We start from the raw sequence: 66601 nt of genomic DNA, 5'->3' as shown, positions 1-66601 counted from the left end.
TTTACGTTTTCTTACATATTCTAAATAATTTACTTGGCCCTATTTTCTTCATTAAATAATTAAAAATACATTTAGTATACGTTACATCGGTCATAGGGTCATGGCAATACGTTACTTCATGCCCTTTTTCGCATAACATATCGTGGGTCTCCTTTAGATTTAACATTCTCCCGTTCTTGTGCACATGCCCTATGTTTACTGAATGTATCAATTTATTATTACTTACATCTATTAATTTTAAACTAAAATTATTATCATTGTTATCGCTATATGTACTTATATCTAAAAACTTCTTTATTCCTGGTATCCTTAATTTTTTTATTATTTTAACATCCATGGTTCCACTCCAGGTGACAATAATCGGTTGAGTATTGTCTGAAAACAGGTATTTAGAAATGAACGCCGAACCAAGACTAGTTGCCCCCTGGTGATTGATACTAATATCAATTTGCTCCAATAAAGGTTTCAACACGTCTGGTTTCTTTCGGAAAATTCCTTTTAAATACTGTTTCAGGGTGTTCAGATTCTTTTTGTTGAACATCCTCAACTTATTGTCTCCTGTCAGTATAATTGGTCTCCCTTGCATTTTGACTGGTCTATATTTGTCCAAACTGTGACACATTGACCCCGATACAAGTAGTAAGTCGTGCTTATTGATGTTGACAAATTCAAAATCAATAATTTCGAACTTAATCTGGGAACTGAATATTACAATAATATTAATTAATTATCAATAATAGATTTTCTTCTTTTTTTTTTTTATACATATTTTTTATTTATTCTTATTACTAAAATTAATTATTAATGTTTTTATTATTTTTATTTTACTATTATATATTTTATCTTGGGAATGGTGATCGTGATCTTATTTCATTATATATAGTGTAACGTGGTCGGGGATGACCAGTCAGTTAAATATATGTTATTCAGGGAAGGTTATCTAGTCCTTGTGAATATATTATATCGTAGCTCGGGAGCATAAAAAGAAAGATCTTGATATTACAAATAAATGTAGATTGATTTAGTTTAGTTATTATTATTCAATATACATATATAAATAAGATTTACGGATTATGGACTACATCAGGGATGGCGAACCTTTTAATAACTGCGTGTCAAATCAAAATGTTTGGTTTGATTTTATTTGCCTCGCGTGTCAGAAACTTTGCAGACCTTTTTTTTTGCTTAAAAAATAATTAATTAAACATATAAACATGATTTTATTTGTTGTTATGTTATTTGTTGTATTTGTACATATTAATATATCTTTACAGCATTAATTTACTATTACATATTAATACAAACACATATTTTTTTTAATTACAAAAATAAGTTTTTAATGAGAAATTTGTTGCTGCATATTTCCAGCTAACGAATCAATCCTGGGATTATAAATTGTAGATTTTAATTGAATACATGCTGCACTGATATCTGTTCCAAGACGATTTCTCAAAGTGTATTTGATAAAATTCATGGAGGAAAATAGCTGCTCACATATATATGTAAAACCAAACATAGTCAATAATGAAAGTGCTAATTTTTTTCATGGATGTAAATGAATTTGGTAGACTTTTCCACCCAATAAGAATTAGGTTTTCGGTTTTAATACTGCTATCAATTTCACAATAATTTTTTTCCAGTTCACTGTTTAAATTAATAAATTTATTTCTCCAAATTACATTTTCCTGAAATTCTATTAATTCCATTTCTAAGTTTTCGATATTTAGCCATTCAAAAAAAGATAGATCAAGTTCATCATATGTAATTTTATGCGGATTTATTAAAAATTGAAAGGTTGGTTCTAGACATCGAAACTGTGAAAATCTATTAGAAAATAATTCAGTTGTATTTTCTAATATATTAACATATTTTTTAATTATACATTTGATATCAGTCTGACTATCTGCAAAGTGTAATGAATTGTTCAGATGATTTTTCAAATGTGGAAAATATTTAAATTTTTCATTTTTGAGATCTTTACAATAAATTTCAATTTTTTTTTTCAAAACCTTTGATATTTTCAAACATTGTTAAGACTATGTGACCGGGCCCTTGAAGTTTTTTATTTAATTCATTATACATTGTAGTAAAATCAGTGAAAAACATTAAATCGTTCAACCAATTTAAATCTTTAAGTTCTGGATAGTCTTGAGATTTTTCGAATAAAAATAATCGTATTTCTTCTAATAATTCAACAAATCGATGAAGAACTTGACCACGACTCAACCAACGAACACTGTTATACATTAAAAGGCCAGCGTATTGTGATTCAACTTCATCTAATAATTTAGTAAATTGTCGATTATTTAAAGCACGAGATGTAATGAAATTGACAACTTTTGTAACTACTTCCATTACATTTTGAAGCGATTTCAAGCTGTCTTTAGCACACAACGCTTCTTGATGTATTAAACAATGATAACTGATTAACGGATGAGAAATTTCTTTCGAAAAAAGTTGTAGTATATAGGTATATAGTATATATATATATATTATATATAAGTAGTTATATTAAAATATACTAGTGCATTTAAAAGAACGTATTTTTTATAATAAGAAAACACGTGTAACTCAAAATTGACATTTTTCGAGTTATTACACTAACGTTCTGATGGTACATTATTTAATTCATCTAAATGTCCTGGCTTAAAATATTTCAAAACTAACCATTCAAAAATACTAATGCACAAATAACATACCTAAAATTCATGGACAACTTTTTTAAACAATTACAAGTTTTGACAAAAAAACAGATGTTGAAGTGATAAACTGAATGAAATTTATTAGAGGTTGATTAATCTCAATTTCTGGTTTGTTTCAACTGTGGGAGTCACTAAAACTTTATAATACTGATGAAAATTATGTTCTGTATACAAATAGAATCAACCCGGATTGTTTGGAAAATATATTTGGTGCTTTTCGAAATTAACATAATGGTAATAATATTAATCCGACCCCCATACAATTTATTTAGTCATTAACCAAAAATTTGTCTTCAATTTATTTTAGTTGCTCTGATAATGCAAACTGTTTAGCATATTTAGATGAAATACAGTTCCTATTAATGACGAAAATTTAAAAATATTATTTCTTGAAAAAAATCCAATTACATTAACATTTACATTAAAAATAATGTAATTTCAATTGATTCACCAGATTATAGAAATTTATCAACATTGGAAAAAAATGCATTTACTTATGTCTAGGGATTTTTAATAAAAAAATGCACTGTAAAACATGCTTGCGATATTTGTATTAATTATGCCAAAAGTCAAAAACAATTTGGATGAATCATTTTTATTTAGTTTAAATTATATGAAAGTGTAGAAAAATCAACATATGTAAATTTAATAATGCCACAACCAAAATTTTATGAATATATAAATTAATTAAAAACATTTATAAATAGGTTTCTATAACTGTATAAAAAAAAGAAATAGGTATTAAGTTAAAATTAAGTATGACTATATTTTATTTATATATTATTATATATATTATATTATATTTAACCACCCATGTCTACTACTTCATTAAGGGCCCGTATTACAATAGCTAGGTTAACTTGAGTTCAGCAGAACTTCAGTTTTAATCTAAACCAAGGTTAACTTACTGTCGGTATTACAATCGTTTGTTTGGGTAAACTGCGATTAAACCGATTATTTCTGAAATACGATTAATACCACTATCTAATGAATGAAATTGTCAATGTTTTGATGTGATAAGTGATAGATTTGTTTTAATTTTGTTGTCGTTATATTCGAATTATTCAATATTCGAGTTACACTTTTAAAATTTACAATGTCTGCTAATGAAAATGATGTAACAGACGATGAAGATTTCGTTGAACTGGCGATACTTGTAGCTTTCCCTAGAAAAAGAATGTTTCTTGAGCGGCCCAATCATTTCACGAAGTGGAGAGATGAACAATTTTTTTAATCGTTTTCGCCTAATATTTCACACACCATTTTTTTTTTCTGTGTTACCGTTCTCCAATTTTTGGTAGGGTCCGCCATCAGTACCTCTGATACCTGCCTTTTCATCCCCAATTTTTTGTTGCAGTTTTTTTTTAAATTTAAATATTTATTTTTCAATACTATCCTAGTTTGGAATACAATTCCTTCAGAATTTCAATTAAAATCATTTTCTACCATACTCCAGGTATCTCTTTTTTCCTATTAAAATAATACAATCGAAAATGTCATTATATTATATAGGTATTATAATAATTTAAATAATGTAAGTACCTGTTTTGAATACTATCTGTTGTTTTGCATTCCAGCATATTCTTGTACTTTTGTACAAGTTGCAGCAAAGCATCTTCCTCTTGTCTTGAGAAATTAGGAGTGCGTTTGTTTTCCACACAAGTTTCCATAATTTAAAAGTTATGAGAACTTGAAACTCATAAAAAAAAACTTTGTTGAAATAATGAAATTTACAAAATAAGGTTTTAGGCTATAACTTTTTATTCATAAGAATATAAAATTCAAATTAACAGTTATGATAATATCACTGTTCGTTATCATTAATTTACAACCAATGAAATCGCAGTTCGATCTCTGAACCAAAATTAACTCGCCGATTCGATGGTTTGACAATCAGTGGTTTAACTTCTGTTTAAACTATGGTTATTCTATTGTAATGCGGTCTTTTCCATTTGACCCAGATTTAAACTTCGATTGCAGTTTAAACCACTATTGTAATACGGGCCCTAAGACTATTTACTAAATTATTTTATAAGGTTTAGGATTTATGCAGCAATAACATTTTTAGATTGGACATAAGTATCTGAAAAAATAAGAAAAAATATAAAATTACATATATTTAATAATTTGTAAATATTATATTATAATATATTTGTAAATGTTATGTTATTTATTAAGAAATATATTTTAAATAAGTTCTGTACTTCATTAATTGTATTATATAACATGTATTTTATTATTTTCCTGTTCTCATATATGATATATGTAAAATATTTTTTGTTTGCTTTAAAAAAAATAAAACTGTAATTCTGTGTAATGTATTTATGTTAGTTTGTATTTAATTTACCTATAATGTAACATTTTTAACTATGTTAATACAAAAAAATAACATATGTATGTACATTTATTAATTATTTTATCTAAATCCTATTTCATAATTTCTGTTGTCTGTGAACATTTTATCTACAATGAATACAGTTCCTATAGATGATGAAACTATAAGAAAAATCATTTACTTAAAAAAAAAAAAATGTAATTAAAATCGATTCACCTGATTATAGAATTTTATCAGTACCCAAAAAAAAGCATTTACCTTTGTCTGTCAATTTTTAATGAAATAATGCATTGAAATACTTGCCATATTTTCTAATTATACCAAAAGTCAAAAGAAATTTGATGTACTCTTTTATTTTTTATGCATTGTTACTTTAAAGCATGTTTGATCCATATTCATTAAATCACTATAAATTATTCGAATAATAAAATAATCGAATGAATCATTCAAACGAATTAATCAAACAAAATATTCATATGATAAAAATTAGTAGTAAAAACCACAGACATAATATAGTAATATTATGTCTATGGTAAAAACTCATATATATATATATACATATATACAAAAATATATTTCCTGGAATTTATACGTTTCAATTAAAATATTTATCTGCTACTGAGACTTCTGTTCCACCAGAACGCGTGTTTTAAAAACGGAACAAATAATGACCGTCGGAACAGACTTCACCCTAAAAATGTTGATTATATTACATTTTTAAATAGTAATTTGAATTTAACTTTATAACTAATAATTTTCGCAATGCAAGACGTTAGCACTCCAGTTATCGACTGCCGTTAGTTATATATTAAGTCAGCATTTCCCAAAGTGTGTTCAAACTGTCCGTGGGACAATGCTAAGGGTTCCGCCAAATATATGTGATTATCGAGAAACTTATTTTATATTATTTAAAAAAAATTGTGTTTTAAACTAATTTTAATAAATAGTACATTAACAGTATTATTAAAAAAAAAATGTTTAGGGTGTTGATTTTCTTTTATTTTATTATTTTTTTAGAAAAATTAGAGTTGATTTGCAATTTAAGACATTAAATAATTAGACATTTAAGACTATGACATTAATGACCGTGAAACAAAAACTATTTTTTAAGGGTTCCGTAATTGTTTTTGGGAACCGTTGTATTAAGTATTACTTTATTGTTCGCGAGACGCGTCGTTATTTAATAAAATTATTATTTAAATCGTTGTGTACCATTGTGTTTTTCATGACACTGCGTTCCCCTACCAATTTAGATGTGGGATCAAGACTGAAGGATAAGGTGTGATGCGTTGTGAAGACCTGGATTTGGTCCACCAAAGGTCGTTCAGAGACGATTGCGTTGGGCTTACGGGTCGTGCACTCTAGTGGTCAGGTGGTGAAATAATAGTCTTGATGGGTGACGGTAAAGACGGATGGCGATCGTGGACGACAGGATGGTCGAATGTAGACTCTCGTCAACTGAGGGAGATAGCGTCATAGGTTAGGTGCGTTCGGGTAGCTCAGTGATAGAGCAATCGCCCGGCAAGCGAGAGACTCCGAGTTCGATTTTTGACGTTATTTCGCCCCAAAAAAGGTAAGCAGAGTGTGCACAAGGTTTTCTGTAATCCAGTGTTTTCATTAGAACAAAACCACTGCCGGTTCCACCGCAGGATTTCATAGAACGTTCAAAAATAACAGCGGATAGAGCGCAGAAAATAATACGTTATCAAATAATGGACACCAATTTTAACAGGTATCAACATTACAGCTCCGAGACGTATCGCGTCTATAAGTACCGTACATGAAAGACAGAACTTCTTTATTTTAAATATTAAAAAAATGGGATAGTTGACAGTTGATGAGCGAGCATGGGGTCACGACTTGCCATGAGAAGCTCCTCGAAAAATCTGATTAACGTGTGTGTAATAGATAACATTAGGATTGTAATTTGATCTGAGGCGGTCTCTTTTTAGTGTTGACCTATTTAAGATCACCGTGGTGTATCGTTATTGTTTGATTTGTGTTTTCTGTGCGCGTGCCGAAAGAGTCGTTATTTATTTATTTATAATATGTGACAATGACGAATGATGCACATCATAACACTTAAAATTAATCTGCACAAAAACACATTTATTTAACCCATTGGACTATTCTTATAATTAAAATTTACGTTCTCGTTTTTTATTACACTCGTGATTTTTTTTTTTTTTAGATCGGTTTAGCGACTTATTTGGTAATGTTTAGACTTAAAATTTCATAAAGAATGATACTTCAAAGTACACGTTCGACTAGTACAGTTATATTTTAATAATAAAGAAATGTATTATACGATTGTCTAAGTTTCTCTAACCATCCTAGCCAATATTAAATTACAATGATATGTCTGTATTGTAAAAGTATAAGATAAAGCACGAGGTGCATTTTTTTTTTAATTATGTAAAAACCTGATCTACATTGTCAAGCGTTGTCAGAAATAAGAAAAAACAAAATAACTAGTTTATGTATATGTTAGTTTTATTAAAATTGAATCAACTTCTAAACCTATTCATTAATTCAGCACTTTGTCTCACGACGCGATTACTCGCTATGCGCCGTTGAACACAAAATGGTAACATAGTTAGCCACTGAATAGCACAGTTAGTGAGGATTTATTAACAATTTGAGTAAGAAGTTAACAATTGCGTATAATACACCGTGGTACTTATTCATGATACGCCATATGAACAATGCTTTCTGGCAATACTCTGTAGTTACGATAGTTAGATATTTATAGATATAGATTGTTAGATAACGAAAAAAAAGGGATGCATGTTCAAAGCGTTTCAAGGGCTGTAAGTATCAGACAAATGAAAATATAGTAGGTGGAGGTGGTAATGGAGGTGGAGAAGGTATATAGATTGAAATATTTTCATTTGAATTCGATGAAGACAAAAGGTTTTCTTTTTGGTTAATCGTTATTGAAATCTCTTTGCTAATATTATTGTCCACAATTTCATCAACGTCTTTTATCTCTTGGATCATTTCTTGAGGTTCTAGGGGTAGTGCTGGAATTGGTGAAAGGACTTTTTGGGAGTTTCTTTCATAAAGGACATTCGCCATGGAATTTGTATTGTCTCTTACCATGTTCGCAGTTGACATCAGAATCATATTCTGAAGATATTGATGGGAATTTGTGTTAATTTCATCTATGAAATTCAAAATTAAAGTCATAAAATAATTTAAGTAAACGTACAATATATTTATATAGTTAATTTAAGTAGTACTTATATTAAGACTTACTTTCAATTAAACAGAGTCGCATTTTCAATTTGTTGTATTTTCGAATTAATTTTTCGGGTTTCTCGTTATGTATGTTTTCTAAACGCATAAAGACGTTGTGCTCATTGAATATATTATTATAGTTTCACATAAACATAATATAATAAATATGTGCCATATTACTTTCTATTGCCTGTAAGCGATCTATAACATCTAAATCGTTGTACAGATTCTTGAATTTATTGAAGTTATATTTTAACGTCTTGAAATTATTTTTATGCACAAATGTTTTACGTCCAATGCCTAAAAATTAGATAAATTATTTGTTTAGTTTTAATTGACTAATAAAAATACAATAATATGTTTTAATAATAATTTATTTACTTTGAGTTTCAACTAATTTTGAATCTAATATGTTCATTTTTTTGACTATATTATTGTTAGACTGAACCAATAACTTATTTTCATTCATTATTGTGTCTATAGATTTTTGAAGCTTATCGATCTTGTAATTAAATTCTTTTACATAAATTGGTTGTATATCAGATGAAAGTTGAATAGCTAGTGTAGTATTAATATATTGGTCATATTGATTAAATTTGAAAAAATAATGAAATAATAATTTATTTACAATTATCGCTTATTGTCGGCGTCTTTGAAAAAATATCTATGAAAGCATTCAATTTTTCAACTAGGCGTTTGTATTTTTCATCTTGATATGTTATTGTTTCTGTGTTAGATTCTAGATAAGTGCACAGAAAATGTTTTACCCAGAGCTTGAAATGTTTGTGTTTTTAATTATATTGTATTAATAATTATATTATTATGCTCATTTATACCTTCAATGATTCGCATTCTTCTTTCCACGAGTGTAAGTTTATCTCGTAGTATATCCAACTCGTTGGACAAAATAGTATTATTAAACGTCAATTCATTTACTAAACATCGAAATTAGAATTGTATAAATTATATTCATTAATCGAGTTAATATATTATAAATTGTGTTGTACTTTTGGGCTCTTAGCCCATTCATATATATATATATATATATATATAATAAAAAATAAAAAAAAATTTTCAGGTTTTAAAAAAATCATAAACTAGTACAACTAGTTACCTTTTTTGTTGCTGTTATTTTGTACAGTTAAGTTGTTCACATATTTTTCACTGCCACACGTTTCTAAATATACGAAATTTCATTGTATTTTGAAATATTTTGAATTCCCAGAAATATTAATTTATAATTTCATTCATTATTAACAAACCTTCAATAATTTCCATTCTCTTTTCTATGCATCCAGTTCTATCCACCAACGCCTTAATATCTCGAAACATAATCATATCTCTGTTTTCCATATGCACTATAACAGAACACGAACAATATGTTAAAATAATATTTTATTCAACGAAAACAAAGTTATCTGATTTCTAACCATATATACACAGTACTCGTATACTTACAGAAATTGTAAATTAAGCAACGTTGATAAAAAATATGTTTCGAACACTTTTTAATCAAATTTTGAACGAAATAAAATTATTGGTATGTGTTTATTTATATTATAATATATGAACTTAAATAAGTATAATTAAATATAATATAGTAGCTAGTAACTACGTATAAATACTAACTATTAACTACTATGATCAAAAATTATATGAATAATAATATTATTTCTTATATATTATCTGTGCTATAACATACGAATAGTATAAATGTACAACAGAAGTATGTTTTATTTGTTGTAGGTATATAAAATTGTAATTTATAAATTTATAAGTATTTGTGGCCGATGCGGGTGTACGTTGAGATTACTGTAGACTTGATCTAGTCTATTAACTATTCATTATTCGTTATGTACCTATTACTCATTAGGTATAGTTTCATATTATAATAGTTTATTGAAAAATCCATTTACTAATAAATATTAACAAAATATATAACATTAATTAATATTATAGTATTCATGAATTATAATATTAATTTATTATTATTATTGTGGTTAGACATATTGTAACGCAATAAAATTTGTGTTTCTGTCGTTCCTAGAGGTGCAATAATCAACTAAAAATGAAAAATATTGAAATATTTTATAATTAATAAGACGTAATATCTTATATCATAATATATTCTTAGATTATGCTATTTAATAATTGTCATTAAGTATATTTACCTATTAATTTACTAATATTGTTATTAATATTGTAAATTATAAATATTGATTAGTTTTATGTTATTTATTAGTAATTAAAATTTTTCTAAACTAATATTAATAGATTATATTTTAAGTTGTCTTTAACTTAAAATTAGTTATAATCTATATTCGTAAGATATATTAAAATTCGTATACTTGTTTTAAATTTTAGTTTTGTATTATTTTATCTTTATTTATAAGAATGTTGAACACATTGTTCAAACTAACTGTTAATTTTTAGAGATATTTTTATTACCAGGAGAGTTATAATTTATTAATAAAACTTATATTACAGTATCAATATTGACTAATAGAAGTATAATGTGTCTTAAAAGTTAAAATGTAGGTATTAAATTGAATTCTTAATTAATCACTAAACAATAAAAAATAAAATAAATAATTAATTATCGCAGAAAATTAAAATAAAAACTTCTAGATGGTTATTGATAAGCCAAAAATTTTATTTTTTCTGTTTTAACAACAGTTTTTTTTTTACATTGTTTCAATAACATTTTTTAAACGATTTAAATAAAACTACATTTGATTTGAATGATTAAAATATGTTTAAAATTATTGTTTAAAACATTTAGTTTAATCAATTGTGAAAAAAAAGTATTCGTAAATACCTTTCAAATCGTATACTTCAGCCATCAATTTATCAATAGTGAAGCTTAACTGAGCTTGGTCGACTACCACTTCTAGTTTTGTGGGTTTGATATTGATGACTTCATGCAATTCTGACAAACCGACCTTGTTATTTAAATATGAATTCATAATTTTGGTCACCTCATCAGTTGTAGAACATTCTACTTGACCGGTCGGCTTTTGATTATTGCTATGTTTCAGCATTATTTGAAAGTTATTTAATTAGTATTATTTAAGAATATTTGTAATTATTATTTCAAAAATTGTTACATTTACTTGTAAAGATGTATTTTTTTTTAATATTTAAAATTAAATATCGAAATCAAATATAACTGATTTTTAACTAAAAAGAATAGGTTTGTTGATTTCGAGTTAATAACATTCGAACCAATGAATAAATGTGTTTTTACATTTAAATTATACCTAATGATGAACAGCATTAGTGCCATTACTACCCATTAAAACTGTATCGTTTTATCTATTCTTGATATTCCGAAAAGTAAAATTAACCTTTGGTTTTTAGCTTTACCAGTAACTACTACATTTGAAATTTTTATTCTAAAGTAATTCGTAAAAATAATCTTAAAATTAATATTATTATTCATATGTTTATTATCTTTATTTTTGCTTTTTATCCATTTTACTAAAATTGATTCAGTTTGTACGTTTCAAACCATGAATTCACAGGTTCACTACGATGGCTTATAGTTACACACATGTAGGTTTATTAAAAGGTGACGATATTTATAATTTACTTATAAGTGTATAATTTACAAGCTATAATTAGATTGAACAAGGAACCTTAATTGATTTATATATACAGTTTTAAGTATATACGATAAATAATATATATGAAAACATAATAGAAGATACCCCAAGGAATTATTTTAAGTTGGAGTTTTAATTATCCCCACTGTTTAAAAATGCAAGTTAATCTTCATGGAATATCGTTAACTATATCTTATAGTTGATTATGTCAGCCATGAAAGTTAAGAAAAAAACGCAATTAGAAACGTCCAATAAAAATCATTACATTTTTGATAGCCACACGTTTGATTATGATATATTTGATTATGTACATATTACATATGATAATAAATACTAGATATAATTAAAATAAATAAAATAAGGTCAAATTGATGACACTAGTGCGTTTTAATTGTTATAGGTTATATACAGGCCCGTATTTAAAAATTTGGCGCCCCGGGCATATAATTTATGCCCCCCTCACTAAAATAAATAATAATAATATAGGTAACACTAATTATTTCGTCCATAATCGAGATTATTTAATATTAAAATATAACTTATAAATGAAAATCGTTTAATAATTTTTTAATTAAAAAATTAAACATATTATAACATTATAAAACATACAATTTTCTTTTTTTTTAATCAACAAATTATAATATAATAAAAATACAATTCTTTTTTTTTAATTTACAAATTATAACATAGGAAAACATACTATTTTTTTTTTATTGTTTTATTTTTTTTTCATTAGGTACATTATTTTTAAAATTAATTTTGCTAAAATATTTTGCCGCCCCTAAGACTTGACGCCCCCGGGCATGTGCCTACCTGTGCCCTCCTCTAAATACGGGCCTAAAAACGTTTATTATTCAGTTTACAACAATTTTTGTTATTGATACGTTGTCGACGTTAGTGGATTTATATGTTGTTTTACATGTTTTACATGATGTTCCAAAGTATTCATAGTAAATAGCAACTGGTTCAAGCTAGTGGACTCATTGGCAGTACCGTGCCTAACATAATTAGCGCCCTCATCCCTCCACAAAGTATTTTTGAATCTATAATTATAGCTAAGCTTAAATTATAAGGAGACTACTTAAGAATATGAGGTTTTATGTAACCACTTATTTTGTATTTATTAAATGAATAAAAGAAATAATCAACGACTAAAGAACAATATAAGTAATATAACTCAAACTAATTCTTCGACGTCATGTTTTCTCACTCTGGTCTACCTACTTGAACAAGTTACCCGCAAATTTCGCCTCTAGATTTAAATCTATAGTTCCTGTTATACCAGACGAAGGTATGGTTCAACTGATTACGCACTGGCCATTGTCTCTTACCATGTTGCTTGCAAATTTAATCTTAATGATTCCCTTCCAGTGCTGAAATTATCGGGAGTATTGGGCGTACAATTCACAGAGACCTCCGGTTTTGGGGGACCTCGAGATCTCTTCTGATATTACCTTTGTCCCTTACAATATTTCTACTATAATCTATAATATACACATATTATGTTGTCTGTTTTAATATAATAACAATAAATTATAATATAAATCTGGACATTTTCACATAGGCCCCTTATCGTCAAGTTGCGCCACTGTTCCCTTCTTTGCACGCTCCATTTAGAAAAAAAAAATTTATATTCTATCTTATATTCTTTTTGACTGCCTTTCCTTACCTTCCAAACGCAATATCCTAATTAGTCTCTCAATAACCCATTCAATACTTTCAGCATTCTAAATTTCAAAATCTGCTCTCATTATAATTATTTACTTCATTCACGAGGCTGATTTTTGTATACAATCTTTTATTATTTTAATAATTTTATAAATGGTATATTATTATTAATTTGTCATCTCGTCGATTTCGGGGCGAAAATAAATATCAATACTAAAAATAAATTAGCAACACCACCATTAAGACAATATTAATGATGTCGACTACGCGCGAGACTATGGCGTTAAACGTGTTAAATATTTTAAATTAAATAATATGGTTAACTTTCAGTAATTTTACTTAGATTATGAAAAGCTTTTGGCGCCCGAGTGTTAATGGCACCCGGTGTTACGCACCTCTCGCAATCCCCTAGGCACGGCTCTGCTCATTAGTATCAGTTATAGGATGTTGCTAAGCATAATGTAAAAATAACAAAACTGTAGTTGTCACGTGTATGAATTACTCAATTTTAATCATCTTTGCAAATTATAAATAAAAACTAGCATAAGTACATCGATTTTCGTACGGTAATATCCGGTGACGTGGTTTTCCGGCGGATATCCGTTTTTTCACGTCAACCGCCAAGAAATTACGTGTTCTTAACCGTTTACCCCGTACAATACATGCACACACACACATACACACATAAACACACATATACGAATACATATATATTTGCAATTTATGATTTATTTATCATCTATAAGTTTTGCTCGTGTTGGAAATGTAGAGAGATTCAAAATGACGACTTTGAAATAAAATGTTTGCATATAGAATTTTAACTGTAGTATTTAATAAATAGAATAAAACCAAAAGGTCGAAAGAGAAAGAAAAATAATAGATGCATAAAAAAAATTACGTATACATATGCAGTGATTTAAAAATTAAAGCATATATAATATGTTAATATATGAGTGAAGGATTTATTTGTTTTTCTTTAAATCATTATTTATTATATTATTGATTTTTAATATTACCTCTCCGATGATTGTGTCGGTCTACCTCTTGACAACCGTAGTTGACTCTTCAGGTGTGGAATAAGGCGACCAATTTATATTTTAAAATGACAATAACTTTCTTTTTTTAACTCACTTATATTAATTTTATTTAAATTACTTATACACACATTAATACACTTATTTTAAACTTTTACAGAACGTTTTACAATTACTTATATCCTGCATAGACAATCTGCGTAGTTTTACACTCGCCTTTGACCGTCTTTACAAAAAGATAATAATAACGCGTCTGTGGAGTGTTTGAAAATGTTGCTCCTTATGTTTAATGTCAACTTTATGTGTGCGCGCGTGTGTGTTTACGTGTGTGTGTGTGTGTGTGTCATATTTTATCTTTAGTACATATGACCTATTCTTATATTTAATGTGTACTGATTATTATAGTTATTTAATTGTACATTCATTTTTTTTAACAATATATGAATGCTTAGGCGCATGTCATTACACATATAAATTTATAATTATGTATATAATTAACAGAGCCGTAGCAGTTTTAAGCAATTTTAAGTCATGTTTTGTCCTGAGGCAGAACTGAAGCAATGCGCCTCCTAGGTTGTAAGGTTGTCTCACTGATAGCTTTTAATATGTATAATACGATCGGGAAAAATCTGAAAAATTGTAATTAGGTTTCTAGCAAAACAAGAAATAACATTTCTTAAAATAAATTAATTGTTTAATATATTTACGCTCCTCAGCTTCAGGCGCCCAAGGCAAGTGCCTCGTTCGCCTCACCCTAGTTACGGCTCTGATAATTAATAAACACTAGAAAAGGCAAACAATAGAAACCCATCATATCTTATCGAATTTATATCCTGACGATATAACAGTTATAACAGAGTATTAACATAACAGTATTAATATAACAGAGTATTTAGAGTTAATCGAAAAACATCCCATTAATTTATGAGTTAAAAAATACACCATTGATGCATTTTCCCAATACATTACTACGTGTTTCTTTTAATTTTCCTAGTGCATAAATCGCTGCACAGCTTGTATCAACTTGGAACCAGTCTAATTGTAATGTTGCCATTGAATCGTAACCGATTTAGTTTTAACAACTTGGTTGGAATGACATTGCACTACCCGTTAACAGTTGATTTATCTCAACTTCTTTCTGCAAACATTATATAGATAAATAAACGAGCAAGCATATTATACGAGAACGTATTATGTACATTTAAATATAAACAGAATTTAATATTAATATAAAATACGACTCAAATAAATATAATTGAAATCGGTATACTTGTTACATTTCCTCAGTTTTCTTCATATTCATTAATTTATGGTATTTTATTTTTCTTCGGAAGTAGGGATAGGAATTCAAAATACATGTTTGTCATACATACGATTCACAAGAATCTGTAGGCGTCGTTGTTGTTATTCTTCATATCTAACTTAGATTTACCAAAGACAAAATCCCGGAAAATATATTTTATAAAATGTATTATATTGAGGCGTTATAGTGGTTAAAGTGATTCTATAAAATGGAATTGAGTAGGTAGTAATAATTTTATTTTTTATTTGTCATAGCTGTGTATACATATTATACGTATCCAATAACATTCGTACAATTTAATTTCGTAGAGTGTATTATTATATTATGATGAATAACACACACTTACACAAAAGATAGAAATACTAACTCAATTCCATTAAAAACGGATGGTATATTATTTAGGTTCGAAGTTTCGTATTTTTTGATTTGACTTTATTATATCTAAAATATATTTCTTTGAAAATAAATAACTTATTATGTGTTTTTTTTTTTTTAATGTTGATTATCAATTAATCATAATAAATTCCCAATGGTATTATGAATTGTATGTACTATTTACTTTTAATGTTTTTTTTATTTTTATTTTTTTATTGCTTATTGTTTTGAATGTATATGATAATGGTTTTATTCAGGAACATATAACAGTAATTGGACAGTTCAGGCTTAGCTTTCCTGAATAGATTAAAAAATCATGTTAATTGTCCATAAACTTCATTCACATACATTATACATTTCAAACTTATGCAAACAATTTATGAGAATATTATTTGATATTATTAGATATGAAATTGAAGAGATATGATATTGGTTCACTCATAATATTTATCCGATCTCCCACGAAAATGAAAATACATTTTAATTTTGGATTAATGAGTCCGTTCTCGATAATCGCTAATAACCCAGACCTCCGGAGCTCTTTAAGTTCCAAGCTTGAAGTTAAAAAAAAAACAAATAGATTTAAAAGTGTTGTATTAGAATATAATTTTATCAATTTAAGTGATTTTTTTTTTTGTATAGAATAACTATTTTTTTACTATTATATTTTCTACCGATTGTAATTTTGTGTTTATATTGTGAGAAAATAGATGACAAATTGAAACCTATTGTATTAAATACAAAAACAAATATAATACCTATATTTGTGTACTAGACGTAAATGTATATTTTGAATATTATAATAAGAGCTGTGCATTGTATTAAAACCAGTGAATTATATTGTTCTTTTATGTCTATGAAAAAAAAAAATTTCCCCAAAGGTTATTTTTTGCTGAGGATCGCACTGATGATATCAGTCGTTACCAAGAGAAAACACGAATTGCTCTTTCTTACGAGAAACATTTATTTTTGTTTCCTCGTCAATATTTGGTGTGTGCCAAACGGTTACTTGTATATGTTCTCACGAATAGTATAATATTATAAATAAATATCGATTTAACATTGAAAAGCACAGACATCACAAAAATACGAGTTTATGTGGTCCAACGACGCTGAATCATCATCATTCGAAAACTGTTATAAATATATGTATATAATATGTAATAATATATATATGTATATAATAATATGTATATACATATACGCATATATAATATATACATATTATATATACGTATAGGTATGTTATTCTTTTCTAGACCGTTTTTGAAGCGTGTCGGGTATTTGAGTCGTCTCTTTTCCGAATTCTATACGTATAATTAATTGGCTTGCATAAAATATATCGAGACATATTGTGGAGAGCCATTATTGACTTTTTCGTTTAAACTAAATATGTTATGAGCACAGGGACTATTATTATTATTTTTTATCTCTGAAAAAATAATTTTATACTTGGCTTGTATATACTTTTTTTGTTTTAATCAATATGTGTTCATATATATAGGAAAAATGCACACATATTTATAATTGTATCAAGTTCAAAAAGGTTTATTGTAAATTTAAATTGGCTTGATTGAGTATAATACAGTATCATTAATGATATTTAACAAAATTATATTAAATCAATTAAGTCACCGTTGAATTTAACTACAATCATTTAGTGGATACTCTTGAATAGCAAAAAACGAATGGAATGTTAATAAAATAATTATGTACAATGTATATGTTTTTTTTTATTTAGTTTTCATTTTATTTTTAAAGTTAACTTAATTTTATAAATAAATGAAAATAAATATAAAAAACCTATACAATTATCTAAGATTATTTATAAATATATGTTACAACAATTTCAAACTAAAACAAAAAAAAAAAAAAAAATGGGTTGAATAAATTATTAAAACTGTATTTATTTAAACTTTAAAGTTTTATGTTCAATATCTGGTATACTATAAATAACTGCATTAAGATATAGTTTATTTATCATATTTATTTATTGAATTATTTATTGTATAACAAAACATAAAATTTTATTATTTGTTTAGGTTTCTTTATATTTCCCATACTTTTCAAGTCACGCTCTAAACTTTTAAAACCCGATTGCTACAATATCAGATTTAAAAAATGAGTAGGTCTTCTTTTCCAGTCCTAATTAAGTGGCTACTGATGTAACAAATACTGTTGGTATAAAGAATACTATTGAAATGCTTTTGAAGCGAACTCGTGGATGGTAAGTGAACAAAGGAAATATTTATGCTTCCGTGCGGCTGGAACTTTTTTTCCAATAGTAGCTCGCGGAAAAAATGTTTATCTTTCTATTCGAACATGCGTTAACGAATTGTGTCACGATTTATTGTAAAGAGCCGCTAGTCGGTTTTGTCTCATCGTCACATAAAAATACTAAAATATCCCACTAATTCATTATTATTCTTTCGTGTTCCATGATTCAAAAAAAGAGAGATAGGGAGAGAGAAAGTAGAGCTAGAGTAGGACTGCATAGAAACCTTTACGTACCCTACGGCAACCACCTATCACCGACTTCACGCCACTATCATTCGATTTTCCGATAAATTTCCGTTATCGCCTAAGCTAACAATGCTATTCTCCCATCGAACCGAGCACATTAGTAATAGTCATCATCATCATCATTATCATCATCTAAAGGCTGCACCTTGTCGTAATAGCCATATGTCTCTGTCATGTGCCACATTTCTCAATTGCGAATAGGATGTTACGTTCTCTCTATCTTTTCCCCGAGATCTTTCCTTCGAATATATTCTTTACAAATTAGTTATGTCTGTTACAAGTACCCTATTACTTTCGTTTTCCTTTTTAATATACGTTTCACTATATCCTTTTTTTTCTTTTACATCTTTTAATACTTGTCCGTTTGTTTATCTTTAAACCCATGATGTTTTATTCATTTTCTCTAGATCCACATTTCCATTGATTCTAAATTGTTTCTTTCGCTTCTTCTGATATTCTAAGTTTCGCATCCATACAACAGCACACACTCAACAAAAATATTTTAATGTATTTTTTTTTAATATCTATGTTGAAGTGCTTACTAGTTAACAGACTATATTTCATCATGAATGATTGTTTGGCTAAAGCTATCCTTTTTTTTTTTTTTTTTAATGACAACGGCGGATTTGTTATTTTACGCAATTATGCTTTCCAGGTGACAGAACTTTTCTAGTTCTTGAATTACCATGTTGTTTAATTTTTATGATTTGGTGGGTGCGTGTTCGATATATTCGGGCTGCCAATGATTTTGTTTTGGTACTTAGCGTTCATTTCCGCGTGGGATGTGTAATGATGTGCATCATTCGACTGTTAAAGACGACACAAATATTTTATTATGTATACAATCTATATGTACGATATTTTTAAACCCTTTCAAATAAATAACGGTATCTTCGATACCCGCACGAACGACACGGGTCGAACAATAGTAGTATTGACATCCCTACATTAAAAGGACAGGCCCAAGGGACATGCCGCCGCATGTGCCTATATAACAGGGACACACACACACTCTCCCCACACAGAGAGTCCTTGATCTTAGGTCGTCAGTGCATGCGCACCGATCATAAGATCAACGACAAGCGATTTATGTATTTATACATGCGATTTCTTTTAACTCATTTAAGTTTAACTTAAATAAAAAATTATTGAATTATTTTAATCTGTTCGACTTGCGTTCTTCGTGCGAGTGTTGAAGAATATCCAGTTCTAGTGCTATTAAATTCTGCATTTGTTCTTTATTTTTCAACCTCGCGTCGGCATCAGAAGTTCTACGGCGAACAAGTAAGTGCTGTTTTATTTAGCTTGGCAGACTACAATTGCGCTGATCGGCTTTCGAACCTTCTCAACTCCGAGAGCCCTCCCTTAAACAAGGAGGAAGGTAACAACCCATTTATATCACATCGCCCATACTCGTATACTTATTATTGTTTTTTTATTTTTGGGTTATTACAGATGTTTATCCGAAATCCTGGACTAGACGATGAGCACGAATGATTATTAGTGATGGTAGTAGGTACTTTGGAAAAAAAAAAACCCCCGTCCGATCGAGCGCTGATCTCGATTACAAACGAATACAACGATAAAATAATAATAATAAAACGCATAGCAAACGCGCTCCTGGTCTGAAAAACGAGATCCCGGGACGCAGAAGAACTCAACACGTGCTGCCGCGACATAACCATCTCGAGCGCGTTTTGTACACCGACCGCGACCGTACATGCGGACGGCCGACCCGTAGTCCTCGGTGGTGCATTACGCGCAGGCGAAATCGACGTGTTCGAACGGCTGCCATAGGGTGTCGGCCAACCGATGCGGCTCGCGGACTCCCGGGCTCGTCGTCGGTCGTCTCGGGTCCAGGGCAAAAGATCGAAAAATGCTTTTTGCACGCGAAACACAGCCGTGCGGATCTCCCGGCACAGCATTGGCGCAAGTAGAGTGGTGCAATAGGGTATTTAGCACCCATAAGTTCAAATGTAACATTCCTGTTTTTTTATTCCGATCTATATAATCCATAGTAATTACAGTTAAATACCATTTAATTTTATTTTCAACACTCTCCCCCCCATATTTGGGCTCTAGTTGCGTCCGTGCGCTCATCACGTGTCCCCTTGGCATTCTACGTTGTTTTGATTTTGTTTGTATATATTTTTTTCGGAATCGTACGGTCGCGCAGTGCTAACCAAAGACGTCTGCTTAGCGTTGACCGTTAAAATTAATTTTTATTTGCCGGTGCAAATATTATGACGTACGTTTTGGAACTCGTCGTGTTAAACCGTGTGCCGGTAGCGTGTTAGTTAGTTAGTAGATGAAAAAAAAAAATTGATAATTTTTAACAAGTTGTGCTACACCGATGCGTCGCGTTTCGTTTCCGCAACGGACCACGGGATTCCAGAGGGTTTCATGTGGGATTTTTTTCGTACGAGAGTCCGAGGGATATTAACGCCGACACGTTGGTTGTGAGTGGTTTGAAAAATAACAAAATATTATGTACAATAATTATAATGTTTGAAAATATGATCGAAACCAAATTGCTACGTTTATAATTTTTTAAAAATTGCACCGGAAAGATTATCGTTTTAATACACTGATTATTACTGTCGGTAATTACTCCAAAGGTTATTATTTCAACATTTACGTGTTAAAATTTTTCATAATCATATCAATAAAATATTGCCTTGCTCATCCGAGTATTCGTTGTGTTTGCAGTTGTTATTTTTAATTTTTATTCGAGCCATAGAAAGACCCCATAAGAGCGCTAGGATGTGCGTCACACGCATAACAGCGATTGCTATAAACAGTACCATAAAGCGATTTGTGAGCCACGCGTAGAGCCCATTAGAGTTCTATTGTATTATTGTGTTTCTTTGTAATCGTCCAATATGTATAATAGTGGTATAATATTATTATAGTTATCTGAATTCAAACCGTGTGCTGACACGGTCGCATAAAAATCAGACATTTGTCGACTGGTGACTATGGGCTATAATATTTTCTATACTTATTACGGTTTATATTGAATATTATATGGGTATGGTTATATTTTCAACGTTATTCCACGAACACGTTAATATATTGGATTGTATTTTAAGTTTTAAATTTATGATCATTAAGATTTTCATTAAATAATATAAAAATAATTTCACTTAGGTATGCAATTATAAAACAAAATTCTAATAAGTAATCAATATGGTAAGATAAAAATCGAAAAAATAACAATTGATTAATATAAGGTTTGTAATTTTAGTCATTCTTTTTGCAGATAATTAAAAACGAAATAATATTATTCATTATCAGTATTGGAAAATAACAAATATCCAGTGAGCTGCGTAAAAACTCAATGACAAATTACAGTAAAATGTACTGCGATTTATAACCTTTTTTGTTTTTGTTTTTCATCAAAATTTGGTTGACAATTTAACTCATTTCTATCACTCATAAATTTCTTTTGACGCCGATAATGTTTATGTTTGTCGTTTTTTTTTTTTTTTTAATAAATCTTATTTTTTCATAAATATATTATTTAATGGATTCAAAAAAAAAAAAAAAAAGTAAATCATATCTATCATACAAATTAAATATGTATTTGAAACCCATCATAATCAATTAAATAATAATTTATTGTAATTTTTTATGAATATAAATTCGGCATACAGAAGCTTTTTGATGCCCAATTTCTGTTAAGCTTTTTCGAAACCAGTAACCATTGAATTCAATATGATTATGTAAAATAAACTGAGACACGACCAATGAATAATATATTTCAAACAAATGATGCAAAATTAAAGTGATGTAACAATTAATAATAATCTCATTACGTAATAATATTTTTAAAATAAATCTCTAACTCTATATTTTAGTTAACTTTTGATATTTAGACACAGTGCAAAAAATAAAATGAAATTCGTGTGAATATTAGGTTACGGGCCAGTAAAAATCATAAACACTATGATAACCGTGTACAATATACAGTACCTATTGATTATTAATATTTGGTTTATAATTATTTATGTTATAATTCAGAGTGCAATTTAATCTTTTAAATATAATTGTATTAGTTGGTAACTATCGATTAAATGTTCTTATCTTTATAATTGTAAACGAAAAGTATTAACATTTTTATGATAAGAAATAAAGTTCAAAAGTTTAACAAAAGCTTGTAAATGTGGTTGCTTGTAAATATTTTGTCTAGATAAAAGTCTTAACGATAATTCTGGTGAAAGCTACGGATCAATATAAATGTATGTGATTCTTATATAACCATAGACTCTAATTTAGTCTAACAATAAGACCTAATAATTTTATTTCAGATTAACATAACTGTAATATTTGAATCCAATCACTTAGAATTATACTATTATTAGTCAGATTTAAAAAATTAGTTTTTATTATAACTAATAACATCAACGAGTCATAAATTTCTTAATAATAAGAAATAAATATTAAAACTTTTATAAGATCATATGTAACATTTACCATGAGAAGGTTTTATATTTATTATGTTTAATTTTGAAATTTTTAATATTTTTAGACACATATGTTTTTAAATTTTAAATAAATATTAAAATAATTAGTTTTGAAATAAAATAAAATAAATTAAAATTCATCTTGCATTTGTTTATTTTTAATAGTATTACAATTCAAAGTTATTGTAGAAAAGTATATAAATTAATTTTATGTTGTTATCACATTATAATAGATTAGTGCAATAGTTATTAAAATTATATACTTATAACAATGACTACAGTGGAAACACTAATTCCAAATCTAATGAAATGGTTAACTATAAGTAATGTATGCTATGATACCACAGATTTACAACAAAAATGGGTAATATTGTAAGTTATTTTTTACTTTATTTTTATGTAATAGTTCCAATAGTGATATCATTATGATTTTAAGTATTAATAATTGTTTATTCTTTGACATGTATTATATACTGGTAGTATAATACTCTTTTGTATTAACAATATGTAAGTAATGTACTTATTATAAAATAATATGTCATCACTAGGGACGCTCGCAGAAATGTAGCTCAAGGGTGGCAAAAAAATTGTAATACTATCATTAATAATGTTCTAAAAATCTAAACTCATTTAAGTTATAATAAAATTTGTTTTATCCATGCAATATTATATATTATATATTATAAATAATGATGTTTATTAGTTTAAATATTTATAAATAAAAACACAATAAAGTTTAAACAAACAACAATTTAATTTGATAAAATTTACATCATATTTAATTATTTTATTTAAAAATGAATGACAATATCCTTTGTTAGAAGCAAATAAATTGATTGAATCATCAATTTGTTGATTAAAATTTTCTTATCATTATACCTTTGGTGGTGTGTATTTAATTAACCCCAAGCTACTCGGTCTTTTATTTCCCATCCTATTTATAATCCATGTCATTAAACGGCGTAAAGTGCTAAAAAATAAAAATAAAGTTATTGTTAAATATTCATTTATATACTGAATAAAGTGTATAAACATTTTGTAACTGAAATGAAAAATCTCAGGGGGGGTGATAGCTTCCGGGTATCCTTGGACATCACATATTTATTTAAATAAATTATTTCATATCAGATGATAAATATGACTTACGATAGTATTTATTTCTTGTTGATGATGGTGTTCATTATTGTTATCATATTTATTCTTCTAGCGTTTACTTAAATCAATAAACTAAAGCCTTGAATTAATGTAAATATGTCAACTTTTAATTAATGATAATTAAAAAACGGTTGAGAAAGTATTAACATCTTTCTAGCCTCCAAGTCTAATTGGAATCCGGGACAATTTTAATTTCTACAAGTTTGCAAACGTATTAACGATCTTTACATCAAAAACTGGTTATTAACAAATAACATTCTTAAACGCTACAATCGACGTGGCACTTAATCGTAATAGTTTAATCACTATTTGGTACAATGCTATAAATTACAATGAGTAGATTAAATGGTTGAACCACATGGTGTACACAATACGTATAGCCGTTTTACGACAGAGGCGGATTAAAATCAAGATGATGGAGATGAAGGGGATTTTTACAGTTTAAAAGGCACACATTTTAGATAATCCCGGTTTGTACTATAGTTTTATAATATATTTACGTCTAAAACGCTCGGAAATACAATGCTTTTTTTTGTAGAAAATAGAGAAAGATTAAGGATCAACACCGACCGTTCCCCTGGATCGATCTCTATTCGGGGAAGATTTTTTTTAAGATAAAATAAGAGATAAAAAAACAAACTATTCGGTATAACATGTGCACGTTAAAATATTCACCTCGTTCCAGACAGATAACCATACAGGTTTTTGTGCCGCATAGGTATGACGACTGTTGTAGAAACATAAAGTTCTCGAACACGTGTCAATCGCGAGCACTGTGGTGACATGAGCGAACCGTTGAATGGCCTTTGTGACGTGGAAAATGGTATACGAACACTGCAGTAAAATACTCGTCGTCACGTGGGTGATGGTAAGTTTTCACATGGAGCGTAGCAGATAAACGTTTGTATATGTAAGTTCGGACACGGAAATAAATATATTGGTACGTAAGTTCCAACACAGACAAAAGTACAGTAATATGAAAATTCTGTTTCTATTTGGGCTAAGTTTGGTACCGTAAAATTCAAAGCTTAGGTTTAGAATAAGAATTGAATAATGCAAATGATAACCCAGGAATGTGACTGGTACATTTATTTGTTTACTTTTTCAATATTAAATATAAATTTATTAATAAATTTATAAATTTATTGTTTATAATCATTATTATTTTGTTTCTATGTAAAGGTTCATGTTCATTTATAATAAATCAGAAATTGTGTTGGACATAAATAGAAGTATAATATTCAATTAAGATGGAAGTTTGTCATGAATATTCTGAACCGATAAATAATATTTTTAACCTTGATTACCTATTTAAAAAGTGTTCATGGTGTATAAAGTGTAGTTTCTACAATCATATAAGGGTGTGCAAGTACATCGATCAAATATTACAATTGTCTACTAATAGTTTTGTAAGTCTATAAATAATAGTTTATATTGAATTATTTATAATTTTAATAGGGTATTGTAGTTATTAAGTGAAGTTACGTTTTATTGATATTTCATTTAAAAATTTGAGTTTAAAATATATTTAGATAAGAGTATTGAGATTTTAATAGGTTATATAATTTTTTTTAAATTTTTAGTACATATTTTGTTTAACGCAGCATTAAAACTAAGAGTATAATTATGCAGAGGCGACACCGGTATGCATTATAAAAATTTGGTTTCATTAATAATGTATTATTAAATAGCGTATGAACATTCCTACAGTTGAATTTTTACCACAATACTTTTTGTAGATTTTTTTTTTCGTAATATTATCATTTTTACAACAACACTGCACATAAAAATAGCTGTAATATCAATTATTAAGTATACTACCTTAAAGATATTGAAAAAAAAACTGCGAAGAATCATGCACTGTTATGATAATTTCTAGGAGGTAAAGTGATTGCATAATAAAAGGATAATAAAGTTTTTACGGTTTCCTGGCATGCGGTAAAATCCGAGTCCTTGTAAGTTATCACGGTTTTATTTATATATCACCAGAACCGATAAATGACGTGAAGTCCCATGGTTCACACCCCTCATTGATAGTTTCAATAACTTCGAAAGGATAGGGGACGGAAAGGCGATTTTGCGTGATCGGTGACAAACTACTGTCCGTTTTATATCATCACCGTAGTAGTCGTTCGGACATTGTGTATGGAAAGAAGTATGTTTATTATTTGTCGCTAACTGGTTTGACCTAACCATCGTAATGACTTTGTAGAAAGTTATAACATTTTTGTTGCCTGATTATATATTATTGTTATTATACCATACTTGGAATGAAAATATGTTTTTATTTATTTATTTCTTTTTTTTGTATCTATTGTATCTATGGTTATTTAACTATTTTTCTAAGAATTAGAACCCGTATACTATGGTAGATTCGATAACTATTTATTAGCAATCAATAATTGTAATGGAAGTAATAGAAACTAAAATTTTCCCTATTATACCGATCACCAAGAAGTGCTTATTATATAGTCAGCGAACCACTAAGTTCGACTAAATATATATAAAATGTATACATTTATGTGTACTATATAAAGCTGTATTAATGTATTAAACCTGTGTTTATAGTTATCAATCAATATTTGTTAACTAATTTGGTGTTGTGTGTTATTCAATTATAGTCGCTTGATCATTTATTTTACGCGAATGACATAATCGAATGCTTGGTGGAAAACTTTCTAATCGAACCTGACTGCATTTATTATCTCAAAAGGATGTCAGCCCTATGCTTGATGCCACCGACCGTAAATTCCGTAACGGAATGTTCGGAAAATCTACCGACATTAATACGATTCTACGACGTCATGGGTAATTTTAATCGACTGTATATTTTAAAACATATTAAATATTAGTGATGTGAAACGGTATTTTTTAGTATCATATTGACAATATTTTTTAATTGTTGAATACATAATTTCATACGTTAATTTACTTGTTAATTATTTTACTTTTGAACTTTTTATAATCATTTTTTTGTAATTTTTACAGATTCAAAAATAATTAAATATTAAATTATTAAATATGTTATAAAATTTTACATTTTAATACTTCTTGAGCTTATCGTTTTATAATGATATTTGATTAAACTTTTAAACCGATTTACTTATAAAAATTAAATAAATAGAAAATATAGATTTTAACGAATTTATATGAATGCCAATATCGAATATTGTTTTAGTTTTGATAGTTGGTAACGAAAAAATTAGTTCAATATCAATATTATGATGTATCACAATTGAATATATAGATTTGAAGAAAATATTTTTATTTACGTTTTAATATTAAACTGTAAAGTGCGATATGAATACGTATAATTACTATTTACGTCTCATTTAATTAAAAAAAAATAAAAAATAATATTAATTTATTATTAACGTCAATCAATGTTCTTGTATTCCTATGTGTAAAACAATGTAGCCAAATGCATTCGATTGGTCCAGACGCACGACGACGAACTGAATATGCTCCTGTTGGGCGTGATTCAATCGTCCATAGTCCGATGCCAATCGGTACCGGAAAACTCTGTCAGTTTACGCTGCTGCCATGAAGCTATAGAAATGAGTGGTTTACCGAAAACTCTAATGGAGCTCATCGATAATGTCCCGAATCAGACGTTTTTCAGCGATCTGCTAAAACTGTCATTTAACCTCGCAGTTGTATCTGATCGATCGGGTATATATATATAAATATATAATGATATTTTAAAACAGTTCCGAACAGTTTTTCCGGCACACAAAATACATTAATTATAATTATCTGGGATTCTTTTACCATGGCCGTGATACTTTAACTTCACTGAATTCAAATACCGCTTAGATATACCACACCTGCTGTGAGATATAAATAAACAGTGATATTCACTAGGGTTGAATAAAATATAACTGAACTGTGATCCTGTAACTCAGTTGAACTATAGTAGTGGTTATACTGCAATTTACTGTACTAATCTATTATCTATAAATTCTATGTCCAACCATCCGTTACTAATGCTCAATAATTTTTACGCGCTCAGCGCTACAGATGATGCAATCGGACGGTGTTAATGTACTGGTGGCTGCGTTAAAACCAAATTTCCTTTTGTTTTCCTCAAATTCCAACGAACGTTTGACTGTCTGCGAATTTGTGGTTTTGCTGTTGAATCGGATGTTTTCTCTGAAGCGCGTGGCCTCTTCGACTACTCTCGAGCTGCCGCGAATCACTCGCAATACACTTGAGTGGGCTTATACAATTTTGTTCAACTAATCGATGACAATAAGTGGTTATCATTCGATAATATTACTAATGCGTTGTGTTATAGGATTATATTTGATAATATACAAATCGAAACGGAAAAAAACGTTATCAGAAGTATGAAAAAGAGAAATGAGTTTTGCTACTTACTCGCCGAAATCGTAGATAATTGCTCTTTTGAGGAACAAGCATTTTCCAACGAGATGATAAAAGGTACCAATTTTAATTGTAACCGAATAGAAAATAAATTGAATTTTACAAGTTTCGTTTTATAGACATGGTTATGCTTTGCGTTTGGCCAGAAATCATACATATTTCACATTGGTTAGATAACGTAAAATTCGATTCAGTGGATGAAAACATAATATTCAAAAGCATTATGTTAGATATTATAAATAAAGTGTTCATAAGTTTATCGCAAAATCCCGAGGTAATCTCATAAAATATAAAACGTTTAAGGTCACGGAAATGTTTTCTCTATTTTGTTTGTATTTGTACAGTTTCAACTATTGAATACCTTTTTGATCCAAGCATTTATGTCGTTAATAAATTTCGAGTATTCAAAAACAATGTATGGCGACAATGTGTATACGGTTTTAAATCGATTTTTATTAAATTTGCCTTATATACTGTTGAATTCTACAGACTGTTCAGTAAGAAATGATTGCTGCACCGAGTTGAGTATTTTATTTGCTGTTTAATAATGATAATAATATGGTTAAACGTTTTAAACTATAAAAAAACATTTATTTTTTTTTCTGGTCTAGAATAATTGCTTTAATTAAATTATTGCGATCTCAAGAATGTTTTTCACGCACAATGATTGATGTTATAATTTGCATAGGAATTGTTTCAAATGATAATTACGATTTACTTCGAAAGTTTAAGGCTCTTAAGGCAGATATTTTGATTAATGGTTTTGTTACATATAAATTTATATTTATATATCAAGTATACACTTTAGAATGATTATAAACGGCTTCGTTATTTTATATCGTAGCGGTGATATCGGATACACTGAAACGAAAAGACTACGATTGTTTTCAAGATATTAGCTTGTACGGATTAAATGCGTTGAATATATTTTTCCGAGAAAATCAACACAATCCTGAAGCTCAGTTGATGGTTTTTAACACTGTAATACGAATGGTTAAATTGTATTTGGTCGAAATCGACAGCAAAATCAACCAAAAGTACGATTTTTAAGTAGACAATTCATACTCGTTATCATACGAGTTTGTCTTTGTTCAATAAAAAATTAAAAAATTTTTGTAGCCTTATTTTGGATCTGTTACATTTCATTAAAAATGCAATAATTCGATATAGTGATCAAGTAGAGCATTTCATCGGTGCCGGAGGAGTCGAACAATTATTGGACGTTTTACGTGTACAAATAATTTATTTATCATTACTAAACGTGTTTTGGCAGGGCAGTTTTAAGCAATTGGATAGCTGAATTAGTACAAAATCTGGTTTAACGATCCTATTTACTAGTAAAGGAAGTGTGAAGTGGAACTACACTTACCGGTAACCAGGTTGTCGTATTCCGCTATTATTTAAAACTGTGTGAAATTTCTTGGGTTACTGATAATTCCATTGATAAGTATTTATCACATGTAAACCTACAATAGGAAAAAAATACTAAACAGTAAACAAGACCAAACCATTTTGGCGAGTTAGCAACCAAAACCAATCCAAGTTGATATTTTAGCAAACAATACTAGTAGGTAACCTATTTGCTTTAAGCGCCATCGCCAAAACACGCTTGCCGTTATCTCATATATGTATCTAAATCAACTCATAGTTATATCTAAAGCCGTTAATAATACGTTCGCGTTATGGTTTAATAACATTTTATAGTCTGCAAAATATCCAATACAGTTGGTGATACTGACGACACTCGTCGATTTAGCCGTGTACAGATCGGCAAAAAATCGTATTAAAAAATGGAAGTGCGCCAGTACCAACGAGGGCTATCTGGAATTATTATGTGAAATTTGGAGATACGAACAAGTTAGATTCGATTTCATAGGTAAATAATCATTTAAAATATTATTCATATAAACAGACTTGGGTAAAACACTTTTTAAAAGTATTTAGAATAAATACTCGAATACTTAAAAAAAATAGTATTCCGAATACTTTTAAAATACTTTTAGTTTTCATACTATAAAAATAATAGATGTCCACTCAACAGAAATATTTGAAATTGCAGATTAAATATATGTTATTTTATTGTACTTTTGTTTTACACAACTGTTATGGTTTATGGTTTACAATAATAATAAATACCCGATATTATCATATACAAGATTCGACGGAGAAGTAATAAAAATCATTTAAAAAATAGATGATTCGACGGCATCCGAAATACAGTATTCAGAATATTCGTTATTAAGTATTCGAAATACTTTATTGAATACTTTCAAAAAAAAGGTGTTTAATTAAGTATTCGAAATAAAGCATAAAGCATTCCGAACACTAGTATCCGGAATACTACCCAAGTCTGCGTATAAATACAGGTACACGACGTTCACTTTTTAACAGTTGAAAAATATCAACATCTGTTACGACATAAAATATTAAAAAAGCGCTGTACATAAAACACTCGCGGTTTAACCTACGCGTGTAACGCGTGCCGTTGTTGCAGACGACGAGTTCGTGTTCCGCGAGCAACGCGACAAGACCGCGGCGGGAAATCTCGCGGACGACTGCAGCCCGGCGGTGGAGTCGATGTTCATGTGCGCCCAGCCCAAGATCTATCTGCTGCTGCAGTTGGTCGAGTTCCCCGACGACGACGACGACGACCGCGGTTGCGCGCGCGAGGACGACGTAAGGGAGAGCACGATCAGGGCGTGCGGCCTCGTGTCCGCGTTCCGGGACAAGGCCACCGTCGCGCACATCCATCACTATTATTCGCTGAAGCTGGGCGAGGTGTGGCACGAGAACGGTTTGCTGCCCGACCCGGTGTCGGCCGTCGAGTCGCAGTCGATCGACGCGATGACCGTGCGACACGCGTACCTGATGGCGTTGATCCGAATGATCAAACGCGAGGTGACCAACGTTCACGTGGACGACTCGGTAAGTCGGTTCGCGGGAAGGGAAACGCGCGCGACCCGCCGTGTACGCGGTCGACGTTTGCGATCGGCCGTCGGCCGCGGGAACCACTTACCGTTCGACCAGCGTTAAAACGTAATAAACGTTGCGAGTCGATTACGCACCGCTTGATCCGTTTCGGACGCGATCAAATAACGCAATAATGTTGTCTGAACAATTACGGATGACTACATTTTGAATTTCATATCCACCGGACAGTGTTTTTTTTTTTTAATTCGTAGACGAAACTTATTACAACGGTTGCTTGAAAAACAAATCGCATTGATTCGTAAACATTACGATTATCTATAAACCTATTCAAAATCCGAAACGTAACAAACTTTGGATTTGGGTTTGAATTTTTTTACCGGTTACAGTCGACTTCCGTGAAAAAATATTCTAATATTTCTATGATATCACGTTCCGACGATCACCGGTGCGATAAACAATGCTAACGGACATGCAAAATACATCATCCCAGTTTTGACCGTGACACTGAACACACCGTGTTCCACTTACATTTCCGGGCGCTTAACATTATTTAAATCTGACACAAGATAACTAATCGTAAAATATAAATCTTGATTATTGAAAATGGAAATTATTAATTGTATAAAATGTAATAAATAAATGTGTTAATGTACACATATTTATAGATATTACGTGGAATCATTATATTTAAGTATACTATTTACGGAAATAGTGAACTTAAAAAAAATCAATCTCGTTTGAAACAGGTTTATAATGATTGTGAATGAGTAAAAGTAAATATAAATAACAGTATGCATCTGAATATCTGTGACATCACGGTATGATGTAACGTATGTAATTTCGCGATTAGCGATATCATTACATTTTATTATCAGAACCATCGGAATAAATCTAAAAGAGCGAAATAACATTGTAGGTTCCTGTTTAATTAAATGTATATCCAGTTTAAAAATTCTGTAAATCGTATTAGTATAGTTTTGTTTTTTTTTTCGCAAAACGCCGTATAAACTATTTTTATCACAACATATAATATTTTAATGTAGCGTTATGTTTGAATTTATGATAATTTTGTTTCAGGAAATCAAGATGGAAAACAAACTGTACGAAGAAATAAGACGTTATCATTCAAACGGGTTAAATAAATGATATTCAAAATTAAATACACAATAACATGTATTGTATAAAATATTTTAGTCTAACGGTTAATGTTTCGAGACGTAATATTTGACAATATATATAAATAATATTGTATTATTTGATTGATTTTTTTTTACTGAATAGTATAAATAAATATTAATTTAGTATCGTGTAATTTAATTAACTTGTTTATCGAATCCTATATATTCACTAATCGTCAAATATATACTATTTTTTGTTTAATATAACAATAATAATAATTTAAATATAGTTAAACTAAGTTTTTGTTGAGGAATATATAGTGTTTTAGATATAGTTTTTGTTAAATAAATATACTATATTTTATATTCGTGGTGAATTGATGACTGAAATCATTGAAAAATCATTAAAGCTTTCAAGTGGATTGAACTTCATAAATTTTCGTGATTATTCGTTTTATGAGAGTATTTTGGAAATAAATAAATTGTATTCGTATAAAAATATCACATTATTTGAATTTATATCAGTCAGCAGCAGCCCCTATTTTTCATAACAATCCCAGTGCATCCGAATTGCATGCCAAAAAAATAAACATAAATCGGAATGTCCAAATTGCATGTCATGTTTTAAGAAGAGTCCATGCGAATTGCATGACATGTACCCCCAAGTTTGTTTATCATGCACTTATGTATACAACTTACATTTTATTTTCGACTTTTCTAATTTTTTTTTAAAAAAATAGAAATTGATCATTAGAAACTGATTAGTTTCTAGATTGTTACATTTTTATATCCGTTTAAACATTTCATCAAATTGGAAAAGATCATAATGTGAATATTAAACATTAAATAAAACGATTGTAGTTTAGAGTAATCAAGTGAATGTATTTTACATTTTTACATGGCATTTAAAAATGTAAAATTTTTACTCGGATATAACAAATATTTCAATCTAGAAACTAATCAGTAGGAATAACCATATCATAAGTTAAAATAAATTTTAAGTTGTGCGTATAGGTGTATGATAAATAAACTTGTACCTACACGGCATACCCCTCTAAGACATCCGATTCGGATGCAGCCAAAAATTCATACTAAACATTTTTTAATGTACAATTATATGATGCAGAGCCCCCTCTAACCCCTTCCATATGATTATAATTTTTAGTACAATGTCAGTAATAATTTTTAGTAATAGTTCTTTTTTATTAATCAAATTGCACAACTATAATCTGTTATTATTTTTTAAACTGAAAATATACTTTTGTCTAGTATAAAACTGAAAACTATAATCTTTACAATTTATTTATTTTAATGCGGGATGTATAATTTAAAATGTAATAGATATGTTTTAGTCCTCATCAGCTATCTTGCTTAAACTGACTCCCAGAAAAATACCTTCATAGTAGTCTTAGTTATTAGTATTTAGTACACACTTCTCTAATCCGCAATGCATCACTTCCAGTTTCGGACTACACGCTTTGTGTCGGGGTTCGCTAAAAAATAGGTGCTGCTAGTCAGGTATGAATTAAGATTAGGTGTTATTAAATTGTTGTTTTAGCGACAATACTATTTGTATTTAATACAAGCTGGTGCTAAATAATGTTAAATTTAGAAGATATCTTGTAACGGAGTAACCGTCACTACACAAAACGGTCCTTTTCAGGACCACCAATCACAGCCAAGCATAGTAATCACAACCGGGTAGAATAAATTTGAGCCCTCATTACAGAGTCCAAAACTATTCTACACTTCGAACAACAAGGACTTCATGTAGGAGAGACTGAGACGCTTCGAACAATACCATCCCCACATCCATAGCCCCAAAACTGTGCGAGTAATATTACTTCCCGTACCAAACGTAAGCACAAAACAGTAACGGCGGCAACGCTAGAGTTTACTAGTTGGTACGGGAACTAGTAGATATACCGGACGTTTTACACCGCTGAAATACAGTCTTCAGTATCTCAATATCAGGACTTCAACAACTACTACGGAACGAAGAAACGGAGACCCGAAAACATTACCAGTAAAGCATTCCAGCCGAAACCTCAGGCGATGCATTGATACCCCGACGAAGACACTCGTTGTACGAGGCGGCAACGACGAGCGCGCAGCGTTCTTGTTTACCGTTACGAACGAAACCATCGACACAGCGGCGAAGACGCTCGTTGTACGAGGCGGCAACCAATAGGCATACCGTTCCTGACTACTCTGCGAACGAAGTTGTCTACTTAACGGCGAAAATAGTCGCTACGTAGGACGATATCTGGTGTCGGCGAACACACGCACACACCATCAGCGCATGATCGATCTACCATCGCGATCAATCAAAACGGTTGTTTCAGAACCACCAATCTGAGACGACCTCCCACCCTCAGTGTGCCTGCTCAGACATCACTTTGAGGCAATATCAAATCGAACACGACTTCTATAAGACCGCGGGAGAGCGGTTCTGACTCATCCCTTTATTATTGTACAACTATTATCAATATTAAGCCAATAAGTCCCAACATTTGTATATTCAGTCACACCTCTACAGGCCCCGATATCTTCAGTCGCGGCTCGTTTCTGCAAGTCAACCGCACGGCCAGGAAACTAACTCCTTTATATTAAATTGTAAATAATCTACATCATACAATAAATAGACCAAATTGTACGTCCCAATACCATTACGTGTATAAAATTATTTACGATTACGGTAGACGGTCCGTATCAATCTGACACAAGAAACAGATATTATTCTAAAATACTGAAATGTAAATATTTTGAATCTATTAATCAGTACTGGACTATATATTGAATTGGAATGTTTCTAGAGGTGGTGTTGAGTAAAAGGTAATTTTTTAGGATGAACACTGATGTATTAAAAACAATTTTTTTTTTATTTTATTCAATAACTTTTTAACTAGTTATTAGTAAAACAAAAATATAATAAAAACAAGAAATTAATAATTGTCTACGAGTTTTAAAATATGGTATACATTGTATAAAAATATGACATCATTATTCAGTTGAGATGGAATCAAATGAATATTCTATTTCTTGTAGTCCAAACTGTGTCCGTGACCGTATGAAGATACACTTCCGTGTCCAAGTGATCCGCTGTAGATGCTACCAGAGCTGTAACCGATGGCTGGAGATACGTAACCAGAGCTGTAACCGGAGCCGTAACCAGAACCGTAACCGATGGCGGATGAAGCAAGTCCAGAACTGTAGGCAGAACCGTAACCGTAACCAGAACCGTAACCGATTGCAGAAGTTGCAAGTCCAGAACTGTAACCGGAAGCGATAAGTGGTGCTGCAGGAGCTGCGATGGCGATAGCTGGTTGAGGTGCTGGTACGACAACCGGGGTAGCTACCGGAACGGGGACACTTTTCACTACAGGGACTGCGTATGGTCTGGACACTGGCACTGGCACGTCACGGACAACCGGGACCGGGTAAGGTGAGGCAACTGGATGAGGAACTGGTCTGTCGACCGCATACGGTACTGGTCTTTCGACTGGAACCGGGTACGGGGCGGGTACATTGACGCGGTACGGCTGATCGACTGGGTACGGAACTGGGTGCGGTACGGGAACGGCTACGTTGTTTTGCACTGGCACTGGGTACGGGGCGGACACCGGTTGAGCGTGACGGTTGATGATGTGCACGTCCCTGGAGATTGGTACAATGGGTCCGGTTGTTGGGGCGGGTGCGGCAACGGCGGCGGCGGCGACGCCTTGGTAACCTGAACCGTATCCGAGACCGCTGGAGTATCCCAATCCAGACGATAGACCCAAACCGGATGACACTCCTAGACCGGAGCCGTATCTGAGACCGGAGCCGTAGCTCAGACCGGAGCTGTAGCCCAGACCGGAGCCGTAGCCCAGACCGGAGCCGTAACCCAGACCGGAGCCGTAGCCCAGACCGGAACCGTAGCCCAGACCGGAACCGTAGCCCAGACCGGACGACAGTCCTAATCCGGAGTCTAATGCTGGCAGACTTCTCTTTTCGTGCTTGGTCGTCTTCTTGTCATTGCTGGACGCGTCGGCTGCGACAAGGGCAACGGTGGCCAAGGCGACGAGAGCTGATGTCTGTAAACAGAGAATGAAACGCAATCGTTAGGACGAGAACCGTTTGTGAAAAAACGTCGAGTGATTTCGAACACGAAACCACCAGCGAACGTGAGTATGGATCGTTATACTTACGAATTTCATGGTGAACGTTGGTTATCGGAAGCGAATCGGTCGAATGATGATTATTCTGCACAGCGGATCCGCTATATATACGATTGCGAACGTGTATGATCGGTGCCCCCCCGACATTTGTTCGCGGGTGGTGAAAATTACGAGAATCCAGTCCGTGTCTGCGACGACCGCGCGCGAACCGGTACCGGTTGATTGTGTCACACCGTTGCTCGTCGCAAACGACAAAATCTGGAATACTGTTACGTTCTTGTTATCCTCGAATCACGTAATTTTCCCGTATCGTTTTATTTATTTTATTTTTTTTTAATTTTTTTTTTTACGTACTTATTCCAATGATTCGGATGGTTATTCAAAGCGCAATATTCGAAAGTCTAAGGTGTATTCTCCGTTTAGTTCGCAACAAAGTTGTTCAGTTTTTTTTTTTTCTGCAGATGATGCAAACCGGTGACCGAGTTGAATTCTCCATGTTTCGGTACGTTTTGTTTTTATGGACGAATATTTATTTACAGTAACTAATGTTATAGTATTTTAGTAAAATCTATTATTCTGATAAATTTGAACATTTCAAGCAAATTTTACAGAAAACATCAAATGTTTATCGTTTACTAAAATGTCCCAAATAAAAATATTGGTATAAATATACATATATATATATATATATATATATATATAATTATATATAAAATTAATATAAATGGGTATTATATTTTTCGTTTCCATTTTAGTTTTATCAAGTTTCTACTTCATTGTTTTGTTATAAAGTGTTCCAAGCTATAAGTATAGCAAATTAAGTATTACTTTGATGGTTATGCACTGTTGTACATGATATAAATTTTTTAGTAACAACAAGTTGCCGTTAAAAAATATATCTTTATTTTAATTATATTTTATATACATATACATAATCATTATCGGGATAGTTGAGTTACATTGTATATTTTATTTTGCTTAAATTATTTTACTAAAAAATATAATTTCTAAGTATTGTTCAATAATGATATAAATTCAAAAGTAATTGAAATAGTGTACAAAACGTTTATAATTATAAAATTTCTAAAATTTCAAATTAAATTTAAAAAAAAATGGTGAATATAGTTTAGTATATTTATATACTATCTATAATAATAATATATTATAGTATTTAGTCATGTTTATAGTTTAGATCGCGTATCTATATACTGTTCACTTGTCAAATGATATAAAATGTATTCACTTTAAGCGATACAATAGGGATTGTTTGACCATAGATACAAGATTTTTCATTTTCAAAAATATAATATTTAAGTAAACATTATTCGTAGTAAGAACTTCATAAATATTTGATCCTTGATGATATTTTAGTTCTCAGATGATTCAAATTTACTATCTGCATTGTCTGCGAATATCACTGCGTATATTAATATTATTACACATTAATTAGTCGAACGTGTATAAGTGCTACATATAATATAGGTATGACTTGTCATATGCGTACATATATAATTTTTATGTACATCGAATTATTATTGAATAAACTTCTTAAGGTTCAAAACTACTTAAAGCATACTCGATAGATTTTAATAAGTAAATCGGGTTGCTTTTTTCGAGGGAGAGAAACACCTGGTACCCGAAATTGATTTATCAGTACTGACATGATGACTTATTAGTATAAAGAGTATTAAAAATATAGTATAATTAATAATTTAATATATTTAATATCATCTTACGGACCAGATGATGCAATTTGACCATTAGATAATATATATATATATATATGAAATTGGAACAATTTTGAACAATAGTAGTTGCAAGTTCTTATAAAGATAACTTGTATCTTCATTTAATAGACGTTTTATAAAATATGGATTTAGAGACTTTTTTTTTGTTTCAATTAATTTATTTTGGATTTGATTTATGAAACATGTTAGTGTAAGAAGAAGAATGTATAATCTTCGACTGAAACACTTTCACTTTTTAAGATGTAAAAAGTCGTTAATCTTTGTTAATAATGATTCTGATGAATACTGACTTATATAAAATTGTATATCTTATAAATTGTTAATTATTCTCAAGTTTCCACTGTTATTAGCATTTTTGAGTAAACTACTGCCCAGTAAATTTCCAAATTTTAACAATCAAGAAATAATTTAAAGTTTGTAAGATTAATTAATACAACGAAGGAAAAAATAATGAATAAATATAAAACACGAAGTTCGAGATGTGTAGGACTTGCTGTATTACAGAAATATAATTAAATTTGTCAAGCATGGTAAATTTACTGTAAGAGTTAAATTATTTACGGTTATCTTAGTTTTGAAAAATATGTTTGAAAGTAAATGTAAATTATTACACTATTATTACAAATAAAGATTGTTTTAAAAGTTCTTTTATTTGAAAATAAGGAATATTTTTTTAATTTTTTTATTTGTAATATCCTCAGTATGATATTTCACACGTATAATTTACTTCTAACAGTATATTAATTACAAAATATGCATGAAGAATATGTATGCATAGAGTCAAGGAAATACATTTAAAATAAGAGTTTTTTTTTATTAAAACACTTTGTAAGAACTACAAGAAAAAAAAACAATTTTGTGAAATACTTGTAAAACAAATCTCTAATTCCTATAAAGTGATAACGAATAAATAAATGCTAAGCAAAGTTAATATATCAATTATTTATTTATTTTTTAAATTAAATATTCTTTTGATATTTTATTTATTTGCTTGGTTATGATTTTATAGTAAGTTTAAGTATAATAACACTAATTGATATGTAAAACATATAAATATAAATACTGAATTAAGTTATTATATTATAGAAATACAAAACCAATTATACAAAGTAATAATTTAAAGGGTTGAATAGATAACTAAAAAATCTTGTTAAGGAAAAAACATAAATAAGATACTTAAGTATACTTTATTCAGAGTTTATTTATGATCAAAATCATAACTGTGCTTTAAATTACGAGTAGAATAAAAGTTTAATTTTTTTTTTCAGTCATTTTTACGTGTAATCAGCCAAAGATATTTTGATATAATTCATATCTCATTGTAGTTTCTTTAATTTTGTTAAATATACATATAATAATATTGTGTATCCATAAATCAAAATGATAAAGTAAAATAATATTTTTAATTTAACTTCTTTTACCATTTATTTTCTACTTATAAAGAATAATAATTTTGCATTTGTCTCGACAGTCTGTTATTGGTTTGTTTATCCAAGTATTGGGCTTAGAGTAAAAGTGTCCATTATTTAACAAGCAATTACTGGATAAATTATAGAATCGCAGTGCGGTTAGTAGGGCGTTGTAACTCGGACAAATGGTGGATAAGACGTTATCGAGAGGGTTGGTAAGATTATATTTTAAGTGGTGGATTTAGGAAAAAAAATTATATTACGAGGAGTGTGTGTACAAAATAAGTTTTTCTCCGTTTGAATGACATCGTTGGAAAATCGTTCTCAACTATATATACCTACTCGTATATATAAAATAATACGGTGTTCGTATAATCTCGTTTTTTCCATCGATCACGCGCACAATTAACTAATGGACTCTTACCGTTCCTACGCCAACGTGGTTATTGCTTTCGAATGTTCTTACGTATAAAATCTAGTAGAGATAGTCCGTTATGGCTTGTTTGGAAATGTCTGATGATTAGTTGCCGATATCATACGAAACTTGTGTTATGTTCCGAAGCCGCCGATTTTATCCAAACTCGATTAACCAGTGTATGAAAAGAAAGAATCGAATAATCCGTTTTTTATGTTAACTGGTATTGATTGTCATGTGATTCATAACAAAACGTATATGGGTGTTTTTTTCCATCTAGCATGATAGCCGGTTATTTAAATTCCATTATTTTAATGTTGTAATTATTACAAGATTAAAATAATAAAATAGTCTTAGATCGTTATAGGTTGGATATTTTTTAATTTTTACGCATGTTACAAAGCGATCAAAGCGCTCAGACTTGGATGGAATTTTTATCATAATTACTCCAATAATGTCGAATAGTTATGGGATATATAGTTATAGTTCCTTACATTTATATGTAAGGAATTTGTGTGCAATTAAAAAAAAATATATACGAGTATAATCATACATTTTCAATAAACCATTTGAATACGGAAATATTATTAATAAAATATGCTGTGAAAAATAGTTTAAAAGTAATATTAACTTCTATAATTATTTAATTACTATTCTAAGTATACAAATATATTAAATTTAAATTAATCTGTTAAGTAAATTACAGTGAAACTAATCTACTTTGTTACAATTTTGAATTAAGAAACTCTTATTTACACATTTTAAAATAATTATTATAGAAATGTGTAAATCGATAAATAGATTAATTACAGAAATTAGTGAATATTATTATTTGCCTAGTATAATGATCAATTTTTTTTTTTTATAAATAATAGTACATTTTGTTATTTTTATATATATATATAATATAAAGAAATTTAATTTGAAACGATGAAAAATAATAATTAAAATACTTGGACTGAAAATAAAATAAAACCTGAAAAATATTCGAAAACTTTTATATAAACTTATAATTTTATAAATCTTATTACATTTGCAATATACCTAATACATCAATAATAGAATAATACCTATTTGGTGGTAAAGAATGTAAGAACTGTTTATAAATTTTGGAGATAATTAGTATTTGAGTTATTACGCATTTCCTATGATCAGTTCAATCGGGAAATCACGTGGTGTGTTATCAACGTATTTAGTTCATAATTTCACAATGATAGGTAATGAAATATATTGTTAAAATCGTAAATAGTATTTACTAAATACATTCTTTGATCCGTTCAACGTATGGATTAAGAATACCGTATAAATTTCCCATATAGATCATATATCAGATTTAATCACAGCTACAAAGGATATTGTGTTACGGTTTATTATTAGTCGATGCTCACTTGTCCGCATTATTTGTAATCAATATTATCACCAAATCGGTATTTAAAATATCCGTCTACTTAGTTACAGCATGCCACGTCGCCGGGAACAGGATTCATTGGTAAAACATATAACATACTGCGAGATTTAACAGGTAATCAATAATGTACAACTTGCATTTTTCGCTTTTCTGAATTCGAGACTTGCGTGCTCGTCGCATTCAAAGGCGTAGAAAATTTGTCGTTATTATATATATTTAACGTTATAAGTAAAAATCCTTTTATAATATATCGATCACGATAACAGCAGAAAACGATGAACATGTGTACCGCGTATTGCAATGTCACGGTTAATCGTCATGAGGGGTTGTTCAACGAAGAAGAAAATGCTTATATTTATGATACTGAAGTGTGAAAGCATCGAAGTTTCATAGAAATGTCAGTAAAACATTAGTAACGGCTTACTATGATTTCATATTTTTTTTGTTAAATATTTTTTTAATTTTGTCTTTCATTTATCTTTTTTGTTTAAATTAGAATGGAGTTTTTAGAGTGTAGATTTTAAAAGAAATTTTTCGCTGTTTCTACATTGTTAAAAGATATAAAACCATAATTATAACCAGTTAACTTGTAGAGCTGTACATTTATGTCATGATTATTAAATATTGTTATTGTTGTCTATCAATTTATAATAAATCAATTTTTAAAGTATGATTTTTCTTGTTTCAAATAGTTAATTTGTAGACACGAATATAATTTTTTATAAATTATGTTATAGCTTATGTTATTTTAACTATAGTAAAAATATTTATGGTATTTATTTGGTTTAGCCGATGTTTCATACGTGAAGTTGCATTTTGAATTGTGTCAACTGAAAGAAGAAAAACTGTGTGGTAACGGTGAAGTTTTATATCATAAACAATAACAAAAGCTAAAAAAATATATTTTCTTCATGCTTTGCAGCCAACGCAAAATGTTACCATCTGTGCTATATAATACCGATTTACGTCTTGTGGTTGGGTTATGATTTTCTTAAGATTTATTAGTTTATTATCCCTATTTCATCCCTATTTTCTATAAAAATAAAATCCTTGACACGAAACGCATATTTATGCACAAAATATTATGCCTACACGAAATTTATTGTGACATTTTCCGCAACATACTTCCTTTACACCAAACGTGCTCGATGGAACTTACTTTGTTTAATATTTTTTTAATTGAAGTCTTTTAAAACTAATAATTATAACCGCATTGCAGTTACATACTACATTCTTTGTTGAAATTAAGCAAACTAATGATTGTAAAAGCCAGCACGTCAGTTTGGGATGAAAAAGTTTCACATAATTTTTTATAATTTATTCAGGAAATTAAAATTAAGATTGAAAGGACATAACTTTCATAAAAATGTCATTTTTTTTTTCTATTCCTACCTCACTTAATAAAATATTAGGTATCTATTAAACTTTTAATTTAATAAAAATGTTGGAAAATTCAAAATTATTAATTTTTCCCTCTCAAACCATCGAATAGTTAATTGTCACCTAATACTACTATTAAAGTACAACAATTGACTTGTGATGATCTATTTAATGACAGAATGATAATTACATGATTTCTTGTTACTTTTAACCTCTCTTGCTGTTATGGTAGGCGAGACCCCGATAAAATTATAATATTTGCTTTATTTAAATGAATAATATAAGTAAGGTTATTTCAATACTATTAATAATAAAAAAATAACTATAATTTTTAAAATAAAATGATATGAGTTTAGAATGTCGTGCCCAAATTAACTATGATTGATTAAAAACCATCTGATCAAATCTATGTAAGTACACTATAACAGCATATTCTTGATATTCAAATAAATTTTATAATAATACATTCGAAACAAATTTCAAATTTGATTATAATAAGAAAAAATCTTAAATTGAAATGCTGTGATTATTTTTTTTACAGCCACTTCCGAGTGTAAGTTATTTTAGCAAACCGGGACACTGATACATTTCCTGCAGAATCAACTCAACGATATTATATTAAATATTTAAATGTATAGGTTTTATTTTTCCTCATAAAACGCCACTGTAGTTATTCGACGTCATAACCGCAGCAAATTAATCAAGAACTGCACAGATGGTGAGTCTGGGTATGTGGTTTGATGGTAGATTGATGTTTATAAATATTATCGTATAAGGCGAAATATATAAAAAATGGTTGAAAAACAAAAAGTTTTCACTAAATATGTTTTCAATTCCTATACATATATTTGTAATATCACGTTAAATGTAAAAATAATAAAACTAATATATTATATGATATGAAAGTTTGAGGTAGTGTTTATAGTGTTTTTAATCTTGTTTTCCGAAGTGAATTGGGTTAAAAAGAGATTTTATTTTGGTATAAAATATACTCATACCTTTTCAGAGACTTATAAGTATTTATTGTTTAAATGTTATTTCCGCTAACAACAAGAAGAAAAACATTGAATCCGTAATCGTGCCAGATATGTAGTGAAAATCTTCTGAAATTTTGGAAACCATAACAGAATCATCAGGGTTACGTAAAAGTATTGTGAGGTTATAAATCATTAAACCATAATTTAGTGTACTAGGGTGTCTAATTTTTAGTAAAATTTATTTTTTTTTGTATTCAAATGAAAAACATTTTTCTAAATGCAAATGCTTCCTAATTTCAGTAAATGTTGCTTGACGAAATACATAATATAAACTCAAGCAAAAGACTTGTTGAAGATAGGATACAAGAAAATCGTTAAATTTTCTTTCGAGTGGAAAATATTATCGTTACGTTTTATCGTTTTAAAACGGTGTCTGTATGAAGTGTATCGATGTTTCTTTAAAATTAACGAAGGGATATATTTCCTTTGTTCCAAAACACCATATGATGCCTTCGTCACATGAGTCATATCTCCTGATAAAAATATTATTGTTACTCTTCAAATTATATATCGCTTCTCCGGTGGAACAACGGCGTAAGTGAAAATGTAATTGTTCTTCAGAAAACGTTTTTTCCATTGGACATGTGATTAAAAACCGGTATTTTCAACAATGACGAAACTGTTCTCTAGCGGTCAATAATAGGTATTATACTTATGTCATTGTTCCATTCGATAAAATGAAATGTTATTGTACTGTTGTCGTACTTATGTCTAAAAGTCAAAAATTTGCACTTATGTCGTTGTTCCACCGGAGAAGCGATATGTATAATATTACAATACTTATGTACATATTATAATATTGGTACTTATGTTTGAGTATAAGATAAGTAAATAAATAAAAAATATCTTGAGTTCTTTATGTGGTATTATTTTATAAATAGCAAAATATAATTTACGTTATGTAAACGTATGTACTTTATGTACTTTACTTTATGTATATTTAATTTAAATACATAAAATAATTATGATTAAAATATGTAGGTTATTTGGTTATTAGGAAATAACAAAAATTATTATACTTGATATAGTTATCTTTGTTACAAAATGTACGGTTTATTTTAATTTACTTTGTTAAATTTTAAAGGTTAACAGTGCAATTTTTCATACATTTCTGATCAATATATCAATTATTATTTAAAAATATTTATATAGTGTGTTGTAATACAAAAAAGTTTTTTACCATTTTTATTTTTACTTTAAACTTTAAAAATGTTATAATGCTGTTAATTTATGGAATATCTGTACACAGTGGTGCCGAAACAATGTAGGTACTTTTAAATTTTGGTGGGAATTTTGTCTTCTAACTATATGAACTAATAACTATGAAATTTATTTGCAACTAGTTTTAGAACTTGCAACTCGGTACTTAAGTCATATTCGAAATTTTTACGGATGAAATGAAGTTCTAGTTAGCCAGAATGTATAAAATTAAACCATTGTTTTAATTTTTAATTTATATAAATATTTATATACAGGTAGTTAATGATAGTAAATTAACACTATCGATTATATTTATTAGGTCTATTAGCGTGGTCCGGTGATAAGCTCTGTTAAATGTCATTTGGTTATTGAATTCTGTAAAATATATTATTTTTATTTGCACGTTGGAACGCATCGTTTTAAACTTTTTCTAATAATTTAAGAAAATTATTTTTAATAATTATTAAAATTGATAAGCTGATCTTGAATTTAGAAGTTACGATTTTCATCTAAATTTATTATTTTGATTGAAATACAAACATAATTTAGCCTTAAAATAATAAAATTATATATATAAATTAAACCTCTAAGAGGCTAACTTTGCTACCTAATTTAGGGTAAAATGAATACGTAAAAAACTTAAGTAATAACTTAATTATTTAAAGCCTAAATGTTGTGTGTATGTTAAATAATAAATTTAAAAGAAAACCGTAACTTCAAAACTCAACATCAGCTCGTGCAGTTTAATTATTTTTAAAAATAATTTTTCTAAATAATTGTAAAAGTTTTAAAATGACGTGTTCCGACATAACAAAACATAAATTATATACTTACAGAGTTCATTAACCGAATGACATTAAACAGGATAATAGACCCAATAAATATAATCGATATTATTATATTCACAAGTATTCAAGTACCTGTGCATAAATATTTATATAAATCAAAACGATGGTTTAATTATAAGCATTTTGGATAGCTAGAATTTGTATTGCTCCCATTGTGCATCGGGCGGACAATTTGCTAAGACCTGACGGCCTGACGAAGGAGGCAAGACATTTAGTTGGTGGCATCGTGAATTTGACGTTCACGATCCTTTCGATCACGAGGTTATCGGTCTCCGTGGTCCTACTTGGCTTCGTCTTCCGGTTAGCGTAAGGGTTGGCCATTTTTCCCGAGCCCTTTTCCGGTGCATTTTCACTTGATATTACGTATCCATCGTCCACGTTTTCTTCGCCCTAGAGTTAGGCAGGTGTTTTCGTCGCCCGACACTTATTGGGCACTTACTGGTTGCCCGGAAACCATGTCGGTGGAATTCATCATCTTCTCGTTTCTGGAACACTGGAAGTCTGCGAAAATTTAAAATAGATACCCGTTCGTCCGCACGCGAGTTGCTAGTACCAGGGTTCACCATCAAACGTTTAAAAAACCGTAGCCGATTCCATTTTGTCAGAGTTGGATAAACATTTTTTTGTCGAAAACGAAATCTCCGGTGGACAACCGACAGTCGTATAAAAAGGTTAAATTTATGTCGTTCTAGCAATATGTTTAATTATTGTTGTGATGATGACGACACTTATTACAATTTATATATACTACTATTGATACTAGGTAGTGCTTTCATAAATTATACCTGAGAGCACAATGGCCATATAAAATTCGATTTCGAAAGTCCGTCCCGATGGTAATTTACTCACGGACGAGCTTCAATTTGTTAATTTAACGTAGGAAATGTTCGTCATTAAATCGCTGGCTCGATAGTGTATTTTTTGCATAGAATAGCTAATCGAATTTAAAAAACTCATTAGTAGACTCGACGGCAAAAATTGAATCGTGTAAGCGGTCGTTTTCGTTCTGACGGTATTCATATTCCGACAGCTCATCGTATCGTAATTCATGCTCAATCCTAGTTTTTGATTTTTTCTTGAGTTTAGCCTTTTTCAACGGTTTTTCCGTAATCACCCTGATGGAGTTGTATGACGGCCAACCGAATTTATACGTCCATTCGTTGGCGGAGGTGTTCCACATCAGTATTCTCGGCATCGGTAACGTTTAAAAGTTGCAAAATCGAATGAATGATGAAATAATAATTTAATAAAAAATAAATAAAATAAAATAATCCAAACACTCAAGAAATGTCATAGTAACCTATTAATCACTTTGATCAACCTTTTATACAATATGCAATCGTTTATGTAATCGTTATTATTGTTAGCCTCAGTGTGACGTAGCATTATTTTTTTTATACGAAAATATACATTTAAGAACACTTTTATTAAGCGAAATTATTTTTCGATGACCTATTGTAATTCTGTAATATCCTAGAATATGATGTGAGTAATCAGCTATAGCCGGTTATATATTTTAAATCTTTGTAAAAAACAACAACTTATATTTTAATTTTTCACCGTTGTCATACCAAATATTTACTCTTGATTTTTTTTTTTTACTTCGAACAACTATTCTCCATTTTTTAACGTTATACATTAACTTGTCAGTATGTGATAATGTTTTATTTTATTTCATTTTTAAATTCGTGAGCTAATTCTCATTACTACTTATATAATCTGTACAAAACTTAAAAATACGTATTATTTGACAATCTGATATAATTACAGTATAATTATTACACAAGAAAACTATAAATTAACTTATAAAATTAACTTTCAAAGGTGGGATCCAAGGGCAAACGCATAATAAAAACCAAGTGCTTTAGTTGCTTCTCAGTACATATAATCTATATGCAACTTAGGATCAAGATTGTAGCTAAATTTAAAGCCAAGATCCAAATTTAATTTGACTCACGAAAAATATTTATTACATCGATTCTATGATTGAAATCAATCAGCAATTATATCCTATGGTACGTAAAAACCTTACATTTGGATAGATTAGATTGATGATTAATTCATTTTTAAATTTTTATAATGCAAATGATATATTTTTTTTAATAATCATGGACTTCTAATGAGGGATCTATATTGTATTTAAAATATAATTTGAAAATAATTTACATCATCTATATATTTATTATTCATCAATTTTACTCAGAATGTTCAAGATTTATATAATTTTCGATTTTCCACTTAAGACTTGATAGGCTATTATTTTTAAAACAATGTCGTTTAATAGTAAACATTTATTATACATTTTAATTTTAATAAACTCGTTTTGTAACTATTAAATTACTCAGCTAATATTTTTAATAATTGACATTTATCACAAAGTATATTTTTTCAATTTGCATGATTCTAAATTGTAGAACACAACATTATAAAAATAAAAATAAATAAAAAAAGTGTCCATTCCATTAATCACGTTCAGCTTGCTTTAATGTTTGTAAGCGAGAAAATATAGTACTTTCGGCTTATTCTCCGAAGTCCAAGAGTTGACTCACTAAATCTTTTACGCTTAGATAATCATGAAATGTGTTTAAAAGTGTTTTGTAGATATTGTACTTTATTATTGTTTAGTAAATATCATTTTTTACTGAGCGCCAAATGTCGGAAAAGATTTTTAATAAGTAGTATATTTTACTCGTAACTCTGACTCATATATTTGATCATATATCATTACATCCATTATATCCATTACAAATATTTGTGATGCAATTAAAAAAATTAATAATATCAAGTAATTTTGTATTCTGTATATGAACATAATAATACTCGTATAATAAATTCGCATTACAGATATGTAAGGTAATCATAATAAATGTTTGTTCTTTACCAGGTTTAATGTGAATAAATATCACTGACCTATTTTAAATTTTAAATAAATATAAATTGTATAAAGATGTATGTGGCAATTGGTATATACTTATTTTAAATATTAAACTGTTCTTCTGTTTAAATATAATGCCATTTTAATGAATTATTAATGTGCAAGGTATTTATTCTACAAATTAATAAGTACTTTTTTTTATAAGCCACTTTAACCAAGAGCTTATGCAAAGTTTTTTTTTTTATATATGCGTTTAACCGAAATGTACAACAATAATCTCATACCTACTTATTTATTAATTTATTTATTTTTGAATTTACATGATTCGAACTATATTTTTCACTTTATTTTTTATAATATTGAGTATATTGTAGGTGGTAGTCAATCACTTTTCAGTTTTTCTATTATTTACTTTTAAGTCACAAACATAAAATTATTGTAATTAGTTGTTGCAATTTATTTATTTAAAATTTAAAATGTTATGGAAATAACTTTCATTTTTTTCTCCTTTAATATATGTATCTAACGCTGCAATTTGAATTTTTAATAATAAAAAATATACCTACTTTCTTTTGAAAAACGACCATAAAATAAACATGTTACAACTATAGTTATTCACTTTGTTGGTTTGAACTCTATTTTACTTAAATTGTTGAAAATGTTTGTAAAATAAACAGTAAATTCATATAAATTTTAGCAAAAAAATTAATAAATTATACCCGAAATGAAGCTACATTACACGCTCATGGAAATAATTCTGAAATTATTTAGACAAAATATTATAGTTCTACTTAAGAAGGTTGATTATGTAACTGTGTAATGATTTTAAAATGAGTAATCATAATTTTTACGTTCAAATTTAATGAAATTATTAACAAATAATTGATTCTATGATAATAGAAAGGAATACAATAAAAAAGAAAAATACAATAGCAATATTTTACTTTATGTAATGTTATCTTTAAAAAAGTATTTAATTAATTAAAATACTTGCGTAGTATTGAAGCAAATTATGATTGAATATGGGTTAATAGTTAATCACTAGAGCTTGCCAAGAACACATAGATAAGGAAGACTTGGCAACGCAATTGCTATTTCATTAACAATCAATTGTTATGTAAGTTGACTTAGCAATTAAACATTTGAATATGAGGCGAGTTTAAATATTGCCCAATAAATATATTACGTAGATAATTTAGTTTTAAGTATGACTGTAATTATAAATTCGTAAATTTATGAATGTGAAGAACCCTTAAGCAAGATAATTAAGGATCGTAAAGTTAAAATCTGATGCTCCTAATTTTAACGCTGAAGTATGTATGGAATCAATCAATTTTGTTTTAATTTATTGTATTTTGTTAAAGGTTCATAAATATTCCTCCCTTTACCTTTCAGTAAATATTGATTCTTTCATAATATTGAAATAATGAATAGTGTTGGTAAATGTAATATCTTATTTATAAAAATTTAATACAATTAATACATTAATAATGTAAGTTAAAATGCAAGTGAAACTACAGAAAAATATATTATTTGTGTTGTATTTTTTAAAAGGTTTTAATACTCTATTTTATATACTACTCGTATTATTTTGAATTATAAAATATTTACCGACTTAAATTGCTTAATATGCACGATGGTTATTTTAGGTGGTTGAATTTTCAGAAGTTTGTTTGCAATTTAAATAAGCTAAAATAAATGTATAATTTGGTTTAGTCAACTGCCGTTACATAAGTTCAGATTTTAATTTATATTCAAATAACAAAATTCATGAAACAAGTATAAAAAGTGATTTTAATAATATAATTTCGTTTATAGGCTACATCATTCATCTCAAGTATACTTATTTACTCCAATAAATAAACTATTAATACCTAAATTAATTTACATTTATTTATTATACTTAAAATAATAAGAAATATGGACTACTCTAGTATTCGGTATAGGACAATATTCAAAAACGTGTACTGGTTGAAAATATTTCATCTTTACAAGTAATACTTAATAATGTATTACAAAATATATATACATAATATAATTATTTACAACTAATGAGGAAAGGATTTTGAACAATTTTGATTTTAAGAGGTTGAAATTGGTAAAAAACAATAATAAAGTAGCAGATTTTTTAAATTTTTTTTTACTTGCTGTCTTGCGACTTAATCTCGCATGACGGTTACAACATGTGGTGTTTTTTTTTTTTACCAAATAATACAGTTTTTCATTATTTGATTAAAATTGCATTTTTACATTCGTAAAATAATATATAAATGTATATAATGTATAAAAACAAACAATAAAATTACTATCAAAAATATTACATTTAATTGTTAAAGTTAAGAAATAATATTAATTGATTAATTGTGGTAGTTTTAATGTATATTTCAAAATTCTTCCACAGTACCATTGACCATCGGTAAAAAATAATAAGCAACGCAGGTCAGTGGTGAACATTCAATCTTGCTCATGAATTAGTAATAACCTATACAGTTAAATTTTGTCATTTGATTATTTTGTGAATTTATATTATAGCGATGTTAATTAAAGCTTTATAGATATATATAATTTTATAAAAGTTAGTCAATGGTATGTGTTCACAAAGAAAAAAAAATTTATCATTTTCTCTGCACTGTATGTTAATTTTGTAAGGTTATGTTAACCTTTTTCATGCAAATTTTCAATGAAAAAAGACTGTTTACTTTTTTTCATTACTTTTGTCAGTACCGGCTCGTACTAACAAAAAAGAGAAATGTATGTATTTGCGTAAATAAAAAAACATTTACGAAGCAGTAAAATGTTTAAGTTCATTTAGAATAAATTAAAAAATGTTTAAACTTTAAGTTTTATGTATATAACGAATATTTGATCATATTACTTGACTTTATTTTATTGTTATTTATTTGTATATGAAAGCAGACTAACGCTGATGTGCATCAATGGCAAGCCAATTTTTATACTTTACATAGTAGGTATTACTGCAATATCTATTGTACAAGTATATCTTTCATCTACGTCGGAAAATATGCATGTTGAGCGACAACACGTGCAGTTTACTACGTTTATAATATCAAAAACAAAAATAAAAATCAAGGATTTGATCGTTAGAAAAAAAAAAAAGAAGTAAAATATTTAAAATATGAGTGTTTGAAATACTTGTTGTTTTGCGTTGAATACGAAATAATATGATGCATGGGTGAATGTGGCACATGGTGCAGACGGAATCGAAATGAAACAGTAGAGACAGTAATAGAGGATTTCAATGCGTTCTGTATTTTTTGTGTGTGCATATTTATAGCTGCAAGGATATGAGAATCCATTTAAGACGATAAAAACACGTTTAAATGTCAGTTTGCAATAAAAAGTTTCTCGCATGTATTGACTTGCATAATAGTAAAAGTTACGGAACGTTGCGTATAGAAAACACATTGTTAAAGTTCGACGTCGGTTTCGTGTCTCGAAGAAATGAAATAAATGACGTCCGTGAAACTACGCGTGAATGCGGATTTATAGAATTAAGACAGCGGTACACAATGTTTGCATTTTTAACTGTGTACAGGTACGTCCCGTGTATGGACACACTGTAAGTATAAAACGGGGTCGGGGGAAGATATTGAACATGGAATTTGTTCTCGTGTTTTTTATTTACAACCTCTCGATCAATAACGCCGATTGATTTCTGTTCCTGACCCGCGGTGTTCAGGTGCAGTTATACATAATACATCGGAAGCGTGTAAATAATAAATTATTAAGAGTGGAAGAAGCGCCGAAGCCGAACGTATGGGAAAATCACACGTGCAGACGTGTGGTCTCCGAAGGAAAATTAATCACCGTCCGAACCACGCGCGCGATGTAATATTTTACGCATAATGGTGACGATGATCCGTGCTACGTCAAAAGCACGGCGCTCCATGTCTGTGTACACGGGCGCACTCGGGATGTTTATCGTATACGAGAACATCGAAGTCACGTTTATGACGAAGAATAACGTACGATTTCGGGTGTCTTAAGGATATCGTGGCGAGTAGATGATATAATTATCGGTGGTAATTGCGAATTTATGACTCCGGAGTGGAAACAATAGAGATTGCGAATATTCGTAACGTCGTAACGGTGTTAAAATTCCGTGTCTTCCGATACTATAATCGGTGCCGAGTATCGCGTACATTTTATAAAACGGGTTTTTGAAAAAATCTGTACAAATATCACTAACAATGATACGCCAACAACATTTACCATACGTTTGCTAACCAATGAAATAGACTGCGAATATGACAACGAAACCTGTTGTTTAATGATTTAATTAAATTTCGTTTTCACACACACGTCACTGTTCAATCGTCGGGGATCGTTTAAATTCAATTTAAAATCCGACCAGAACGTTTAAGAGAACTGCTTTTATATTCGAAAAATGTGTTTGTTAACCACAAATCGCATTGTCGTATGACCCGATGAGAAACCGTTGGAAATCCAAAACTTTGTTCTCGCATCATCTCACGGGGTTCGGACACATACATCGCTGTTGCTGCGGGTTCACCGCGAATACTTTTGCGATGAAATTTCACATTGTTTTATGCCGGCTCCGGGGTTTTATTCGCATGGGAACACGGGAACGTAACTGACGACTTCGTACGGCTCGCTGGCCAACAGTCGCGGTGATAACCGAACACGAAATCTCTGGTTGCTATTAATTTTTTTTTTTTTTTTTTCATCGGGTCGTTATCGCGCGGTCGGGTTGAGCGCGTGCCAAAAACCGTTACCGACAGGGATATGATTGCATTACGAGCGGTAGCGGCAACAGCGGCAATGGTGGCGTCCAGCTGTCTGCTCTCCCGTGCACATAGTTTACGAACGAAAAAGTTTCTTCGTCAGTGTCGACGATTCTCGACTGCGTCCTACCGCCCCGGCCGGTGACGACGGGATAGGATTCAGAGAGATAGAGAGAGGAAATAAAGGAAACAAAGGAAGGGAGAGAAAGTGCGCGCTGAGCTCCGTCGATCATCTAGGAGTTCTACAGGTGTGCTGCTACCAACGACGACGACGACGACGACGACGATGACTGTTGTTCGTACCCGGTTGTGGGGGGAGGGGGGTGAGTGGTTAGGGGGTGGAGTCAGCGGAAGTGCAAGTGGATGAGGCGGCAGCGGTAGTAGCGGCGGCGGCGGTGGCGTTGGTAGCGGAGAGGTATCTCAACGCGCCGGACCGCTGCTGGATGGAAATGCGATCATTCAGTCGGTTTTCATACGCGGAACACAATCGACGGCCCTCCGCGACGCCGCACAGTTTTCTCGCTAGCCCTCGTCGCCGCTGCAGCCGCTCTCGCTCACTACGTTCCCGCTCGGCAGCGCTTCTCCCGTTCTCGCTCGCTGCTGTCACTCGTCGATCTTCCCGTCGCCCGTCACGGCGGTGGCGGTCGCGTGCACCACCGCCGAGATCACCACCAGTCGTCTTCAGCGCCACGGCCGCCGCCGGTCTTCGCATCACCACCACCACTGCCGCCGCCGCCGCCACCAGTATCGCCGTAAAGCGCGAATGAAGTCGACGCAGACGTGGTCGCCCGCGCACGCGGTCGCAGCATAGTAGCACTACTTGCGGCAACGGTGCAGATGTTGTCGTTGCTGTAGCCACGCGTACGCGGTAACAACGACAACCGCGTCGCGGGTGCACACACACTCACACCGTAGAAAATGACCGGAGCATCACGTTGAGATTTCACTCGAAGCGTTTTCTTATTTTTATTTATTCTTGTGTTTACGGAATCCGTCGATACGCGATAGGAAGCGGTGGTGTTCCGGTGGCGAGCGGATTCATGCGCGAGAAAATCTGACTTTCCGGCGTCACCATCACGTCACAGCGACCATGGACAGCCGGCGCCACTGCTGCGGCCCACGTCGTTCGGCCGGTTCGACGGTGAACAAAGCAGTGGCGAACGGTTGTGCCGGAAGTCACAGCATCAAACGTGGTGGCCCTAGTGACAGTGGTAGCAGTAGTGGTAGTTGCAGTCGTAGTGGTGGTAGTAGTAGTAGTGGCGAACGTAGAAGTAGTGATTTCCGTAGAAACTACGACAACCGCAGCCGCAGTGGTGCGACGGAAACCCTCGTCCGTCGCCGACGCGAAATCGTTTTGATATTGCGATCGGATCGCCTGTTTGCGTAAGGTAAGTTTTCCTAAGTTTGAGTTAGGATTAGACTAAAAGTTTGACCCCCGAGAAGATCAAATAACACTACATAAACCGTATCGATGTAGAGATAACGACGAAAGATTATCATTCGTGTCGGAAACGGGTCTCCGAATCGAGTTGGTGCAGTATTCTTCCAACCAATTCACCCGTTCCAGGGATTCACGATGAGAGATAATGACCGTAATAGTAATTTGTCTTGTTAAAGTTTCAAAATTAAGAACCGTAATATTAATTTTAATCACTCTAGCTGAATTTTATCGTCTTTTTCATCGGATTTCATGGGATTATTAGTAAACTTCCCCGAGAAAATTATTGTCACAACGCGCTACAATTGTAATCCTGAATAACGAATCTTTTCAAAAATCCATATTTTAATACCGTAAACTGTAAATTATTTATGTCAATACAGGTTTAATGTAATTTTCGTGTAGATTTCTGACATTAATCTATGCGTTTATCAACGTCGTAGTTTTACCTATGCCTAGGCAAATATACATGTGCTTAACTATATAAGTATTATATATAAATATATAAATGATACATTTTTCATAATACTTTGTGGAATCAGGGTAGGTATAGGGCCTAATTTTTGTGGTTGTGCTCAATTTTCAATTTGTATTTGTGGAAATAAATATAATAAGCAAAAAACAATATTTATGAAACATATTTGATGATTTAATGTAGAGTCAGTTTTATTTAACAATAGTATTTGTGTAATTGTATAAAAACAAAAAAAAAAAAAATCACACTCGCATTGTTTTGAGTTAATTCGAGTTTAATAAAGGATTAGTGCATAAGTATTAAACTCTTTGTTTAATTAATTACTAAAGAAATTGTACACTTTGAGATTCAACGTAACAAATTGGTCAGTTACGTTCAACAATCGGAATAAATCTCTTTGGAATATTTGTATTTCGAATGACCCGTAAACATATTACGACCAACATAATTATAATTTTTAACATTGAACGTTTGAAATATATAACGATAGTTTGAAAAAAAAATTTTGAAAAAAATAACAATGGTGTAATACTGCTGTTAAAAGGGATTACAGAATTAAAAAATAATTGTTCGTGGGTGACCCCCTACTGATCCTGGTACAGGCTGCACATTACGTGAACGGACGTGTAATAATTTTTCAAAACGACCGTCTATTCGTAGGACCAGAGTGCTAATGTATATATATATATATATATATGTAATACAATACATAATGTATAGCAGCGCTCGCGGTTTCGTTAATTTTCGCACGTGACCGCGTTTTCCTACGAGTATTTACTGGTGCGCTTTGCCCACACAAACTATGCGTACACTGGCATCACGGCGTAACCGCAATAACCGTGCGCCATCGCTGCAGCGTTCATAATACATTACAATCTCAAAGCGTATATTATAATAACGCGCGCACGACGTTTTGACAGTCGATACTGACGCGTTCAGATCGATCACGATGGCCGTACGCATAATATATTATTACGATGTCGGATTTAAGTATTAGGTGGCAAATCGAAGGCCGGATTCAAAAAAAAAAAAAAAAAATCAAATAAATAAATAAATAAAAAAATAATAAGAATTAAAAATCGTATGCAAATCTCGTCCAATTCTTCCGTAAGCGTAAAACATAAACTATACTGTAGGAATGAGTTGAAAATAAATCGACATCCTATGAACGGTTTTATTATTTCGTTCAATATTCTTATAATTTGTCGAATTTTCGTGCGACGTTTTTGTCGCACGTTATTGCGCATAACGTATTGTTCAACGCCGTAAAGAAAATGTAACAACTGCGCGTCCGTGACTCCGTTTCACGGGACCCATATCGCGATCAAAAACTAAACGAATGCATTTTATTTTTTAAAATTATTCTTCAACGCGATTCGAGGAACCAAAACTATTTCTGTCGTTACAATTATTACGTTTTACACGAGTACGTGGGGTTATTAGGGTGCAGCGAAGGTACGAACAAGCGCAAGCAATATTATCGAGTGCACAACGAACACGAGCCATGGGCTACGTATCGGTCTTGACGCGAACAGTGTTTCGCGTGCGCGAAATAATAATCATTGCTCGAAAGACCGTTCTGCGCGCAAATCGCCGTGACGGTGCTCGGATCGCGTGACGAGACGTTTACTCGATAATAATAATATTGTTACGCGTATGCGCTTATTATGTAGGTACCGTCGAGATACTGCAAAGTTTTTCTCTCCTCGGCGGCACGGCGTCTGGCAGTCTCCCACGCACGTGCTGTAATCCACCGCGGCCCTGTCACCCACGCCCGATTTGACAATTGAGTTATTACTACAAAAAAAAACCCCGACCGATAGTATCGTCGAAACAATTTAACACAATAACGAACCCTTTGGATTATTTTATCCGTCGAATCACTCGAATCGATCGTATAACACATACGAGGGTGCGATGTCGAGTAAATAGATAAATTGTTATTAGTCACATATATAGCATCGTAACATATGTACACGTAGGAACACTTACGTCTTGAGATCTGTGTATTTTTATTTCACGTACATTATCCACGTGAGTATTTACTGATTTCTTGATCCATCCCGTGTTCACAAAGTTAGGTGAATCATGGTTTTTTTTTTGTTTTGTATTAAAACTGAATTTACCACTTGTTTATAAGTACAGAAAAATAATAATATATATTTTAGTAAAAAAATCAAAAAAAAAAAAAATACATTTTTATTTATGTACAATTTTAAAATGGCCATTTCGTATTGGGCTTATTTTTCAAAAATTATACACGGTTCTATTACTTGATTGCATATGATTTATGGTTTTTAATATAATACACACAAAAATACAATGTTCTTTAATAAAACTTGTGTTTTCTCATCGAATAAGTGCTTATAACCAAATAAATTTAAAAAAATACAGTTCATGGATCTATAAACCTGAATTGTTAATATTTTTAGAAAAATAAATATATACATCGACTACTGTGGATACATATTTTAAGTACTATAAAATTATATTATATACTATTATATTTCGAATGATTGATAATTACTGAGTAAACAGAAGAAAAATAGCATCATTACGTGATAAGTAGGCTAAATCAAATCGACAATTATTTTTGATTTCGGTCCACCGATAACTAATTAAATATGATTGGTGCAACTATTTAATTTTACCCCTTGATTGACTACTGCGATGTATATATCATGTTGCAAAATCAAATTTAACCATGTTTATAATTGGAATTATTTCAATTTATCTAAAGATAACTAATTAATTATATCGGTGAATTACTGTAAGCTCAACAAAACACTTTATTCATACTAAATTTGTTGTACATTTGATATTCATTTATTATTTGTTTAAATGACAAAATACTTGTAGATTTTTTTTTAATAAAATAATAATAAAAAATAATTTTATCACGTACACATGAATTAAAATTATTTAAATAAGAATATTTGTTTTCAAAATATTATTTTGTATTTAAAATGTTGGGCTACTTTCAAATTTGAAATATGCATTTTTCCATTGATGTCATATTTTGTATCATATTTTTTTGATATTGTTCGAGCCGCACATGCTTCGCACCGCCGGCACTCGTGCCACATGATTCGCGTGTCCAAGGAGGCTTGATATCGGTTCATCCTGATCCCTCCGCTGCCGCCATCGAGGTCCGGTCTCGAGTCTCACCGATTGTCGTGCGCGACGACATCGATGGGGGGGGCGTACAGCGGTGACTGGCAACTTTTCATTTTTAATTCATTCTTCTTTTTTTTTTTTTTTGTCTTTTACTTTCTTTCTTCGCGTCGTGGTGTCACCTTGACCTGTGTACGTTTTTTAAGTTGCGGTCGCGTTTTTTTTTTTTTTTAGCTAATCAACGTGTGTAGTACGCCTTTTCATCGTTTTCGTCGTTACATTCGACATAAGTGCATTCTCGCCGTAATTAATTATCGTGTGTTCGCCTTCACCGTCGCTGTTCAAAACGGCGGGTACGTTCGTGTTGTTGCCCGATTCTTATGATTGCTGTTTTATTATTACTTGTCTGCAACTCCCATCTCATGGTGTCAAGAACGATGTCCATAATTTCCGTCGTCGTGTGATAGTCAAATCGTTAATTATTATTATTAACATTGTAAGAAGTATGTGATCAGCGAACGAGCTTCTGGTTATTTATGTTATAAATATTTGTTAATTTATTATTATTCTGGGGCGCCTCATAAATTCAATATTTGTATATTATTTTATTATTATTATAATTATTGAGCGCAACGTGCATCCATTGTATGCCTTGTTGTTTTTCAATCATTAACGTTGAATCGTACGATCGGTCTTCAATACACCTATCCCGCAACCAAACGCGAGTCTTGGCGGTTTACTGCCACAGCCGTAAGAGCCGTCACGGCGTTGACAGATATTAATCGAAAAAAAAATAACCAATAAAAATGGTATATTAATATAAATACAGATACTCCCAGTATTACAATAACATTTTTCTAGTTTATTTTACTTGATGTCCATTAATAATTGTTTTCATTTATACTTACATACATATACATATAGGTGGGTACAGTATAAGAAAAAATTTATAATGACGTTCAAGGGATTTGGAAAAATTGTTCATAATCATCGATAGTTATTACGATAAAAATTTAAAAAAACAGTTAAGAAAAACTGTACATAATATGTATAATTTTAAAATTAAATGTAAACTTTGTAATATTATTAAAAATTAATACCTTCTTGAATAACTGCATGACTTTTTAAAAAATTACAAATTTTTTAGTTTATTGAATGTTTTTTCCAAAAAAATACCATAATAACATATCAAGTAATACTCCGTTTAATAAAATTAAATGAGTGACGTATATACGTATGTTACGCGATCATTTTATTGATAGAATATTTTTTTCAACTCATCAAAAATATACGTTTATTCGACCTACGATCTTCATAAGAATTTAAATAAATACTAAAAAAATTACTACACTTTACACTGAAGTTTATGGGTCCTTTTATTTGAGATCATTAAATCTAATCTGTCATTATAACCCGTATAAACGATTTCTAATGCGTTTCTAATTTTTCATTCTTTATCGCATGTTCGGAAACTATTTAAGTGCATATAAACGCTACACATTATAATTGATATTTATGGAAATAGTAAATAGGTACCGTAAATTTCGATGGATTGAAATTCCAATAACACAAACTTTGAAGTTTTATTCCAAACAATTATTAGTCATAAAATATGTTTTATAACTCGAAACTTCTGATGTCCATAAACTTGCCGTATACGTGCACCGATGAATCCGCAATAGGTTCAATTGATTTCGCAACGATGTAACGTTTACGTTTCTCTCAGACGGTGTCCAAAACGTAAAATATAAAAATTCTCGTTACTGTTCGATAAGAAAACCGAATCGTTTTCTTTCTATCCCCGGCGGGTTAGGCTCTTTCGAATATTTTTCAAACCACCCGTCAGGTCTTACGTCCAAAAAAATATCGTGTTCGCCGACGGTGCGAAACGATCGATCGATGTTTTCGACGAAACGTCGTTCGGATTAATGGAAAACTTATCAGAGTCCTCGCGTGACGCTAAATCGAAAACGTTCAAGAACCGTTTTGTTCGCACGGTCCTCGAGACCGACATCGTTCCGGTACCGTACCGTTCCCAGAATACGACCTTGTGCGTCAAACGCGACCGCGGTAACCGAGCCGAAGTGCGCGGTACGCACCGGGGCCATTACGGCGAGCCAAACCGTGTTCGCGCGCGCAACACAGATCCCGCAATCGGGTTACCGGGACCGTGGTAATCGAGGTAATCAAAGTAACGTTCGTCTCTGCGTCGACGCGCTTAAATTGCCTACGCGACGCGCCGGCACACGCGACCGCTTGACGTCAACGTGACTGCCGTAACGTTGCTACGTGGTCGTCGTGCGACCGCGTGTAAAACTGTTAACGTTCCGCTTCACTTACCGCGGCCACCGCGACGACCATTTTTTTTCTCTCGGAAACGTGTGCAGACACTGAAAATCGGCACCTGCAACGGAATGTGCGGGACACGTCCTCGCAACGAACGAAAAAATAAAAATGTATATAAGCGATTTATAGAAGCCCGCGTTACTCGTGTCAAGAGTCCGCGACGGCGACGTGTACACCAGGTCGTGCGCGAACGCAAAACGGTATGGCTCGAGCAAACGAAAAAAGAAACCGATTCCGAACAACAGCGATCGAAATGTATTTTCGAGAGGGCACGGCAACGTTGCTAACCGATATCGAAAATCGCGTCGACAACAATTCCGAAAACGATGACGACGCGGCGCGGCCCCGAGGAGGACTACACGGCAGGGCAACACGTTTTCGACGCGTACGGTGTCGACGGAACGCCTTCCGAACGCGCGTAACATCTCGTTCGCAACGTTTTCGCCTTGTTCGTATCACATCATAACCGTGTACAGCGCGACATCTTTCCGTATCCGCCGGTCGCCGTTCGAACGCGCACTCGGCCCACGTGTACGGTTACGCGCCCGCGACACCATAGGTATTATTGCGTTTATAAATATACGCGAGCGCGGACGCGGTACCGGGACCGCGGGTCGGAGGGTGATTTATAGCCGACGGACTGACACAAATGGCTCGTATCGCCGTCCCGGCCGTGGCATCATAATCTCGGCCCGTAAATTTATGGTGAATTATGCGCCCGCTCGCGTGTAGCGCAACGGCACGTACTCGACTGCGACAGCGGTGACTAGGGCGCGATGTGCCTGTTGTAGCGGCTGCGGTGTCATTTTGGAAGTAGAGGGATAACTCGTGCGTACGCCACGGTCCAGAGCTAAGCTAACCCGAAGTCGTCGAGATATGAACACGTCTTTTATAAAAAATCTGTTGAAACTTTGTGAACCGGAAAAATTTGCAATTTTAAAAATAACCGCCGACTGATCAAATACATCGCTGTTACCGCAAACGTGTCCGGGGTGAGACGTTCGCTATACGAGTACCTGAGCACATAGTACTCATGTATCGTTATATTTTAGTACTGGCTTGACGTCCGCCCCCCCCCCCCCCACGATAACCGAAACGTTGGTAAAATGAGTAGTCAGTTCAATAGTTTACAGACTGTTGTAGCGCAAATTGTTTTATTCTTTGCACAAAACTCTTTCCCCCCCCCCTACTCGTATGACAGTCGACGTAAAACTAACTTCGGGTCGGCAAAATAATAAGAAACCTACTCGAGAAAAAACTGAAATGACATCATTGCAAAATAGTACGTATAAATGTACACTGTACGTATGCACACCAACAACAATACACCGTTGTTGTTTGCGATAAACATATACGATATGCCGAGTATGTGACGCGAGCGAAAATGGTTGCACGGGAGGTCATGGTGCTCGTATCGGCTACGCATATATTGTACTGCCATCAGCGTCGCGGGCGTTATGATCGTTCGTTTTTACTTTCATTGCCAGGACGGAAAAGCGTTCGTTCAAAAATTTCACTTGATTCAAATAAACATTTATTCTTGTCCAGTCAAAAATTTGCGTACATCTCACTCTGTGCAATGATGTTATAACTATTACGGAGATGGTGAACGCACCAAACGAGAAAATGTCACGTTGTATAAAATTATTGTAATCATATATCGCCGTAAAAACTGGTCGGAAAAGTAATCTCCAATAAAACTTAGGATAATAATTATAGACTATTTAAAAAAAAAAAAATTTAAAACCAGCAAATATGTTAATTATTATTTTTTCGATGGTAATTAAAATAACACTGATAGAGCAAAATGATTAAATTATTCCTATTGTTTTTAAGTTCATTAAAATATGGTATTTTCGGACTTATGAAATCCATGATAATTATTATCACATAAAAACAATTGTAATAATTATGTCTTGGTATAATTGAAATCAGAAAATGTTTGCTTTATAATAGTTTAATAAATGTTGATAAATTATTCGAATTCAACGAAGAGTGTTTTTTTGGACGATAAAATGAAACGTGTATAAATATAACGACATTTTCGTATACGTTTAAGTTATTCTGATGAATTGCAACAGCAAAGCATTGTTTGGTAGGAGATTTTAAAAAGTCAAAAACTCAGATTTATTATATACACTTATATATTATATACAGTGAAAAACTTTTAAACATTGTTATCAAAATTTTAGTGCTCAGTGGTATTTGGGACAGGTTTTAGTACGTACGGTAAAAGGAGGTATCTTTGTTTAAGTACATAGAAATTGGACCCATTTTGAACACACCATTGTAAATAATATCAGCTCCCCCAACAATGGTGGATAAAAGTCATTCGATATCATCAACTTAAGTTCGTTACATTTGTTTGCCCCCTCTTCATCCCGACATGTCCCTAGCGAGTATCCATGGGCTTTTGGTGAGAATAAAATATGATTGTTGTTGAACACGCTTCTTAACTATAGCCATCTCTCCTTGCCGAATATTTATTATTTTCCGTCCAAAAAAAAAAAAAAAAATGTTCTGTTGTCAACGACCACTATTTGCTGTAAGTGCGATATTCTCTGTTAAGTGTAATAAGTGAAAGAAGTATATATAAATATATACATATAAATAATTCAGTATCGTTCTAATAACACTATACTATTATTCAACTATCCACAAAATCATACTTAAACATTAAATAAAATAAACGATAATGAACCTTGTTATGTGAATAACAACATGGGCTACATGCTGTGAAAGGATTGCTTGAAAGAATAATATACCGTTTTATTAAATTTGTCCGTATATATAAATATGTGGATATGAATTTACGTTAATAATATATGTATTTAATTTTAAAACGTTTAAATGTAATTTAATAATCCATGTTAATTGTTAAGTATAATAAGAAATTCTCTCACGAGTCATTTAAAATGTATAAGAAACTTTAAAAAATCATTTTTTTCGTCACAAAACTACATTTTCGTTTTATTAAAAAGTACATAAAGTATTTAAGGATTACCGATGAAAAACAAATAAACTATTTACATAATAAATTGTATATTCTAAGCTTAAAGCGATAAGATATTATTGAGTCATACTAAAGAAAGTGTTCGTAAATAATGGAAACGCATATCAATTTTATAAAGACACTTGAATTTATAATTCGTATAGGTATATCTTGTAAGTAAAAAATAATAGCCAATGAAATCACACTGTTTTAACATGCGAACATGGTATAAGTATTTGTATTTAAATGAAATGCACAAATTGTTATTCATTTAATACTATATTATATTTACTCATGTTATGAAGATTATATTAAATAATAATTTTAACACTCAATTCTTCGTAAGCTGTACAAAAAAAAGAACAATATATAAAAACAGTATTTTATATAATTTTTTATAAAACTATGATTTTTTTTCGTGACATCAAAAAAACTACAAAAATTCAACTGTAATAAACAAAGATAAAGTTTTCATAATTATTTTAGTAAACAAATGACCCACATTTCTATTTTAATATATATTTTTAACATTTATTATTTTTTCAATTTATGAAGAGAATTACTAAACAAAAAGCATATAATATGAGCGCATATTACTATTTACCTTAATAATTTACAAATTCATAAGAAAATAAATTTAAATTAAAAATTATTTATCGTTGATCAGACTTATAGATAAATATGTATTTCAAACTCAAAGTCGTTATTAAACCTTAAGCAGACAAAATTAATTAGCATAGCATAACGTATAATAATGTACGAAAACTTACTAAGAAAAAACTTGAATAGCTAATTATAACCTATAGTTGCAATACATAAAAAAGCTATTAAACCTTTTTTGTACTTACATACTACCTATTTAATAATAAAAAAAATAATATGGACCTAGGTCATACAAATGATGAAAAGTTTTAATAATGAAAAATTACAGAAAATAAATGGTTTGATTTTTATTTTTTTCTAAAAAATCGTCGTCAACCATCAAACTTTACTGATACAATAAATATAAATTAATTTTAAGCACTTTTTTATTTGTGATGTATATATGAATAAAAAATGTTCAGATTAACACTATGAATCAAACCAATACATTTATTTAAATCATCTCCAAATAAAAATATAATTTTATTTTCAAATATATATATACAATTATTCTGGCTATATTGAAATATCTTTACTTATTTAATATTCCAATAACATATACCAACCTGTACAGTTGTAGTTCTCCTTGTCATAACTTGTAAATCCTAAATATTGTTTATATTCTGTAAACGTGGAGAAAACCCGTTTGTATTGTATTACATTGTTTTATAATCGTCTCGCCGTTATTTGTTTTTAGGGTCGTATGGTTTTTGGCCATAGGGCTGGCTGCGATCATGTGGCACTCGGGTGGCATGGGCAGCCATGGTGGCGGTTGGATGAAGCTGATGGGTATGGTGCACAGGGACCGGAGATCGGCGCAACGGCACGTACAGGACGCCGCCACAGCATTATTGGCTCCTATCGACAGGTAAGCGATAACAATACAACATAAAATTAACGGCTTTTATAACCTCTCTCTCTCTCTCTCTCTCTCTTTCTCTTTCCCTCCCTCTATCTTTCTCACTCCCTTCCTCACTTTCTATCTTTATATATATACTTTACCCCATTATATCCACTATTTTTACCTCTTTCTCTCTCACTATACTCCCCTCTCTCACTACCTATCTCTGTATCTATATATTCTATACCCTCCACCCTTTCGAGACTGGTCGTGTAGTACTAGCATATAATGTGTTAAGGACACCATTAATGGACCGATGATTTACGTTTTACTATCATCACATCCGCTCGTACACGCCCTAAATATAGACACACGCAAATAATAAATTTATAAAGTAACAAACTCAAATGCACGTGATCGCACGGGTGCGATAGGCGTGTACAATATAATAAATTCTCTACTTTTACACGATGAGCTGTGCAAAATAATAAATAATTCATTTGTAAAAAATTGCAGGAATTTCGCATGATACACCCGAAATTTGTTTCGTTATAATATCTAAAAATGCAATTACGCGGGTCTCTAACACGTGTATTTTTCATTCCTCTCGAGAACCCTTTATACGATTAGGTTGGAGTTTGAAAAAATATAAACATCTGAAAAGAT

At 30.8% G+C, this 66601-nt stretch overlaps 4 protein-coding genes and 1 long non-coding RNA gene across 10 annotated transcripts in view; 3 read left to right on the top strand and 2 right to left on the bottom strand.

Moving 5' to 3' along the window:
• Nucleotides 1–7344: 7344 nt before the first annotated feature.
• On the bottom strand, nucleotides 7345–14886 carry LOC112693414. Its single transcript, XM_025568471.1, has 9 exons — nucleotides 14567–14886; nucleotides 9540–9635; nucleotides 9392–9454; nucleotides 9114–9212; nucleotides 8906–9016; nucleotides 8659–8835; nucleotides 8458–8577; nucleotides 8296–8373; nucleotides 7345–8201 (listed from the first exon to the last, which is right to left on the bottom strand). The coding sequence occupies exons 2-9, from the start codon at nucleotides 9628–9630 to the stop codon at nucleotides 7855–7857; spliced, it is 1086 nt and encodes a 361-aa protein (XP_025424256.1). The 5' UTR covers nucleotides 9631–9635; nucleotides 14567–14886; the 3' UTR covers nucleotides 7345–7854.
• A 12246-nt stretch (nucleotides 14887–27132) lies between these two features.
• Nucleotides 27133–32931, top strand: LOC112693426. The gene is made up of 12 exons (XM_025568488.1): nucleotides 27133–27214; nucleotides 27824–28078; nucleotides 28419–28620; nucleotides 28704–28849; nucleotides 28912–29066; nucleotides 29137–29312; nucleotides 29404–29552; nucleotides 29637–29829; nucleotides 29912–30023; nucleotides 30497–30668; nucleotides 31287–31717; nucleotides 32801–32931. Exons 1-12 carry the CDS (start codon nucleotides 27139–27141, stop codon nucleotides 32867–32869), a joined length of 2136 nt encoding a protein of 711 aa, XP_025424273.1. The 5' UTR covers nucleotides 27133–27138; the 3' UTR covers nucleotides 32870–32931.
• A 2855-nt stretch (nucleotides 32932–35786) lies between these two features.
• On the bottom strand, nucleotides 35787–37140 carry LOC112693399 (tetra-peptide repeat homeobox protein 1-like). The gene is made up of 2 exons (XM_025568443.1): nucleotides 37032–37140; nucleotides 35787–36917 (listed from the first exon to the last, which is right to left on the bottom strand). Exons 1-2 carry the CDS (start codon nucleotides 37038–37040, stop codon nucleotides 35877–35879), a joined length of 1050 nt encoding a protein of 349 aa, XP_025424228.1. The 5' UTR covers nucleotides 37041–37140; the 3' UTR covers nucleotides 35787–35876.
• A 92-nt stretch (nucleotides 37141–37232) lies between these two features.
• LOC112693400 lies at nucleotides 37233–42476 on the top strand. The gene is made up of 3 exons (XR_003149471.1): nucleotides 37233–37503; nucleotides 42026–42095; nucleotides 42248–42476. It is a non-coding gene; the product is annotated as an uncharacterized LOC112693400 (long non-coding RNA).
• A 12687-nt stretch (nucleotides 42477–55163) lies between these two features.
• LOC112693404 (potassium voltage-gated channel protein Shaker) overlaps nucleotides 55164–66601 on the top strand; it is a 169012-nt gene continuing 157574 nt past the window's right edge. For all 6 annotated transcript variants that reach the window (XR_003149472.1, XM_025568448.1, XM_025568447.1 and 3 more), the window contains exons 1-2: nucleotides 55164–55475; nucleotides 65792–65962. Coding sequence is in view for 5 of the 6 variants with exons in the window: in XM_025568448.1 (XP_025424233.1) it covers nucleotides 65829–65962 (134 nt within the window). In the remaining variant the exon portion in view is untranslated. The remainder of the gene's footprint in view (nucleotides 55476–65791; nucleotides 65963–66601) is intronic.

This window comes from Sipha flava, unplaced genomic scaffold (assembly GCF_003268045.1).
Source record: "Sipha flava isolate LNK unplaced genomic scaffold, YSA_version1 86_pilon_pilon, whole genome shotgun sequence".
NCBI classification, from domain to species: Eukaryota; Metazoa; Arthropoda; class Insecta; order Hemiptera; family Aphididae; genus Sipha; species Sipha flava.
This window is presented reverse-complemented; position numbering and strand designations above follow the sequence as displayed.

Coding starts and splice junctions, on each gene's coding strand:
- LOC112693414 (XM_025568471.1), bottom strand. CDS start 9,630: ATGGAAAACAGAGATATGATTATGTTTCGAGATATTAAGGCGTTGGTG. Junction 9,455..9,539: donor GAGAATGGAAATTATTGAAG/GTTTGTTAATAA, acceptor TCGTATATTTAG/AAACGTGTGGCAGTGAAAAA. Junction 9,213..9,391: donor AAATAACAGCAACAAAAAAG/GTAACTAGTTGT, acceptor TTCGATGTTTAG/TAAATGAATTGACGTTTAAT.
- LOC112693426 (XM_025568488.1), top strand. CDS start 27,139: ATGCCACCGACCGTAAATTCCGTAACGGAATGTTCGGAAAATCTACCG. Junction 28,079..28,418: donor AGTTGTATCTGATCGATCGG/GTATATATATAT, acceptor TTACGCGCTCAG/CGCTACAGATGATGCAATCG. Junction 29,830..29,911: donor GACAGCAAAATCAACCAAAA/GTACGATTTTTA, acceptor AAATTTTTGTAG/CCTTATTTTGGATCTGTTAC.